At 44.0% G+C, this 72089-nt stretch overlaps 1 protein-coding gene and 1 long non-coding RNA gene across 2 annotated transcripts; one reads left to right on the top strand and one right to left on the bottom strand.

The window, feature by feature from the left end:
- Nucleotides 1-32213: 32213 nt before the first annotated feature.
- Nucleotides 32214-35893, top strand: LOC146027019 (uncharacterized). The gene is made up of 4 exons (XR_014454628.1): nt 32214-32396; nt 35141-35258; nt 35342-35425; nt 35730-35893. It is a non-coding gene; the product is annotated as an uncharacterized LOC146027019 (long non-coding RNA).
- A 10702-nt stretch (nt 35894-46595) lies between these two features.
- On the bottom strand, nt 46596-68861 carry RBX1 (ring-box 1). Its single transcript, XM_083156633.1, has 5 exons — nt 68769-68861; nt 66032-66110; nt 63874-63944; nt 48394-48479; nt 46596-46785 (listed from the first exon to the last, which is right to left on the bottom strand). Exons 1-5 carry the CDS (start codon nt 68844-68846, stop codon nt 46773-46775), a joined length of 327 nt encoding a protein of 108 aa, XP_083012759.1. The 5' UTR covers nt 68847-68861; the 3' UTR covers nt 46596-46772.
- Nucleotides 68862-72089: the final 3228 nt, after the last annotated feature.

Below are 72089 nucleotides of genomic sequence, written 5' to 3'. Positions count from 1 at the left end.
CCCGTAACCCCCCTCCCGCGATTTGCGGCAACCCACCCCGCGACCCCCCTCCCACGATTCTCTGCAATCCCTCCCCTCCCGTGATTCGCAGCATCCACCCCCCCACAACCCCCCCTCCTGCAATTCGCGGCACCCCCCGCGACCCCCCCTCCTGCAATTCGCGGCACCCTCCGCGACCCCCCCTCCCGCGATTCGCGGACACCTAAGTTGCAATACAGGGCATCTTTCATACAATTCTAACCATATTTCTCATATACAAACGTTCACAAATTAAGGGGGCGCAGCCCCTTACGACGGTGTGAAGAGCGCCCGTAGGGCGCGATGAATCACCTAGTATATATATATATATATATAAATGCAAGTTATCCAAATGAAGGAGAACAGGAGGCGGCACTCACAGTGTAGAAAACGTGTATTAAATCATCAAAGCAAAAAACAACAAAGTGCAGACGACAGCCAGTGTGTCTACAGTTTCGGAGCCCAAAGCTCCTTCCTCAGGACAGGCTGGTCACATAACAGTGAGGTAAAGCGTGTAATACAGAAAACAACCAAATAGGCATATCAGACACATTTATATAAACAATCAAACTTACGTGATCAATGTGCCGCTCTGGAGTCGGAGATGGGCTTCCGGCAGCGTCACCACGTGACCTCTGACGTGTGTGAGTTGTCAGGGCAACCCGCTGGCGTCCTCTCCAGGCTTCCAGACGGCAAGTGATTAGGATCAATACTGAGTGTGCGTTGCTGTGCAGCATACGGGCGCACGCAGGGCAGTGCTGAGTGAAAAGATAAAAAAGGGAGAATTTGTTTAAAAATATTAAAAAACATGGAGCTCATTACGCGTATGCATAGTATATTGGAACATAATGAATAAAAGATTATTCAGCAATGATCACCGTAAGTGTGGTTGTTTGCAACCTGGAAAACATCTGCTGTATATGCGTAAATAAGGCTTGCTTACATATACATAATACATCAGTTCCGTAGGTAAATACATATAGAGAATATTTATATATAAAGATTACTCGTATAGTGTTCCACTCTATGTCATTTTTGGGTGATAGTTAAAGTACATTCAATCACATATATCTATAGGGGAGTCTTTTTTGCAAGGGGACCTTAAATTAGATAATAAGTCAATTATTGGGGCCAATCTTTAATTTTATACATAAAGATGGATGTGTCAAGTATAAGGAGTTATTACAAAAAAATGTTAAGAGAAGTTTTTTCGGTACTTGTGAGTTATCTGGACGCCCGATTTTTTGATTGTATGCCTTAAGTTAAGGCATACAATCAGATGCGATGCGATGCGATATCGCATCGCATCGCATCGCATGCGACCATCGGATGCGATGACCCGATTTTTCCATAGGAATCAATGTTAAAATGGACTGAGTCCATTTTAACATGGAATTCAATTGGAAAAAGGGGTCCTTTTCATACCCCTACTATCCAAGTGGGCATGGAGTTGGATATAAACCTGTGGCGAGCGTAGCGAGCCACCGAGCCCGAAGCGTGGCGAGCGAAGCGAGCCCCGCGAGGGGACGGTATTCCGTGTCCCCTCGCGGGGCTCGCTACGCTCGCCACGCTTCGGGCTCGGTGGCTCGCTACGCTCGCCACAGGTTTATATCCAACTCCATGCCCACTTGGATAGTAGGGGTATGAAAAGGACCCCTTTTTCCCATTGAATTCCATGTTAAAATGGACTCAGTCCATTTTAACATTGATTCCTATGGAAAAATCGGGTCATCGCATCGCATCGCATCGCATCGCATCCGATGGTCGCATGCGATGCGATGCGATGTCCCGATCCGACCCGATTTAGAAATCGGGCGTCCGGATAACTCACAAGTACCGTTTTTTCATTTAAGCCACGAGGGGCAACTGTGTCAAGAACGTGGATCCAATAAGTCTCCCGTTGTAGGAGTCTTTTTTGTCTGTCTCCTCCACGAGGGTGCAGTGGGATATGTTCAATGATTTGGTAGCGTAGGCTAACCAATGTATGTTGGTGGGCCTTAAAATGGCGGGCGACCGGTTGGTCAATATCTTTGCCGGCAAGGCAGTTTTTAATTGCTGACCGGTGTGTTGCTGCCCGTTCTTTAAAGGGTCTGCTGGTTTGGCCCACATAATATAGCCCACATGGGCATTTGATAATGTATATCACGAAGGGAGTCGTGCAGGTTACGACCTGGTTAATTTTATGTCTGTGACCAGATCTTGGATGTTTAAAAAACGTTCCTGTATCTAAGTACCTGCAGGTCTCACACATGGGGCACCTGTAACAGCCAGGGGCTTTTATTTGGGTACCAATGGGGCTTGGTGGGATCAGATTGGTTTTAACCAAGATTTCCCGGATATTACGGCCTCTTTTGATGCTAGGCATTAGGGAAGATCGTGCAAAGCATGGTAACTCATGATCAGTGGTGACCAATGGCCATGTGGCATTGAGAACCCGTGGTAATGCTGCACTGGTGGAGGAGAAAGTTGTTACAAAAGGGATTCTTTTACTGATGTCTGTGGTTTTAGTTTTAGATAACAGGTCTTGTCTGGGGATCCCAAGTACTTCTATCTTTTGTTTTTTTAGGAGTCGATAGTCGTATCCTCGTTCCAGAAATTTATTGACTATGGTGTCCAACGCCTGTTCAAGCAAGTCATGGTCACTCGTAATTCTAGCAACACGTAGCATCTGAGACCGGGGTAGTCCCCTCTTCAGGCTAGGTGCATGATGGCTGCCATGTTGTAAAAGGGTGTTTCTATCAGTGGGTTTAGAAAACACTGTAGTTTTAATACTACCATTTGTTAAATGCAAAGACACATCCAGGTAATTGATTTGCAACGAGTTAACTTGCATTGTGAGTTTGATGGGATTATCCATCATATTAATGCCATTGACTAGTGTGGACAATTCCTCATGACTGCCATCCCAAATTAACAGGAGGTCGTCCATGTACCGTGCGTAAAATAAAATATGATTAGAAATATTAACATCTGTAAAGAAAAAATTAGTTTCCTGAAAAAACATATAAATATTGGCTAGCGAAGGGGCCACATTGGACCCCATCGCACACCCGGTGAGCTGCAAATAAAAATTGCCATTGTGCAGGAAATAATTCTTTGTTAATACAAACTCCAACAACCGTATAAATAAAGGAATGTTGAGGCGATCAAAATTATTTGATAACAGAAACGCACGCATCACAGATAGACCCTCTCTGTGAGGAATGACGGTGTATAAATTGGATACGTCCATGGTGCTCAACAATGCTGTGGCTGGAATGTTCTGTATATTCTGTAACTTGTTCAATAGCTGGGTAGTGTCCTTTAAATGGTATGGCTGTGACATGACGAGTGGTTGAACCAGGGTATCCAAAAATTGAGAAATGGGCTGACAGAGAGAATTGCGTGCAGAAATGATGGGGCGGACCGGAGGGTTATTGCAGTCTTTGTGGATTTTGGGGATTGAGTACATGACTGGAGTAATAGGAAAGTCCGAGGAAAGGGTTTTAAGGACTTTTTTACTAATGAGGCCTTCTTCAGTGGCCTGCTTTAGTATCTGGTCTAATTCCTTTTTAAAGACGGTAGTGGGATCACCTGGCAGTTTTCTGTAAGTCTTGGTATCTGCCAAATGTGAATCTAAGTTGGTTATGTATTGGGCACGATCCTGAATGACGATCCCGCCCCCTTTATCCGCCGGGCGCACAATAATATCTTGTCGATTCGACAGGGCTTTGAGGGCTAGGTTTTCTTCTTTGGACAGATTATGGTGGCGGTCTGGTTGGACCTTGTCCAATTTGCTGATAGAATTATTGAGTAGGCGCGAGAATGTCTTAAGAGATGGATTCTGAGAGGGCGGGTCAAATGTCGATTTGCTATGTAATCTCAGGAAATCCTGATGTTTATCAGGTACCACGATGGGGCTTTGATGTTGAAAGAACTCCTTAACACGCAGATTGCGGTTAAAACGGTGTAAATCAATTTTCCACTCCAGATCTTTATGTTTAGTGGTAGGCACGAATGACAAGCCTTTTGAAAGCACATTGTATTCCATGGGTGTCAATGGGGTAGAAGATAAATTGAAGACTAATTTTTCTGTTTGTTTATTGGCGGTTTTGTGGAGCCTCTGCGTCTGGCCTCCACGACGGGTGGGTCTGGTACTACTCCGCCTGTGCGGGCTCGAGTGGCTCGGCCTAAAGGGATCTTAGTTGAAGAAGAGGGTTCGTCAGAATCTTGGAAGGCAAAATCGCTATCGCTGTTAGATCCCGTAGGATCTTTGCGAGATCTCCATTGCGGTCGGGAACGAGATTTAAACCTGGTGTTAGCCAGTTGCGTGCCACTTAGCCACCTATAGACTCGGGCTTCTTCATAGTCACTTTGGACTGTTGTCAATTTCTTTTTCTTAAAGCGTTCCAGATCTTGTTTATATGTTTGGATTTGTGCTTCCAATTTGGACCAAAGTGGAGCATGTTTTTTATCCTCCAATGTACTCTGGTGCAGTGATCTAAAGGTATTGATCTTAGTGCGGGTGGTCTGTAAAGATTTTCCAGCTTCTTCAATCACTAGGATCATTAGATCCAGACTGCACTTGTTGAGTACGGAGATCCACTTATAACAAAATTCTGCACTGTTTCTCCCAATGGTCAGGGTATTAGATATGCGAAACCCACGTGGGATTTGTGCATTACGATAATAACTAGATAATGACGTCCCATGTAGCAAACAGTCAATTTCCTTCTTTTTTAATTTAAGAAGCGTGTGGTAAATGTCATCCGGAGTGTCAGTCGACATTTCTGACGTGTAGACCTCCTGGAATAGAATGGCTTGGACTTGGTCAGGGGTTAGGGATAAGGTCTCAGTGAGGCGTTCTTGTAACTCCAAAAATGTGGATGCGTCACCTCTGTTGGAATTGGGTTCCATGTTGACGGAGAAATGTGCTGGATGCACCAATCCGTTTGAAATCTGCAATGTCCAAAATAGGCAATAGAATAGCAGATAGGTGTCCGGTGCCTTGTCGCTTAGGGTTCCTGGCAGGGAATCCAAATACATACGGAGCGAGTAGGACTGGCACTCGGAGCAAAGGGAGAATGAGTGGGGGTGCCTTCCACAGTAGGTATATAAATGCGAGTTATCCAAATGAAGGAGAACAGGAGGCGGCACTCACAGTGTAGAAAATGTGTATTAAATCATCAAAGCAAAAAACAACAAAGTGCAGACGACAGCCAGTGTGTCGACAGTTTCGGAGCCCAAAGCTCCTTCCTCAGGACAGGCTGGTCACATAACAGTGAGGTAAAGCGTGTAATACAGAAAACAACCAAATAGGCATATCAGACACATTTATATAAACAATCAAACTTACGTGATCAATGTGCCGCTCTGGAGTCGGAGATGGGCTTCCGGCAGCATCACCACGTGACCTCTGACGTGTGTGAGTTGTCAGGGCAACCCGCTGGCGTCCTCTCCAGGCTTCCAGACGGCAAGTGATTAGGATCAATACGGAGTGCGCGTTGCTGTGCAGCATACGGGCGCACGCAGGGCAGTGCTGAGTGAAAAGATAAAAAAGGGAGAATTTGTTTAAAAATATTAAAAAACATGGAGCTCATTACGCGTATGCATAGTATATTGGAACATAATGAATAAAAGATTATTCAGCAATGATCACCGTAAGTGTGGTTGTTTGCAACCTGGACAACATCTGCTGTATATGCATAAATAAGGCTTGCTTACATATACATAATACATCAGTTCCGTAGGTAAATACATATAGAGAATATTTATATATAAAGATTACTCGTATAGTGTTCCACTCTATGTCATTTTTGGGTGATAGTTAAAGTACATTCAATCACATATATCTATAGGGGAGTCTTTTTTGCAAGGGTACCTTAAATTAGATAATAAGTCAATTATTGGGGCCAATCTTTAATTTTATACATAAAGATGGATGTGTCAAGTATAAGGAGTTATTACAAAAAAATGTTAAGAGAAGTTTTTTCATTTAAGCCACGAGGGGCAACTGTGTCAAGAACGTGGATCCAATAAGTCTCCCGTTGTAGGAGTCTTTTTTGTCTGTCTCCTCCACGAGAGTGCAGTGGGATATGTTCAATGATTTGGTAGCGTAGGCTAACCAATGTATGTTGGTGGGCCTTAAAATGGCGGGCGACCGGTTGGTCAATATCTTTGCCGGCAAGGCAGTTTTTCGTTGCTGCCCGTTCTTTAAAGGGTCTGCTGGTTTGGCCCACATAATATAGACCAAGATCTGGTCACAGACATAAAATTAACCAGGTCGTAACCTGCACGACTCCCTTCGTGATATACATTATCAAATGCCCATGTGGGCTATATTATGAGCTCCATGTTTTTTAATATTTTTAAACAAATTCTCCCTTTTTTATCTTTTCACTCAGCACTGCCCTGCGTGCGCCCGTATGCTGCACAGCAACGCGCACTCCGTATTGATCCTAATCACTTGCCATCTGGAAGCCTGGAGAGGACGCCAGCGGGTTGCCCTGACAACTCACACACGTCAGAGGTCACGTGGTGACGCTGCCGGAAGCCCATCTCCGACTCCAGAGCGGCACATTGATCACGTAAGTTTGATTGTTTATATAAATTTGTCTGATATGCCTATTTGGTTGTTTTCTGTATTACACGCTTTACCTCACTGTTATGTGACCAGCCTGTCCTGAGGAAGGAGCTTTGGGCTCCGAAACTGTCGACACCCTGGCTGTCGTCTGCACTTTGTTGTTTTTTGCTTTGATGATTTAATACACGTTTTCTACACTGTGAGTGCCGCCTGATGTCGACTGACACTCCGGATGACATTTACCACACGCTTCTTAAATTAAAAAAGAAGGAAATTGACTGTTTGCTACATGGGACGTCATTATCTAGTTATTATCGTAATGCACAAATCCCACGTGGGTTTCGCATATCTAATACCCCGACCATTGGGAGAAACAGTGCAGAATTTTGTTATAAGTGGATCTCTGTATTCAACAAGTGCAGTCTGGATCTAATGATCCTAGTGATTGAAGAAGCTGGAAAATCTTTACAGACCACCCGCACTAAGATCAATACCTTTAGATCACTGCACCAGAGTACATTGGAGGATAAAAAACATGCTCCACTTTGGTCCAAATTGGAAGCACAAATCCAAACATATAAACAAGATCTGGAACGCTTTAAGAAAAAGAAATTGACAACAGTCCAAAGTGACTATGAAGAAGCCCGAGTCTATAGGTGGCTAAGTGGCACGCAACCGGCTAACACCAGGTTTAAATCTCGTTCCCGACCGCAATGGAGATCTCGCAAAGATCCTACGGGATCTAACAGCGATAGCGATTTTGCCTTCCAAGATTCTGACGAACCCTCTTCTTCAACTAAGATCCCTTTAGGCCGAGCCACTCGAGCCCGCACAGGCGGAGTAGTACCAGACCCACCCGTCGTGGAGGCCAGACGCAAAGGCTCCACAAAACTGCCAATAAACAAACAGAAAAATTAATCTTCAATTTATCTTCTACCCCATTGACAGCCATGGAATACAATGTGCTTTCAAAAGGCTTGTCATTCGTGCCTACCACTAAACATAAAGATCTGGAGTGGAAAATTGATTTACACCGTTTTAACCGCAATCTGCGTGTTAAGGAGTTCTTTCAACATCAAAGCCCCATCGTGGTACCTGATAAACATCAGGATTTCCTGAGATTACATAGCAAATCGACATTTGACCCGCCCTCTCAGAATCCATCTCTTAAGACATTCTCGCGCCTACTCAATAATTCTATCAGCAAATTGGACAAGGTCCAACCAGACCGCCACCATAATCTGTCCAAAGAAGAAAACCTAGCCCTCAAAGCCCTGTCGAATCGACAAGATATTATTGTGCGCCCGGCGGATAAAGGGGGCGGGATCGTCATTCAGGATCGTGCCCAATACATAACCAACTTAGATTCACATTTGGCAGATACCAAGACTTACAGAAAACTGCCAGGTGATCCCACTACCGTCTTTAAAAAGGAATTAGACCAGATACTAAAGCAGGCCACTGAAGAAGGCCTCATTAGTAAAAAAGTCCTTAAAACCCTTTCCTCGGACTTTCCCATTACTCCAGTCATGTACTCAATCCCCAAAATCCACAAAGACTGCAAAACCCTCCGGTCCGCCCCATCATTTCTGCACGCAATTCCCTCTGTCAGCCCATTTCTCAATTTTTGGATACCCTGGTTCAACCACTCGTCATGTCACAGCCATACCATTTAAAGGACACTACCCAGCTATTGAACAAGTTACAGAATATACAGAACATTCCAGCCACAGCATTGTTGAGCACCATGGACGTATCCAATTTATACACCGTCATTCCTCACAGAGAGGGTCTATCTGTGATGCGTGCGTTTCTGTTATCAAATAATTTTGATCGCCTCAACATTCCTTTATTTATACGGTTGTTGGAGTTTGTATTAACAAAGAATTATTTACTGCACAATGGCAATTTTTATTTGCAGCTCACCGGGTGTGCGATGGGGTCCAATGTGGCCCCTTCGCTAGCCAATATTTATATGTTTTTTCAGGAAACTAATTTTTTCTTTACAGATGTTAATATTTCTAATCATATTTTATTTTACGCACGGTACATAGACGACCTCCTGTTAATTTGGGATGGCAGTCATGAGGAATTGTCCACACTAGTCAATGGCATTAATATGATGGATAATCCCATCAAACTCACAATGCAAGTTAACTCGTTGCAAATCAATTACCTGGATGTGTCTTTGCATTTAACAAATGGTAGTATTAAAACTACAGTGTTTTCTAAACCCACTGATAGAAACACCCTTTTACAACATGGCAGCCATCATGCACCTAGCCTGAAGAGGGGACTACCCCGGTCTCAGATGCTACGTGTTGCTAGAATTACGAGTGACCATGACTTGCTTGAACAGGCGTTGGACACCATAGTCAATAAATTTCTGGAACGAGGATACGACTATCGACTCCTAAAAAAACAAAAGATAGAAGTACTTGGGATCCCCAGACAAGACCTGTTATCTAAAACCACAGACATCAGTAAAAGAATCCCTTTTGTAACAACTTTCTCCTCCACCAGTGCAGCATTACCACGGGTTCTCAATGCCACATGGCCATTGGTCACCACTGATCATGAGTTACCATGCTTTGCACGATCTTCCCTAATGCCTAGCTTCAAAAGAGGCCGTAATATCCGGGACATCTTGGTTAAAACCAATCTGATCCCACCAAGCCCCATTGGTACCCAAATAAAAGCCCCTGGCTGTTACAGGTGCCCCATGTGTGAGACCTGCAGGTACTTAGATACAGGAACGTTTTTTAAACATCCAAGATCTGGTCACAGACATAAAATTAACCAGGTCGTAACCTGCACGACTCCCTTCGTGATATACATTATCAAATGCCCATGTGGGCTATATTATGTGGGCCAAACCAGCAGACCCTTTAAAGAACGGGCAGCAACACACCGGTCAGCAATGAAAAACTGCCTTGCCGGCAAAGATATTGACCAACCGGTCGCCCGCCATTTTAAGGCCCACCAACATACATTGGTTAGCCTACGCTACCAAATCATTGAACATATCCCACTGCACCCTCGTGGAGGAGACAGACAAAAAAGACTCCTACAACGGGAGACTTATTGGATCCACGTTCTTGACACAGTTGCCCCTCGTGGCTTAAATGAAAAAACTTCTCTTAACATTTTTTTGTAATAACTCCTTATACTTGACACATCCATCTTTATGTATAAAATTAAAGATTGGCCCCAATAATTGACTTATTATCTAATTTAAGGTCCCCTTGCAAAAAAGACTCCCCTATAGATATATGTGATTGAATGTACTTTAACTATCACCCAAAAATGACATAGAGTGGAACACTATACGAGTAATCTTTATATAGAAATATTCTCTATATGTATTTACCTACGGAACTGATGTATTATGTATATGTAAGCAAGCCTTATTTACGCATATACAGCAGATGTTGTCCAGGTTGCAAACAACCACACTTACGGTGATCATTGCTGAATAATCTTTTATTCATTATGTTCCAATATACTATGCATACGCGTAATGAGCTCCATGTTTTTTAATATTTTTAAACAAATTCTCCCTTTTTTATCTTTTCACTCAGCACTGCCCTGCGTGCGCCCGTATGCTGCACAGCAACGCGCACTCCGTATTGAACCTAATCACTTGCCGTCTGGAAGCCTGGAGAGGACGCCAGCGGGTTGCCCTGACAACTCACACACGTCAGAGGTCACGTGGTGACGCTGCCGGAAGCCCATCTCCGACTCCAGAGCGGCACATTGATCACGTAAGTTTGATTGTTTATATAAATGTGTCTGATATGCCTATTTGGTTGTTTTCTGTATTACACGCTTTACCTCACTGTTATGTGACCAGCCTGTCCTGAGGAAGGAGCTTTGGGCTCCGAAACTGTCGACACACTGGCTGTCGTCTGCACTTTGTTGTTTTTTGCTTTGATGATTTAATACACGTTTTCTACACTGTGAGTGCCGCCTCCTGTTCTCCTTCATTTGGATAACTCGCATTTATATACCTACTGTGGAAGGCACCCCCACCCATTCTCCCTTTGCTCCGAGTGCCAGTCCTTCTCGCTCCGTATATATATATATATAGCGGGGTATAAGCACGCACCCACGGAGACTTGATAAATGAAAAGCAGGACCTCAGGTAAAGATCAAACGTTTTCGATGCTTTATTGCATCTTCATCAGGATAAAGAGTGTTACAAAAATGCAGGTATATATAGACAAACACACATAGAACTCACCCCCCGTGCAAACGATCACCGGCTTCCGGTCTGGTCCAGCACGCCCAGGCACTGACGCAATCAGCCAGCTCCGGTTGCTAAGGCAACGTGATGCCTTAGCAATCGGATAATAAGGATAATAAGGAAAATTATATAAGTGACAAAGCGTGTAGCGCAACAAATAATAATAAGACATAGAACATGAGAGCTAACGAAATGATTAAGTAAAATAACAATAGATGACGAATGAGCTATACTTAAGACTCATTTAACATACTCCAATGTATTTGAAGTCTTTAATCATAATGTTTGGCCATCTAGATAGTTGCTCGTAGCCTCCATTTTTGTATATACCTTTATATGCCTTTATATGCCTCTATCAGCTTAAGTATAGCTCATTCGTCATCTATGTTATTTTACTTAATCATTTCGTTAGCTCTCATGTTCTATGTCTTATTATTATTTGTTGCGCTACACGCTTTGTCACTTATATAATTTTCCTTATGTTTATGCTTTATGTTTATGTTTGTCACAGGTCTCCATGGTGATCGGAATGGTGGTGCGCGCCCATTGGCTGGACGCGAGGAAGACGCAGCAGGCAGTAAGCGACGGGACACAGCCGCGGCGCCGGCATCACGTTGCCTTAGCAACCGGAGCTGGCTGATTGCGTCAGTGCCTGGGCGTGCTGGACCAGACCGGAAGCCGGTGATCGTTTGCACGGGGGGTGAGTTCTATGTGTGTTTGTCTATATATACACCTGCATTTTTGTAACACTCTTTATCCTGATGAAGATGCAATAAAGCATCGAAAACGTTTGATCTTTACCTGAGGTCCTGCTTTTCATTTATCAAGTCTCCGTGGGTGCGTGCTTATACCCCGCTACGTTACAGGCCACCCGTGGCCATTAGCACAGGCACCGGAGCCAGCTGTTACCTGACCAGGAGTGCCTTCCCCACGACTCTCTCTCTCTCTATATATATATATATATATATATATATATATATATATATATATATATATATATATATATATATATATATATATATATATGAGAGAGAGAGAGAACCATGCTGCTGTGTGCTGTGCTATGCTCTAGTGTGACTGTGTAGTATATATGGGCTTGCTGAGGTTTGCTGCACTGTACTCTGCGGTATTATTGGCTGTTTTCTATAGTAACTGTGTATAGAGGGGCACGCTGCTGTTTGCTGCACATAGTCAGTGTATGGGGGAAGCTGCATACTTTAAAGGACTATCTACATCGGTGTATAGAGGCCCATTTCCAGCAACCATCACTCCAATGTCCTAACATTGGGGTTTATTCTAGTTCATTCTTTCTGACAAAATCCTTCTTAGATTTTGTTTCTGTGCAGGGAAAATACTGACTGCTTTATTTTACACTGCAATATAGATCTCACTTTGAAGAAAAACCCCACCCAAATCTAATTCTCTCTGCACAAATTACATCTGCCCCACCTGCAGTGCACATGGTTTTGTCCATCTAAGAAGGATTTTGTCAGAAAGAATGAACTAGAATATCCCCCATTGTGTTTGCCTATTGCATTAGAAGACTAATGGGTGATTAGAAAATCTTTGAAAACCCTTGTGCAATTATGTTAGTACAACTGAAAATGTGTTTGCTTGTAAGATATGCTATAAAATTGGCCTTCCTTTGAGCTTGCTGATTATCTGGAGCATCACATTTGTTGGTTCGATTATACTCTTAAAATGGCCTAAAAGAGATAACTTTCATGTGTTGCAGTAGCGGTCACCAAGCTTCGGTATTCTCTGGCCTCTGGCTCTTGAGAAGCCTCAGCTGCTGACTGTTTGTTAATGTCATGTCATGTAACCAGATCCTACAGCAATGGAGAGTTACAGCCTAGGATTAGCGCAGAAGGTGGTCTGGGGGTCACTCCAGCATCTACCTTTAATAACTGGCCTTGTACACTTAGGGGTAAATATACATGGGGGCACTCCTCAACATCACCATGTATAGATAACACCCTGACAGGACCTGGGCAATTCCCAGAGGAACCACTTTGGCAGAAACAATGGTAAGCTCAATGCCAGTGTCAACTAGTGCCCAGATTTCCTGGCCTTTCAGCTGTACCAGAACAAGGAACAGGGTGGACTCTGCTTGGGATATATTTTCAGCAGCCATGCTGACCATTGGCAGATCCATTTTCCGGCGCTGCAATGGATTGGCTCCCCCTGTCTTGGACATCAGCCTGGAAGGCCCATTGTACTGTGCAGTCCAATACCTGCATAGCCTTGTCCATTGCAACTATCTCCACAATTTGCACTGTTTTTATCCAGCTGCAACCAGGCCCTTGCCAGCTGGGCTAGTTTGGTCAGCTGGATTCTCAAATGTTTGGTGGCAATCAGTTGCCAGTCCTGAAATTCTTGGGCTTTGCTGGGGTCCGTCACCCTAATCCTGCTGAGTATAGCCATTTTAGGCAGGAGGTAGGAGCATACCTCAGCCACAGTCTTATCCACATAGGCTCTCTGCACCTCCCATGTTAAACAGGGAGCCAGTCTACCAGACCATTCCTCTGCAGGCCATAGTGTTATCGGCTATGTTGCCGGAAGAGACAGTGCGCTAACAAATCCTGGTAATGCGCCAGAGTCACTTCTGGCCTATGGCCTGTGCCCTCGGCAGCCACGTATCAGTTTACCTCACAGAAATCTGGAGGCAGGATCATGGGCTTCTACCTCACCCCCCCCCGGGAGTCCCCGATATTCAGCACTGACGGGAGATGGGAGGCAGGGCACCCGGACTATCGCCTCCATACCTGGAAGTGACATCCCACACCCCCACCAATTGGAGTGCCCAATCGTCGCCCCCAGCTGTTGCTTCAGGCTGGAACGCGGAAAGGGATTAGACAAGCCATAGGCAACGTTACTACTGTTAGATTAACTATGGACCAGCAGATAGTGCTTGGTCTAAATATAGATGAACATATATAAGCCTTAATGTGGTTATATATGTTCATCTATATTTAGACCAAGCTCCATCTGCTGACCTATAGGTTATGGAGGACGCAGAGGTGATAGTCCGGCCCTTCTGCCTCCCATCTCCCGTTAGTCCTGGATATCGGCGACTCCCGGGGGGTCTTGAGGCAGAAGCCCGTGATCCTGCCTCCGGATTTCTGTGAGGTAGATAACGATGAGTGGCTGCCGGGGACACATTTACACGTTCCATAGTTCCATAAGTGACGCTGGCGCATTACCAGTGGCTTGGTTTGCGCAATGGAGCCGATAACACTAAGGCTGCCCCCTAACAAATGAGTATACACAACAGTGCTGTCAACTTCTTGTGACCCATTGGGGCCCATTATATTATATATGTGTTGTGGATTAAGTGAATAAAGCAATATAGTGATTACATCAATGATCACCTGATCCGTAAATAACCTGGAAATGATTAGTGGAGGGCACAGTGGCGTAAGTATGGTGTCGTAGACCCCGCGGCTGCTTGGAGGAGCCAGCACCAGCGGGGTCTGTGGCGGGTGCTGGCACACTGGCATTCAGCTGAGCTGACAGTGCCAGGAGATGCTGGGCAGCGACTTTCACTGTACACAGAGCCTATTGGCTTCTGTGCACAGGATGGAATAGGAAGGAAAGCAGCTGCCACAGTGGCCACTACTGCAGCCTTAAGCAGGGGCATCAGAATGGGGGGGCAGCAAGAGGTGCCAACACTGAAGGCAGAGTTGGTGGGGGCTAGTAACTGTGCAGTGCAGGGAGCCCGCCCAGGGTAATCATGGCGGGTGCTCAGCTCTTATCACTGCAGCTGCTGCCAGCTTTCAGTGCTGCAGACTCTCCCCTAGGCAGCATGATCAGTGCCTGGCTTCCCTGGAGACACTACATGCAGGGTCGGCGACAGCAGGTACTGTCCCCGCTCTTTATCCATTGTTTCTGCTGGCTGCCGCTGCGCTTGTCAGATAGTATGACAGACAGCGGCGCCGGCAGCCGGGCAGTGATATATATCTGTCCGTTTGAGGGCATTCTCTGCCCCCTAGTAGCTCCTTGCCTCGGCTGCTCCGATCCAGGAGCAAGCTGCTGGGAAACAGGATGGAAGAGGCCAAGCTTGGGTCTAACAGTGCAGGGAGCGTGTAACTGTCAGAGGGAAAAACTGTTGTCTGTTAGGGATGGGCATCAATGATTTAAAATCATCAATGGTATGTGGCCGATGTCGAATACTTTTGCCATCAATGTGGGAGTACAAGATAGTTTCCCTACATCAATGGCAAAGGAGAAACTTTGTTTCCTTTTTTTTCCCCTCAAGGTGCCTGGGTCACGAAGCATAGCTCCGACCTCGGACACCCGGAAGTCCCGCCCACGAGTACTGATTGACCCAAAGGCCATTCAGTCACATTTAATGGCTGACCATCAATAGCTAAAACTATCGATGGTTATCCATCAAATAGTTTGCCACTATCGATGCCACTATCAGTAGGGTATATATACCCTACTGACCCTCTCTTTCAGGGAGACCTTTGTCTCTCTGAAAGAGAGGGTCAGTAGGGTATATATACCTGAGCCAGGTATACAGCCAAAACACCTTTGATAAAGCTGCAGGACGCAGTGAAATGCATTAGGTGACAGACCCCAGCGTCTGGATAGTGTGTGCGGATCATCCACTTGTTGCGGACATTGCCCATTCCAAAACCAACACCCCTTCTCCAATTACATCGGCGGACACCATGCACAGCATCTCCAGGTGATCAATATGGATGTCATCTATCATCTACATCAATGAGATTCTAACTGTGCACGGAAGCCTCATTCATACCTCCTTTCAGTGACACCAAATTGGGTGCACCGCTCCAAAGATCCCTCCGGTGACTCAAGTTACAATCAATCATTTCACCCCAATAGGAGGACTGAATATTCAAGTGAGCGGCATTACATCTTCTCCTCCAGCGGCAATCCATCTAGCCGTAAACATCGTGAGGACACCAGCCTTGTTATATCCAGAAAGGATCTGAATTCATCATTTGGTAACGTGCACTTACCTTGTTCCCACAACTTTCCATCATCCCCTTCACACTTATCCATTGAGGCGTGGCCAGTGATTTCAAACTATTCATTCCAGTTTACTTTTTACTTCCCCACCTTACCCATTATTGTATTATTTTTATATGTACTATTGTAATTTCATGTCATTTTTAATTGAGTAAAATTGTGATACATTTCCAATCATCTGGTATTGTCACTCATTTATAGCGCTGCTTGACTCGCCTTGTGCTTGTCCTTTCTATCTTAAATACTAACACCAATAGTTATGGCCCCTCATCACCACTGATCCAGATCTTAAATCATTAAAACACAAAAGAATGATGCCCAGCTTTACACGGAGTAGAAGCATCAAGGATCGAGGGTGGCACATCGAGGGTGGCACTCCAGCATAAATAGAACTCAGCAGTCAAGCTTCGTGAACCAACATTTCAAATGTATTGATACATTTTTCATCAGGGTGTACAAGTGCAAAAACATAAGACGGTATTTATACCTTACAGATTCAGTGCAGGATGATCCCGGTCACCAGGTGCTTCTGGAGCGCGTCACGGAGAGGGACCGCACGTCCACCTGCAGCGTACAAGCATCCTGCATAATAAAATGCCCTTGTGGACTAGCATATGTGGGAAAACAATGTGCTGTTTCTGGGAGAGGGCAGGACAGCACCGGTCAGCCATCCGCCTGGCACTGGCTGGAAGAGAAGTGGATCAACCAGTGGCCAGACACTTCAGCCATGCTGGACATTCCTTGGCTCAGCTAAGGTACAAACTGGTGGACCATGTCCCTCCCCCTGAGAAGAGGAGGGGACAGAGCGCTTCAAAAAGAAGTACAATGGATAAGGAAAATGGATATCCTTGCTCCTAAAGGACTTAGGTAGATTTATTAAGATCGGTGAAGTGATAAAACTGTCTGGTTTTTATCACCAGCCAATCAGCTCCTACCTGTGAAGTTACAGGCTTCATTTGAAAAATGACAGGTAGGAGTTGATTGGTTGGTGATAAAAATCAGACAGTTTATCACTTCACCGAGCTTAATAAATCTACCCCTTAATGAGAACTGCAGTTTAAACTGTTTTCTATAAATTATTGGATTTAAGAGACAGTCCTTTATGGAACACGGAGACATCATAAATGAGTAAAAATGATAAAGTAGTGTCTACAGAGGGACAATGGGAGTTTAATCCGATAGCTTAGTTTATTTAGAAAAGCAGGATCTAATTTTCTTGATATTTTTATTACTGATTTTTTCATGCTATGAGGCTATACAAATATTTTTTCACTTATAGATGTGTTTTGTTAGATGTTATCTATATTCCGTTTCACCAAATTCTCCGGAGATGCGATAGTGAGTTGGAAGCTGCCGCAGACAGGGATGTGCCCAGTAAAGGTGTTGCTAGGATACGGGGAAGCCGGAAGACACCACGTGACCCCAGCAAGCTGGATCACGTGGTTTGCCTGAAGTTTCCCTCACGTTCCGGCGTGCTGACGCAGGAACCTCAAATGGCCCAGCAGCAGGAGGAGGAGCCAGAGGAGAATGAGCAGCTGGACCCTGCTGCTCCCCACCCCATCTCACCCTCCCCCATCCACTACCCCCACCCACTCCCCTGCCCCCAAACTCCCACCCCTTCTTCATTCCTCCTTTCCCCGCCATCCCTAAACACAGGTCCGCCATCCCTAAACACAGGTCCGCCATCCACCAGTGACCAGGATGGGACTGCCAGCCGTAAGTAAACAATGTGCCTAATGTTTACATACACATAAACAATCACAACACCCACATATGTGCAGCACACATCATCATCAGTTGCTAAAAATCACTGCAGTACCACCCTGAGCAGTGGCCTATCCTCCTCCAGGAACAATGGTACCCTTATTGTATTTTTTGAGTGTGGCCATGCCTCACCCCTTTAGTAATTGACATACCAGTACATCCAATGACATATCTGAGAGTAGTGGTGTTGAAGTCATGTGGGCAAAGCTGTTGTGTAATTACACTTCCCAGCATGATGTGCAACATACATTTATATATTGGCTTGTTAATACTGTGTCAGGACATGCTGAGACATGCTTTTCTAAAACAGATGTAGGACCATGATTTGTACAGCAATGTCCTACCATTTGATAATTAAGGAGTGGTTAAGCCTCAACAATGTAATTACCGTTAAACTGCACAGGTTAATTAAGAGGTTTGAGGTTATTCCCCCAGCAGAAACCTCCCAATTGTGATGCAGCATGCATTCATCCAAGAAGGAGGAAATTACTTATGTGATGTTATGTAATATGTATGTGTGTGTGTAAACATCATAGTAGTTTGTACCGTGTTCACAGCAGGAACATCTTCAATGTAGTAGAGAAATTTATGTGGCCTTCACAGTTAACTCACAACTTCTTATTGTTTTAAAATACAACAATCATTTGTGTATATTATACAATAATTGAAATACTTTCTTTCCCTTCACCACAGACAATCAACAGCACCAGGAAGATGTGGCCCACACGTTGGGTAAGATTCACCTCACCCTCATTTACCTTGCCATCCTCTTTGGCCAACTTGAGGACCTCCTTTAAATTTTTTATTTTTTATTATTATTTTGTTATAGATAAAAGTTTTATACATTTAGAAGTTGTCTGTGTTTTTTTTTAAATATGTTAGAGTGTGTCACGTTTCGTGAAGTACCAGCTGAAGTATAACGGAGGCCAGGTGCTTTAATATAGGGATGTTGCATGAACGACAGAAGTGATGAAACAATGCTGTAAAATAAACCTTATTTATTAAGGTACTGTAATACAGGTTGTAAATGATGGCACAATAATATACTGAACGTTTGTGAAATGATAAAAGTCAATAATATAAGTCTCTATTGAAGAAGATGAAGGATGCTTGACAATCTAAAGAAGTATTGCAACATTGTTTGAAGAATTGGATGATTGGTTTCCAGGTTGAAGGATTGGATGAAGAATTGGATGATTGAAGAATAGGTTGAATGATTGAGTGAGGATTGGATGAAGGATTGGATGGTTGGATGAAGGATTGGATGAAAGATTGGATGATTGGATAAGGATGGGATGATTGGTGATACAGTCTGGGAGTCCTTGCTGAGTGTGATCGTGGCTGTTGAACCAGAAGTAACCGTGGAGATTAACCGTCAGGAATTAGGATGAAGATAATACCTATTTGGGGGGCTAACGTTGTCCAGTCCGTATTGGCGGCAGAAGGTTCCTTGGTGTTCAGGTAGGCAGTAGACGATCGGCAGGAGAAGAGAAGACTTTCACCAGAGGCACAAGAACTGTAGTATTACCACAGACAGCCAGGAGTGAGCAATGATGTTAAGGCATGGACATCATTGTACTGATTGCCGGTCTGTCCGGCCAGTCAGTACTTAAGAGGTGAGCTGTGCGGCTATTGGACAGCCACTTGACAGGCAAGGAAGGAGCCGCACAGGACTGGATGGAGAAACCAAAAAGATGGCGGCCACCAGCGGAGGCAACAGAATCCAGCCGGCATCGAGTGTGTGCAGCTGCGCAGTCTGCCGGCGTTTCCAGCCAGGGCCTAACCAGGAACGGACACACATGGCATCTCACACACACCACCCATGTCCCGCACGGCACTGGAGCGGAGGTGCACCCCACAAGCACAAGGCACCGGAGCGGAGGTGAGCGCTAGGGTATGAGAAACGCTGCTGCAGGACCCAGAGCTAGGCACAGCATAGGGGATCAGGGTAGCAGCCATGGTGGTCGTGACAGCACCCCCCTTTTACGAGTGGCCCCAGGACGCTCTTTAGGCTTGGTTGGGAATCTCCTATGGAAGTTTTTAATCAATGTAGGAGCATGTACCTCAGAAGCGTTGGTCCAGGACCTCTCTTCTGGCCCGTAGCCTTTCCAGTCAATTAAGTACTGTAGAAAAAATGGATGCCAACCTATTAGGCGCCTTATGGTGGGATGTTTGGTGGAGCTGCTACTAGGGAAGGGGTTGAGAGCCCCTAAAGAGAAGCAAAAAAATACAAGAAAATAGTAGCGCTAGACAGATTCTGATAAAAATACACAAAATTTAATAGACACAATAAAAAAGCACAATAGAATTAATTGATAATGCATATGCAGTAGCTTGGCACCTATTTGAAATTTTTGGGTATGTCCATTCCTAGTACACCGCCATAAAAATGGATCCAATAATGTCCAGAATGTAAAGTGGGTATAGTTACCGCAGGGTAATGTCCGACAAGAAGATGTTTAATCCTAGATGAGGAAAAGCAAATGCTGGAATCTTCAGGTGGTCGGTTTAGAGTCCCGAATATTGATGCGGAAGTTGAATACCAAGGTGGTCTATTCTGGAGGCGGCTGGTCTGGACCAAGTAGTAACGATGTTTAGGCTGGAAAGGTGCCAAGGGGTCTGCTCCTGACGCGTTTCAACAATGATACGTGAAATGAATTAGGAATTCTCAAGTAATTTGTCAATTTTAACTTGTAGGCAACTGGGTTGATGACCTGTGTAATCGAGAATGGACCAATGAAACAGGGTGCAAATTTCATTGAAGGCGAAGGATACGAGTAGACAGCCATACCTTATCTCCCACTCTCCAGGTGGGAGCAGCTCTTCTTCTCCTATCAGCAAACCTTTTATACCTTTGTGAGGCTTTGGTTAAGGATTTCCTGACTTTCCTCCAGTGTTGTTGAAGCTGCTGGAGGGTCAAAGTTACCGCTGGCACAGATGTTGAAGGCAGCCGCTGGAAATCAGGAACCCTAGGATGGTAGCTATAGTTAACAAAGAAAGGAGTAGAAGAAGAAGACAAATGATATTGATTGTTATGCCCAAATTCGGCCCATGGCAACACCTCGACCCAATCATCTTGGGAAGAGGAAACATGCAAACGAAGAAAAGTCTCTACATTTTGGTTGACCCTCTCTGTCTGGCCATTAGATTGCCGGTGGTAGGCTGTACTAAAATTAAGCTTAATTTTCAGAATTTTACACAAAGCTCGCCAGAATTTTGCAACAAATTGTACACCTCGATCTGACACAATTTCTTCAGGTAGCGCATGGGTTCTGAAGATCTCTTTGATGCACAAGTTTGCTAATTTCGGGGCTGAAGGTAAACCCTGTAGTGGTATAAAGTGAGCCATCTTGTAGAATCTGTCTATGACGACCCATATGGTGGTATAACCATCAGATAACGGAAGATCCGTAATAAAGTCCATTGACAAATGAGTCCAAGGCCCCTTTGGGATTGAAAGTGGCCTTAATGGACCTACTGGAGCTAAATTGGAAGACTTATGTCAGGCACAATGAGGACAGGAAGCAATGTACTCCTGAACATTCCTTTTCAGAGCAGGCCACCAGTATTGAATTCATAGGTCTTTTGAATCCCTGGGTGACCGGAGAACTTGGAATTATGGGCCCAATGCAGAATCTGCTTTCTTGAACTAGGTTTAACAAAGGTTTTACCTGGAGGGACTGGTACTGGCGAAAGGATCAATGATTGGACTTCCTTTGTAGGACTTAGACTCCTCCTCAGTTTCCCATGACCTAGACAAGGCATCTGCTTTACGATTCTTCGCTCCAGGAGAAAAAGTCAATTTGAAGTTGAATCTGGAAAAGAACAATGCCCATCTGGCTTGACTAAGACTGGCTAAGACATTGAGCATTCTTTAAGTAAAGCAAATTTTTGTTATCAGTAATAATATTAATGACATGAACTGCTCCCTCAAGTAAATACCGCCACTCCTCCAAGGCCATTCTGATAGCTAAGAGTTCTTGGTCTCCTATGGCATAGTTCTGCTCAGCCGGGGAGAATTTTTTAGAGAAAAAAGCACATGGATGCAGCTGACCATCAGCTTTGGTCTGTGAAAGCACTGCTACCATGCCGATGGCAGAGGCGTCAACCTCGAGAGTGAATGGTAGACTCAGGGCTGGCGCTACCCACTCAGCAGCTCCTGCAAAGCAGGGAGGCACCATGCTGAAAAGGCGCGGTCTCCCTCCCTGCTCTGCTAAAGCTGCCTCAGCCCTCACTGTCACTGCCTCCTGCACGCCGCCCGAAGCACCTGTCTGACAGCGGGCGGCAGTATGGAGAGGCTGAGCAGCTCCCTGCACCGCTCACACACTGTCCTCCTCCTGCGACCTGCCCCCTCTTCCTCACGGACACTTGCGCTGAGGCATGTAGCGTTGTCTGTGAATGCCTGGATGACATGTCATGTCCGGATCCGCCCCCTACCCATTGCTCCCTGCGCCTGTCAGCTGTCAATCAAATGATGAACAGGCAGCAGCGCCGCCTCCCCTTCCTTCCCTCTTCTCAGTGTGCTGTGCCAGTGCCACTGCCAGTCCTCAACACTCCACCCCTCTATCTCCTCCCCTCTTCTTCCATCTCCTACTTCTCTCCCCTAAGTCACGAGTGCTGCACATACTTTTTGTACTGCTTTCGGATCGCATCGCACACACATTGCATGCATGCTGTGTGATGCGATCTAGTCCATAATGTATGTGATTCTCGCAGCGTGTATGGGCACCTTTAGTGCCTGCAACATTTTGCGGACACAGCACTGAGATGGTGTATGCATACATGTACATGCACCCGAGATCCTCCATAGGATCGCATGTTGCATACACTCCCACCATTGGTCTGCAGCTAGTTGCAATGGCAATGTGAAAGGGCGCAAAATGTATGGTTTGCAGGAGGGCGCCGGACCCTGGGTAGACTGACATCTGGTTGAATCAGAACTGGCGCTGAAGTGAAATTCTTTTTAAGTAGCAGGAAGACATTAGTCGCCTCGGTATCCCATTTGGAAGGTTTGGCATTTTTGCGAGTAAGAGCAGTTATTGGAGCAACAATGGTAGAAAAGCCTCTGATGAATTTTCTATAATAATTTGCAAATCCGAGGAACCTTTGGACCCCTCGGAGGGTATGAGGACGAGGCCATGACTGAATGGCTTCCTCTTTCGCTGGATCCATCTTCAGACCGGAGCCGGATACAATATAACCTAAAAAAGGTATGGAAGAAACTTAAAAAATACATTTCTCCAGTTTAGAGAAAAGACGAGAGAGCACCTCTCTGACAATTTCCCGATGTTTTTGAAGGCTGTTGGCAAATATCAAAATATCATCAAGATAAAACCACCACATATTTGTACAGGAGATCACGAAACAATTCATTCATATAAGACTGAAAAACCGCTGGAGCATTACTTAGACCAAAAGGCATGACAAGGTATTCATAGTGTACATCTCTAGTATTGAAAGCGGTTTTCCACTCATCTCCCTCACGGATGCGGATAAGATTGTAAACTCCGCGAAGATCTAATTTTGAAAAGACGATTGCTCCTTTAATCCTATCAAAAAGTTTTGTGATGAGTGGTAGTGGGTAACGATTTTTTATGGTGATTTCATTTAAACCCCGATAATCGATACAGGGTCGCAATCTTCCATCTTTCTTTTTTTTAAAAAAGAAGCCAGCCCCAGCAGGTGAAGATGATGGGCGGATAAACCCTTTGTCAAGATTTTCCTCTATATACTCTGACATGGCTTGAGTTTCGGGCAAAGACAAAGGGTAAGAGCGACCTCTAGGAGGGTTCTTACCTGGTATTAACTTAATAGAGCAGTCCCATGGACGATGTGGAGGTAGTTTATCGGTGGCTTTTTTAGAAAAAAACATCGGAAAAGTCTTGATACTGAGTAGGCAGTCCCTCTGGAATCTGAAAAGAGACTTGACGAGTAGGTGCCATGGATTTGAGACATGATTTAGCACAGGTGGCACCCCAGCTTTGAACCTGGGATGTTACCCAATTGACACTGGGATTATGGGTACATAGCCAGGGAAGACCCAAAACAATTGGATAGGAAGATTTGGGAATGACAAAGAACTGTATTTTTTCCTCATGTGAACCAATTTGCAAGGTTAAGGGTTGAGTCTTTAGCGTGACAGTCTCTCCTAATATACGACTCCCATCTACAGCGGTATGGTACACTGGGCGCTGAAGGGGGGTGGTAGGTAGACACCAACGTTTGACAACATCAGTGGTGATGAAACTCTCTGCTGCTCCTGCGTCGAGAAGAGCTGGCAACTGTCTGATCTGATGTTTAACTTGTAGGAAAACTTGCAAAATACAGTCTTGGTTATTTGGAGAGGTGATAAGAACCCCTAACCTGCCCTCTCTCTTACAGGTTAGGTACTGGCGTTTCCCGGTTTCTTAGGACAGGAATCAACGGCATGCTGCGGATCAGCACAGTAAAGACAAAGGCGCTCATCATGACGACGTTTACGCTCAGCTGGAGTTAGTTTGAAGTGGTTGACCTGCATAGGTTCCTCCGCTGGTAGAGAAGGAGTTTTAGAGGCAAGCGGGATTGGATTAGGATTGGCTCGACTCCTCTCCTGATTTCTCTCTCTGAGCCTCAAATCGATTTTGGTACAGAGGGAGATCAGATCTTCTAATCTGGGTGGCAAATCTCGAGCCGCTAGCTCACCTTTAATTTTATATGAGAGTCCATTCATGAATGCTGAGAGGAAAGCCTCCTCATTCCAGGCCAATTCAGCTGCTAGGATTTTAAATTGAACTAGATATTGTCCCACAGTTCTAGATCCTTGACGCAGATGAAGAATTTCTGTTGCAGCAGAACTGAGTCGGCCAGGTTCATCAATGATGATTTTGAAGGTAGAGATATAACGAGTAAAATCAGATCAAATAGAGTCTGCTTTTTCCCACAGGGGAGATGCCCAATTGAGAGCAGAGCCGGTAAGGAGGGATATAACGTAAGCTACTTTAGTTCGCTCAGTATGGAAGTATGAAGACTGTCGTTCAAAATGAATTTCACATTGATTGATAAACCCTCTACAGTTTTTGGGATTTCCATCAAATTTGGATGGAGTAGGAAGTTGAAGGTGAGCAGTGACTCCCGTCGTTGAAGCCATGGGTCTAGGCGATGGCGCCGGTGTAGTTATTGACCCTTGGCCTTTTTGCAAAGTTGTTTGAAGTGTATCCAGTCTTTTTGTCAGATCCTGGAGGGCATGAATAACCTGCTCCTGGGCATCCTCCTGTTGATCCAGGCGAGTCGCCAGTTGTTGTACTGAAGCAGTGCCTCGCTCCTGACCTGATGCTGGATCCATGGAGTCAGTACAAACTGTCACGTATCGTGAAGCACCAGCTGAAGTATAACAGAGGCTAGGTGCTTTAATATAGGGATGTTGCATGAACGACAGAAGTGATGAAACAATGCTGTAAAATAAACCTTATTTATTAAGGTACTGTAATACAGGTTGTAAATGATGGCACAATAATATACTGAATGTTTGTGAAATGATAAAAGTCAATAATATAAGTCTCTATTGAAGAAGATGAAGGATGCTTGACAAGTGAAAGAAGTATTGCAGGATTGGATGAAGAATTGGATGATTGGTTTCCAGGTTGAAGGATTGGATGAAGAATTGGATGATTGAAGAATAGGTTGAATGATTGAGTGAGGATTGGATGAAGGATTGGATGGTTGGATGAAGATTGGATGAAAGATTGGATAAGGATGGGATGATTGGTGATAAAGTCTGGGAGTCCTTGCTGAGTGTGATCGTGGCTGCTGAACCAGAAGTAACCATGGAGATTAACCATCAGGAATTAGGATGAAGATAATACCCCTTTGGGGGGCTAACCTTGTCCAGTCCGTATTGGCGGCATAAGGTTCCTTGGTGTTCAGGTAGGCAGTATACGATCGGCAGGAGAAGAGAAGACTTTCACCGGAGGCACAAGAACTGTAGTATTACCACAGACAGCCAGGAGTGAGCAATGATGTTAAGGCATGGATATCATTGTACTGACTGCTGGCCTGTCCGGCCAGTCAGTACTTAAGAGGTGAGCTGTGCGGCTATTGGACAGCCACTTGACAGGTGAGGGAGGTGCCGCACAGGACTGGATGGAGAAACCAAAAAATATGGCGGCCGCCAGCGGAGTCGACAGAATCCAGCCGGCATCGACTGTGCGCAGATGCCGGCATTTCCAGCCAGGGCCTAACCAGGAACGGACACACATGGCGTCTCACACACACCACCCATGTCCCGCACAGCGTACCACTGTCACCACGCGGTGACAGTGAGGACATCTGCACCCCACCAGCACAAGGCACCGGAGCGGAGGTAAACGCTAGGGTAAGAGACACGCTGCTGCAGGACCCAGAGCTAGGCACAGCATAGGGGATCAGGGTAGCAGCCATGGTGGTCGTGACAGCGTGTTTGTAAGGGCAGGTGCATACAGATGTGTAATGTCATTTAAATATGTAATTTAACGTGAAGGGTGACGCATGAATGTGGTTTGAATGTGTGGGTTGTATGGTTAAATAACACATAGTGTATAAGCATGATTGTTTGTTGTTGTTACATTCAAACATTACACATAACATTAGGGTAGGTAGACATGTAACAAATTAGACACAAAATAATTATGGTCATAATTTATTACATACACACAAACACCAACATAACTACATTTAAAAGTGAAACCAATATGGGGACACATAGATAGTGATTAAAGTGTCACATTAGAACATAATAAATATAAATGTAATGAGGGTTACAATGTTGTTTTATTACAGTGTTTATTAAGGTAGATTGAGTTAACATAATACAATGATTAACCCCTTCCCGACATTTGACGTACATTTACGTCATGGTCGGGAAGTACTTCCCGACACATGGCGTAAATGTACGTCATGGCTTCTAACTGTCACTGCGTCTATAGACGCAGTGACAGTTAGGTGATGTCTGCTGTCCCTGACAGCAGACATCCCCCCTCGCCGCCCAGGGGGGGCAGGGGTGCCCCCCCCGGTCGGCGATCGCTGTGATTGGCTGTTCAAATCTGAACAGCCATTCACAGCGTTTCCTGTGTTACCGGCGGCTAAGCCGCTCGGTAACACAGGGATCGGTGCTGATCGGTGCTGTCAAGTACAGCACCGATCACCACCGATGTGCAGCCCCCCCCTCGCACCCGCCGGGCACTCACCCGGCAGCAGCTCCCCCGGCTCCCCCGGCAGCAGGCAGCTCAGCGCAGCAGCGCTGCCCTCCTCCCCCCTCCCCCCCGCAGCAGCATCAAGCTGCACAGTAAAAATAAATATGTGTACTGAATAAATATATATATATATATATATATATATACACACACACATATATATATATATATATATATGTGTGTGTGTATATATATGTATATATATATATATATATATATAGAGAGTCTGGGTATCGGCACTCGCCCCTTGTAGATAATGAATAGAGCCAGGTGCCCTCCTGGGTATGCAGGTACAAATAGTGGGTAGATTGGCGGCACTCACGGCGTCAGAAAATGAAGACACGCTACAACAAGTTGAAGCTTAACGTTTCAATTCTTAATACGAATTTTCATCAGAAGCAGTTTTAACATGGAGTGAATAAAGTTTAAATACCTGATCCAGGGAGGTGCTCAGCCAATCGTCCCGTGCTCCAGTTTGGCTGTTGAAGTCGAGGGGTTGCTACGTCGGACCTCTCCATCACTATTAGAGGATACATTGTCCGATGTATCGGTCTCCAGAGGAAACCTCTTGTTACCCCTCCTTCTAAATCGCATCTGATTTTGACTGCGTGGGGCACTGCTGGCCCATTGGTAGACCCGCTTCTCGTCGTAGTCTCTATTGACAACAGCTAATTTTTTCTTTTTGAAAGTGATAAGTTCTTGGCGGTATTTCAACACCTGAGCCTCCATTTTCGATACCCAATCTTCTGCTTTATCTTGTTTGAGGCGCTCCAAGTGAGTGGACTCATAAGCCAATATCTTCTCCTTAGTGCAGTTGTATTCCCGAGTAGCCTCTTCAACTACGAGAAGAATTAGGTCAAAAGATGCTCTGTTAAGAATTCCCGCCCACTTTCTGCAAAATTCTGTGTTGGTGCGTCCTATGGTGGGGGCATTTTTAATTCTGAACCCTCTAGGAATCTTTTTCTCGATGTAATACTCCGAGAGGGTAATGCTATGTAAATCGAAGTCCGTCTCACGTTTTTTTAAACGGAGTAGGTTCTGGTAGATATGCTGCGTAGAAATATCCGCAGTCAGCAGACATTTGTCTTTTCTTAAAATGCCCACCACCTCAGCATCAGAGAAGGTAAACAAATCCCCGACTTGGAGGTCCACATCCAAAAGACCAGCAGTAGCTCCAATGTCCTGTGTCGACATGATGGATTGAGGGACGGGACTCAGAACAACCGGTTGCCAGACATTTTCGGATTATGAAACATAGTCCTGCAACCGTTAGATACAAAATCATTGACAGTGTACCAGTTAACCCAAGAGGTGGAGACCGGGCGAAGGCCCTCTTACAAAAAGAGGCACGATGGATCCATACTCTGGACACTGTCAGTCCGAATGGCCTGAATGAACAGTTGAATCTCAACTGCTTTCTCTGAATTCAGCATTGATTGTTCTAAAATAATATTATATATGCTTTTCTCTAATAACACCCTCTCTTGTATTTGTTATTTCTACTATGTTGCTCTCCTTTGGACAGCGCTGCGACTGTTTGACATGTATTTGATTGTTCCCTTGTCTCCTCCCCCCTGTGATATATGTACACAGTGTTCACGATGGTTATATTCTTATAATGTTTTTTTCCCCGGCAGATCGTTCCCCTGACAACCAGCTACAACAAAGCGGGCCACGTGACAGGTTCTGACCAACCAGAGTGACCTAGGTTAGATGCGGAAGCGCGCACTACACGGCAGCACGCAGGTAGCGTGACCCGTTGCCTAGCAACCGGCTTCTGCGTATGACGTCATCAGGCGGCGTCTGATACTGCACGTGGACGCTGACGGAAACTGGAGCACGGGACGATTGGCTGAGCACCTCCCTGGATCAGGTATTTAAACTTTATTCACTCCATGTTAAAACTGCTTCTGATGAAAATTCGTATTAAGAATTGAAACGTTAAGCTTCAACTTGTTGTAGCGTGTCTTCATTTTCTGACGCCGTGAGTGCCGCCAATCTACCCACTATTTATATATATATATATATATATGTGTGTGTGTGTGTGTGTGTGTGTGTGTGTATATATATATATATATATATATATATATATATACAGTATATATATATATATATATATATATGTATATGTGTATATATATATATATATATATATATATATATATATATATATATATATATATATATATATATATATATACATACACACATATATATATATATATATATATAGAAAGATATTCCCGACATATGACGTATATATACGTCATGGTCGGGAGGTACTTCCCGACCGAAGACGTATATATACGTCATGGTTTTAAACTGTCACCGCGTCTATAGACGCGGTGACAGTTTGGAGATGTCTGCTGTCCCTGACAGCAGACATCCCCCCTCGCGGCGATCGCTGCGATTGGCTGTTCAAATGTGAACAGCCAATTGCAGCGTTTTCTGTGTTACCGGCGGCTAAGCCGCTCGGTAACACAGTGATCGGTGGTGATCGGTGCTGTACTTATCACCACCGATCGCCAGCCCCCCCATCCCACCCGGCAGCCCCCCCTCCCTCCCACCCACCCGGCTGCCGCAGCGCCAGCACCCCTCCCAACCCCCCACCAGCCGCAGCGCCAGCCCCCCTCCCAAAGCTGGTGACCAAAATGGGGTCACATGTGGGGGGGTTCCACTGTATTGGTGCTTCGGGGGTCTTGCTAATGCGACATAGCACCCACCATTCATTCCACCACCAAATATCACTCCTTCCCTTCTGAGTCCTGCCATGCACCCAACTGGTATTTTTTGGTCACATGTGAGGCATTGCCATACTCGGGAGAAATTGGGGCACAGATTTTGGGGTGCTTTGTCTCCTTCATTCCTTGTGAAAATGAAAAATTTTGAGCCAGATCTGCATTTTTGTGTAAAAAATTACATTTTTTTACACAAAAATGCAGATCTGGCTCAAAATTTTTCATTTTCACAACCTCCCCCTCCCTCTCCCACCGCCATCACACAGCAGCACGTGTAGGCTGTGCCAGCAGGAGTCAGAGCAGGACCGCCCGGCGCCCTATATAGGGATTCGGAAAGACTACTACAGTGAGTTCATTCTGCAGATTCTGCAGACGTTTGTTTAGGATTTGGGGGGATGAACCTTAAGCTCGGGACGCAGCCCGGCAGCTGTTTGCAGGGTAATGGTGGGGAGGTGTAGCTGTGATTTAACAGGGGGCGGTACAGCTGCTTTGGACAGGGCTAATTAAATGCCAACAGCTGCCCAAGACGTTGACTTATAGATAGTATTAAATATAATTAAACTGTGCAATATCCACAATGCAGGATTCATCATTCTTCACTGTTCTCAGGGTTACATCTTGGCCAAAATGTCCAATTTTGGAAGTGTCTCTGCGGTCAGAAGCTTTTTTTTCTATATAAGGATTCAACTCTATGATCAGGTTTTGGCCAGCAAAAACAAACAAATAGCCAATCAGTGGCGTAGCTTCAGGGGTCGCAGCGGTCGCAGATGCGACCGGGCCCCTGAGCCAGGGGGCCCAACCCCCGCCACTGACCTGGAAGAGGGATGCGAACGCACCCTTTCCCAGTGCTGCTTTGAGGGCCCGCGTGCGTCGCGCTGACGTCATGCGGCAAGGGCTCCCCTTCCTATTGGCTGCCTGCGGCTGGGGACGGGACACGGTGGCCGTATCTGAGCTGTGATTGGCTGCAGGGCTCCAACCTCCCTCTCCCACCGCTTCCGTGCCATCACACAGCACGTGTAGGCTGTGCCAGGACTCAGGAGCAGGACCGCCCGGCGCCCTATATCGGACAGACTACAGTGAGTCCAGTCTGTCAGGCTTTTGAGATTATGGGGAAAATTGCTAAAACTGCTGGGATGTGTAGTTCCACTGTTAGTGGAACTACACATCCCAGCATGCCCTGTCACAGTTTTAGAAATCCATTATCTAAAATCTGTGGCAGGGCATGCTGGGACGTGTAGTTCCACAACAGCACTGACTCCAGTCTGTCAGGCTTTTGAGATTATGTGACAAATTGCTAAAACTGCTGGGATGTGTAGTTCCACTGTTACAGTGGAACTACACGTCCCAGCATGCCCTGTCACAGTTTTAGAAATCCATTATCTAAAATCTGTGGCAGGGCATGCTGGGACGTGTAGTTCCACAACAGCACTGACTCCAGTCCTGTCAGGCTTGTCAGCATTTATTTACTTGGGGTGCCTGCCTGGTGTCTGGCCATGCACTGACAAAGGCTCATGGGAGGCCATAAAAGGTTAAGTAAACCCAGTGAACATTGCTTGCCTTATTTTGTGGCCACGTCCCTTCCGCATTAAGCCATTTCCTATATTTTTGGCTTGAGCACCCACCAGCACCTATGCCGCCCGGCCCACTCCCTGCTCTGCGTGGCTGAGCGTAACTGCCCTGTTCAGACTGCTAGCCAATTAGTACTTGCGGTCCAGCAGCCAATCAGAAGCAGCATTGATGGCTGCTGGACCGCAAGCATCTATTGGCTAGCGGTCCAGTGGGAGTCTTAATTAAAAATAGCTGCGGACAGGGGCAGCTCAGCCGGGCAGAGCAGGGAGCAGGCGGGGGTCCCCCTTGGCAACAAGCAATTTCAGTCCCCCTTGGCAACAAGCAATTTCAGTCCCCCTTGGCAACAAGCAATTTCAGTCCCCCTTGGCAACAAGCAATTTCAGTCCCCCTTGGCAACAAGCTATTTCAGTCCCCCTTGGCAACAAGCTATTTCAGTCCCCCTTTGCAACAAACTATTTCAGTCCCCCTTGGCAACGAGCATGATGCCCCTTGGCATTGAGCATGAAGTTCCTAGCAATGAGCATGGCACTTATGTGTCAGATGTGTAATGGGCATTACGGTGTGTTAAATAGTACTGTATGTAATGGGGGTATCATGTGTGACCGTATGTGTAATTGGCATTACGGCATGTGGCTTTATGGGTAATGGGTATTACGGTTTGTTATATGGTATGTAATGGGCATTATGGTTTGTTATATAGTATGTAAAGGGTATTACGGTTTGTTATATGGTATGTAATGGGCATTAAGGTGTGTTATATAGTATGTAATGGGCATTATGGTATGTGTTATATAGTATGTAATGGCCATCATGTGTGGCCTTATGTGTAATTGGCATTACGGCATGTGGCTTTATGTGTAATGGGTATTACAAAGTTCGATAAATTGTGCAATGGGCATTACAGTGTGTGGTATAATGTTAGGCCGCACCCCTTTTTGAGTGAGTCTTGACCTATTTGGCGCTGCGGTGGAGATAGAGGCCACTTCTAACATCGCAATCCCTCGGTTATTCGGTTATACGTATGCGCTTGTTATAAAGTTATTATCATAACAAAGGTGTAGTTCTCATGCAGTGTGAACAGGTGTTTATTTTTTCACAGAATTATTACGAAATCTATCATGTCTCACCATCACATGAGTGGTGCTCAAAAACGCAAAAAGAAGAGGGAAGAAGAAGAGAAATATGCCAAACTTCCTAAAATAAGTAGCTTCTTCAAAACACCTGGAGATGCAAGTACATCAGCCGCCTCCTCTCACAGTACAACCGAACAAGATTTGTCAATAGAAAATGTAAATGTGAGTCCCGGTAGTATTGTACAGAGTTCAATGCAGGACAGTGTAACAAGCTTAGAGGAAGGCTGTAGCACACATACAGAAGAGGAACAGATCCAAATTCAGGCTATGTCAGAGTCACCTCTACAGTCTAGTTTTATTGAAAGTGTTCTGACAGAGGAACATATAACAGACAGAGGTCATTATCCTATTACCATTCAGGATGGAAATATTAAACGATTTATTATTACTAATGGATCATGCAGACCTAAAGGGCCATTCCCTAGAGATGAAAAAGATGGAAGGTGTTTTTCGGAAAGTTTTTATGAGAGAGTCACTAAAACAGGACTTCAATTACCTGTGACCTGGCTTTGTTATTCTCCAAAACTTAATGCTGCTTATTGTGAGCCTTGCTGGTTGTTTGCAGATCGCAGTAAACAGGGATATGAACCAGCATGGGCAAAAGGTATACAAAAGTGGCAAAGGTTGTCAGCCAAAATTCATATCCATGAAAATAGTCAGTCCCACACAGAGGCGTGCATAGTATATGATCACTGGAGGCGTAATAAAACCATAGATGAGGAAAATGAGAAAAACATAAGAAGAGAAAGCATGTTTTGGAGACAAGTTTTACATAGTATTGTTAATGTAACATTAACAATGGCTATGGCCAACCTTGCTTTTCGTGGCCACAGAGAAAAAATAGGAGAGGTAAACAATGGCAATTTTCTGACTATTATTGAATTACTGGCTGAATATGATCCTATACTAAAGGACATTTTGCAGAGACCACAAGGAAGCATTAAATATCTGAGTCCACAAATTCAGAACGAACTTATAAGTCTTCTTGCAAGCAAAATAGAAAAAGATATTGTTTCTGAAATCCAGAAGTCGCAGTTTTTTTCAATAATAATGGACACAACCCAAGACATAGGAAAAATTGATCAGCTAAGTCAAGTGTTTAGATATGTAATTGTTCAAAGAGACGAGAACTCAAGGGCCACTGATATCAAAATAGAGGAAGCCTTTTTAGGTTTTCAGTCTATTGAGGACCAATCAGCTGCTGGCCTTGAAAAAACAATAGTGGAAACCATAGAGAAGAAAGGCCTGGACCTATCAAAATGCCGTGGTCAGGGCTATGATGGAGCAGCCACAATGAGTGGTGTTTACACAGGAGTTCAAGCTCGCATTATTAACAAAGAAAAAAATGCTCTTTATATACATTGTGCTGCCCATAACCTTAATTTAGTTTTGCAGGATGCAGTTTCAAATATAACTGAAATTTCCAATTTTTTTGACGTGGTTCAGTCTTTATACAAATTCTTTGGTGAAAGTGTGAAGAGATGGGCATTTTTGGCATCCTTTACTTCAGAATCCTCACTAACTTTAAAACAACTTTGCCCAACAAGATGGGCGTCTCGATATGACTCAGTACTAGCACTACGGTTCAGGTTTCGGGATATTTTACAGGCTTTGTCTAAAATAATTATTCTTTCCACAAAGCCAAAAGAAAGAGATGAGGCCGGTGCGTTGAAAAAAAAACTGGAATCATTCCAGTTTGTTTGCATAGTTGTTCTGCAGGCCAAAATTTTAGAAAATGTTAACTCCGTTTCTAAAATGCTGCAGTCAAAAGACATGGATCTCTCTAATGCCACCAAATTGATTTACAATGCCACTGAAGTCCTTAGCAACTTCCGAGATGATTATGAGGCGGTAAAAAGAACAGCAGTAACTGTTGCAGAAAACTGGGGCATCCAAGCAAAATTTGAAGATAAAAGAGTGAAGAAAGTCAAGCAACACTTTGATGAGCTGTGTGAGGATGAAAGGCTACAGGACCCAGAAGAAAGATTTAAAACAACAGTCTTTTATAGATGTTTGGATATAGCTATAAATCAGCTGCAATATCGCTTCAGTGGTATGAATACAGTTGTACAAAGATTCCATATTCTTCAGCCAGCAACATTGTCAGCAGAAGCTGATGATACAGTATTCAAAGAAGCAACTAAATTGCGAGAATTCTACCAGGATGACTTGTCTAATGATTTTCCTGCTCAGTTGTTAAGTTTCCGATCTGCGCTCCTAGGAGATAACCAAAAATCTTCATCTATACGAGATCTAGCAATTCTCCTTCTGGTTGAGAACTCTGGATTGTCTTCTACTGTACCAGACGTCTGCATAGCACTTCTACTCTTTCTTACACTGCCAGTGACAGTATCGTCTGCAGAACGATCATTTTCAAAATTGAAATTAATAAAAAATTACCTTAGGAGCACAATGTCTCAACAGAGGCTGAGTGATTTAGCCCTATTGAGTGTTGAAAATGGCAGAGCCAGGAAGATTGATATTCCGAGCATGATTGACAAGTTTTCTGAAGCTAAATCCCGGAGATGTCCATTTTAATAGGCTTTGTGAGTATACAGTTTACCAGTTCAATATCGGTTTGAACATCAAGTCTCACAGTTAAAAGGTTTATACTAACTTGTGGGCATGTTCCAGTTCTATATATTCTGTTACGTTGTTCCAGTTTATTAATCTATTGCATGCATCATAATAATACATTTGTATAGCATCCGCCTTGCTAAAGACCACATGATGACTACAGTAAAAACATTAGCCATAGCAGTATAACAACTCTATAAAGTATAGATACCTGGATGAATGCTTCTGTGTGGAATAAAAGTGATGGCGGATGCTTACAAAAGTTGTTTTCCAGTTTCTATTACATATAATATAAGTTCAGAAATTTATTGTCCCTTTTCTTTTTACAGGGTGGCCATTCAGTGTTACTTTTGCAGTTCCCTAGTTTTGTTGACTGTTCTTTGATTCATTATCAATGTTCGACTAATAGTTATGGCAACAACATTGTTCACATCTTTAAAGTTACCAGTAAGTGAAACTTATTTTATGTGAATTATTATATGAAGTATAATTATTGACCTACATGCTAATAGATGTCCTTCATTTTGTAGGTTAGTGGCTTACAGTTAACTGTCACATTTAAGAATCCGGAAAATCACAGACCACGTTGTCTCTTTGGAATTCACAGATTTAAGGTAGGGTTTGGTGTTTCATTATGTCATACCCATAAACAAGTAAGGAATGGGGTTACACTAGGTCTTAATCCGGTCAACTATTCTACCATACACGTAGATATAAATGTGCAGATGTGCTAATTATGTGGGATCATGTAAACTCCACCATTATATAACACAGCTTTATTTAATTGATGTGAGATTATGCATTCTGTTTTGCTTGTTTATAAGTAACACTACAGGTTATATGTTATATATATTAAAAGTAGCACTTTACAATACTACTATTACCACTCCTAACAACAAACATTCTTACTGCTCCTAGGTCTGCCACCATCTGAGCTTCCAGTAACCTGGGCCTCTCCAGTTTTATCATTTGTTCTTTTAATATTTTATTTCAATAAACTGCTATCCTATGTTTAAATGTTAGTTCTATTATTAACATAATATACTTGATGTATTAAAATATAAACAGACCGAGATTTTAATTTTGTTGTATGTAGGGGGGCCCCAAGCTGACCTTTCGCACCAGGCCCATGAACCCTTAGCTACGCCCCTGCACGGTGACGTACACTCATATGTACGCCAGGTGTCGGTGGAAAAAGCTGAGATCCGCCCGAGCACGGTGGTGTACGCTCATATGATCGCCACTCCCCATTGTCGGTTACTGACTCCGTCCGTGCACGGATGTGCTGTGGGTGGACTCACGCTCTCCTGAGAGAATGCAGGATTTGCTCGGACGGACCGTGCGAACGCGGTCCTCCCGCATCAACCATAGTAACCCCCATAGGGCCTTTTTCTAGTTCACTCTTTCTGACAAAATCCTTCTTAGATGGACAAAACCATGTGCACTGCAGGTAGATGTAAAATGTGCAGAGAGAATTAGATGTGGGTGAGTTATTTTGTTTCTGTGCAGGGAAAATACGGACTTTATTTTTACACTGCAATATAGATCTCACTTTGAACTAAAACGCCACCCAAATCTAACTCTCTCTGCACATTTTACATCTAAACCTCTGCAGTGCACATGGTTTTGTCCATCTAAGAAGGATTTTGTCAGAAAGAGTGAACTAGAATAAGGCCTATAAAGGTTTAGCTTGCATATAAGCAAAGGGGAAATCGACCGAATGGAGGATATTTTTGAGATGCCTGTTCAAATGATTGTAGCAACTTAGTATTCGAATCCAGAAGTTCCCACATTAGATAAGCCGAGTTGTATACTTTTTAATGGGAAAACATCTGGATGGGAATTGAAGTGTGTTGAAAATTCATCAGTTCAGAATATGTGATTTCATGGCAAAAACTAACAATTTACTCAGATTGCTGGTGTGCCTATAATATGGAGCAGGCAGGATATCACCATGCTCGTGTGAATCATTGATTTCATTTTGTCGACCCGGAGACAGGTGTTCACACCCAGAACATTGAGCTCTTTTGGGGGTCATGTAAATGGTGCAACAAGTGCCAAATAGGCACCACATGCCAGTATTTAGACTCCTACCTGCATAAATTTATTTGGTGGAAGTCTCTGGGTGCTGATAATGCATTTAACCGTATTCTTCATGTATTTGCACTGCTTCCAAAGGCTAATGCAAACTGTGAAGAGTGACTCTTTCATTAATTTATTTTAGCTTGATTAATTGATATTATTCATGTGTCTATTCTTGTTGAATTTTTATTATTGTAATTACTTAATGTTATAATTTATTCTTAATTATTAAGTAAATTCAAGTTAACAGTTTACACATGTTGTAATTACTGTCTCAGATGTATGATATGACAGGTGTGAATGTGTTCCTAAAACACCCCCACTATCCACGCGTTACGCAACCTCCCGACTTTTTTATACCCCCACTATCCACATCAGAGCGGAGTTGTTTATAAAGTGTGGCGAGCGCAGCGGGGACGCGGATTACTTTACATGTATTCTGTGTTCGCTCGCCACACTTTATAAAATCGATTACACGCGGACGTGGATAGTGGGGTTATGAGAAGGTCGGGAGGATACATAGCTCACTGCACTCACCACGCTTCGGGCTGGTGTGATAGTGGGGGTGACCTAAATCCCATTGCATGGCATCGCACGTGATAAAAATATTATATCCAGTGCTGTACTGTATATATTACAGTATATCTAGTGCTGTTCAGTATATATTGTGGTATATCCATTCTTTTTCTGTAGATATTGTAGTGTATCCAGGGCTGTACTGTATATAATGTGGTATACACAGTGCTGTTCAGTATATATTGTAATAATTGTATTATTACATCACATCGCATTAATCGAACGGCACGAAAACTAGAGATGTGCAGGTTCTGATTTACTCTGATTTCAAAGCAGGATCTTATTGGCTATCCCAAATCACATGACAGTTGCTGACATTTGATAGCCAATAAGATCCTGCTTTGAAATCAGAGTAAATTAGAGCCTGCACATCTCTAATGAAAACGTGCCATGCGATGCGATTTCACTACGCAGAATAGCCCACTAAGAAAATAGCATAGTGGGCGCCCAGCTATTACACAAGTACCTATACTTTAATATGGAGTTGATCCCCCTTTGCAGCTATAACAGCTTACTCTCCTTAAAAAGGCTTTCAATAGGATTTTGGAGTGTTTCTGTGTACAAGACTTGGCTTGCAATTTTCATTCCAGTTCATCCCATAGGTTTAATGGTGTTTAGGTCAGGGCTCTATGTGGGATATTCAAATACTTTCACACCAAACCAGGTCTTTACAGTCATTGCTTTGTGCACTTGTAGTTATGTTGAAATAGAAATAATGAAATAGAAAAAGGCCTTCCCCAAACTGTTCACACAAAGTTAAATGCGTAGCATTGTTTAAAATGTCTTGGTATGCAGAAAAATGAAGATTGCCCTTCATTGGAGATAATTCATTGGAGATAAGGGACCTAGCCTAAACCTAGAAAAACAGCCTCATATCATTATACCTTCTCTACCAAACTTTACAGTTCGAAAAATACAATGAAGCAGGTAACATTTCTCTGAGCATCTGCCAAACCCGGCTCATCCATCTGACTGCCAAAGAAGCACGATTTGTCACTCTATAGAGCACATAGATACAGTCCAGCGTCAGTGTGTTTGTCCGACACTTTGCATTATATTTGGTTATGTGAGGCTTGTATGCAGCTGTTTGGTCAAGGAAACCCACTCCATTAAGCTCCGCCCGCAGTTTTTGAGCTAACATAAATGACAGTGAAATTTCAAAACTCTTCTGCTATAGCACATGTTCTCAAACTTGGTCCTCAGGACCCCACAGAGTGCATGTTTTGCAGGTCTCCGCCCAGAATCAGAAGAGAAATAATTAGCTTCACCTGTGGATCTTTTAAAAAATTTCAATGAGTAATGAGTGCAGCGGCTGGGTGACCTTGAAAAAGGGGATTTTTGTAAGAATTTACCGTTCGAACCCCTTTCTCTAGTCCAATCCGGTGACATGGTGACTCAGCTCCACCTTAGGATGTAGGAGGGTCCGCAGGAGCCAAGGCACGTACAGTATAGCTGAAACTTTTCCTCTGGCTGCAGGCTCCTCCTCTTCTGTATCCCATCATGCTCCAATTCAATCTTAAAAAGCACACTAGGATACACAACTCAGTACAATGCAAGACATGTTATGGTAAGAGGATTGTGCATATAAGATGACACAAATGCACAGCATTACTTACTGAGCGTAGGGGAGGGATCGCTGTGTTACCGGACTTGACTCAGAGAAAGGGGTTCGAACGGTAAGTTCTTACAAAAATCCCCTTTTCTCTTTCGTCCAGTCACGTGACACAGCTCCACCTTGGGATGTTCACAAGCCGGTATTATAGGAGAGTACGCTCAGACTGCCAGTTCTCATCACTGCCCGTCCAAATGAAGGGTCCTCCAACACGAACTCATGGAATCTGTAAAATTTGGTAAGGCTGTGAACAGAGGACAAAGTGGCAGCCCTGCACAACTGCTCCACTGTAGCCCCATGACGAACAGCCCAAGAGAAAGCTACTGACCTGGTGATATGTGCATTAATCCGAGAAGGAACCGGTCTACCCACCTTGGTATAAGCAAAGGCAATCACTGACCTAAGCCACCTGGCAATGGTCTGTTTAGAAGCAGGCCAACCGCTCTTATGCACATCAGAGAAGTTCTGAACCTCAGGCAGAAAAGCTATACTTTTCTGGAAGAAGATGGATAAAGCAGAAATCTGTACTTTCAGAGACTGTAAACCCAGTCCAGGAGGAAAAACCATCCTGTAAGAACTCCAATAATCTGGATACCTTGAATTTGGAGGTGCGTACTTTCTGACGCTCACACCACCTGATGTAAATCTTCCATACTGGGTGATAATTTGCCGCAGATACTGGCTTACGAACCCTAAGCATAGTCTGAATCACAGCATCAGAGAGACCCTTCTTTTTCCCTTCTTTTTCAATAAGGTGGTCTCATAGGCCGTCAAACTGAGCCGAGCAAGGTCCTGGTGAAGAAACAGCCCTTGTCTTAACAGGTCCTGACGAAGAGGAAGAGGCCAAGACTCCACTGATAACCTCAGAATGTCCGAGTACCACGACCTCCTGGGCCAGTTCAGTGCTATCAGAATGGTTTGCACCTGCTGAGACCACACTCGTTTCAACACCCTCGGTATCATTGGTAACAGAAGGAAGATATATACCAGGTGAAACTGCCACTGAACCGTCATGGCATCCACTGCCCAGGCGGTTGGGTCCCTGGTCCTGGAACAGAACTTCGGAACCTGACAGTTGTTCCTGGAGGCCATTAGGTCCACCTCGGGGAGCCCCCAGCGACTCACAATTTCCTGGAATACCTCCGGATGAAAGCACCATTCCCCCTCCAGCAGATGAAGATGGGTGGTGGTGGGCGGGCCTGTTGTGCGTTTTCTTCACACACTAAACAGGAATGAGGTGGCAGTTCTGATGTCAAGAAGTGTAATGCAACCAGCGGCATCCCGCTTGCTGCACTTACCCAGCGGCGTGTCAGTCTCGCTCCTGTCCGATATCGTGGATGCTTGCCTTGGTGTCCTTTATCCTGGGTTACCATTGGTGGAGTTCATGGGTTATTTATCTGCATGCAAGTGGGCAGTGATCTCCTCTGATTGGATACTTGATTGACAAGGGGAGGGGAGATGATAATCTTAGGGTGCATACACACTACAATTTTTTTGACCAATTTGGTTGAAAGACATTTCCATTGAACCCAGTGTCCTGGACTAAAGATGTTGACGAAATATATTGACGACAGAAGATAGATCTAGCTACAGTTTATAGGCTCTTTTTGAAAGATATCCAAATTGAGCTGCATGCACAGTTGATTAACAATCTTGATGAACAACTGGCAGGTATGCGCATCATCATTCATCGTTTGTTGACAATATCTTTTGTCAACATCTGGGTTCAATGGAAATGTCTTTCAACCAAATTGGTCAAAAAAATTGTACAGTGTGTATGCACCTTTAGAGCTGTTTCAGTCTGTGTGTTGATTGGCGTTGTAAATATACATTGTAATTCCTCCTACATAAATACCCAGAGCAATCTGACAATGAGATACATTAATTTATCAATCTGTTAACAAGATGATTAAGCATCAATTCCCCATTGCATTATACCTGGGGTAGCCAACCCTAGTCCTCGAGAGCTACCAACAGTGCATGTTTTGCAGGTCTCCTCACAGAAAACACAAGTGAGCTAATTAGCTCCATCTGTGTATCTTTTAAAATGTATCAGTGATTAATGAGTGCAGCAGCTAGGTTGTCTTGAAAATGTGAACTGTTGGTAGCTCTCGAGGGCTAGGGTTGGCTACCACTGCATTATATACTATACACTAGAGGGGTTAACACCCAGGCTACACCGTCCAAAAATAAGTTTACAATATGTTGCTACTACATTCAAATAAGGTTAATCACATATAAGCTTCAGCAGCACATAATTATTCCTATTTAGCTACATTGATTTCTAGATGTATACCATCACAACCATAAAGCACATCTTTATCATCCCCCTTCAATTATCACCTTCACAACTATCAGTTTACCAACACAATGATTTTTTATGCCAATCAACACAGACTGAAACAGCTCTAAGATTATCATCCCCTTGTCAATCAAGTATCCAATCAGAGATCACTGCCCACTTGCATGCAGATAAATAACCCATGAACTCCACCAATGGTAACCCTGGATAAAGGCCCACAAGGCTGAAACGCGTTGAAACCACACCAGCATCCACACAAGAAGTACCCAGCACTCCTGATCCCCCCCACCACAAGCCTCCTCCCGGCCGGGAGTCAGAGCGCACAGGACTATGGGCACCTGACCCGATTAACCGAGATTTCGCAAGAGCCAGCGAACCCGGAAGTCTCGCTAGCCCGACCTGTGGAGCAGGGTGACACCACAGGACAGTGCGGACACCCAGGCAGGCATCCACAACATCGGGATACAGGACAGGAGCGAGACTGACACACCGCTGGGTAAGTGCAGCAAGCGGGACGCCGCTTGTTGCATTACACTTGACACATCAGAACTGCCGCCTCATTCTTGTTTAGCGTGTGAAGATAAACACACAACAGGCAAACACACCACCACCCATCTTCATCCACCATTTGACTCTGGCTATAAACATCTCACCCCCCAGTTGCCCATAGCAACCACACCATTCACTATTGCACGCTGTGCAACCATCAGCTCCCCCATTCCAGCCCATACAGATACAGCTGCGGTCACCTTTGAGTGGACATAGATCCCAGGTTAGGGACCTATGGTTCAAAGGGGTCCCCATAAAGGATACCCTTAAGCCCCGCATGAAGGCCACACAGAGTGATACCTCGCTGGCCTATTCCTGAGTATAATACCAGGACTTACATTCATTTTTAGAATTTTATTTTATGTATCATTATTCTTGCATCTTTATTTACTAGCATTAATAAATTACATCATCATTATTTTTAAACTACACACTGCCTCTACTCCGTTATTCTTTCCCACATATACTACACCTCTGACTAAGGGGAATGCAAGGTATTCTACCATTTTACACAAGCCTATATTACTGGGTGAATTTGACACACCCCAATACCTGGCAGCTCCCTCTCTTTACACATTTTGACAAACTTGAGCGCTTCGGTCAACCCCTTTACATTCAACTATTGTTAATAAAATAATAAAAACCTAACTATCTTAGTGAAAAGCCAGAATAAAAAAAGCTGGCTGCCACTGCAGCCGCTCAGCCAAGCACCCACTCCTGTGGGCACCAAAAACGAACTGGAGCATGATGGGATGCAGAAGGGGAGGAGCCTGCAGCCAGAGGAAAAGTTTCAGCTGTAGGTGCCTTGGCTCCTGCAGACCCTCCTACATCCCAAGGTGGAGCTGTGTCACCGGACTAGACGAAAGAGAAACATGAACTGTGTGGGGTCCAGAGGACAGAGTTTAGAACCCCTGTGCTATAGATCAGCAGAGCGTTGGTGACGAGCACCATGTGCCTTAGCGGTTGTTGACCCCGCTGTGATGTTATGTGTTGTTCAGATTCGTGGCCAAGTTTCTTTTGTTTCTAAACACTTCCAAATTTGAATACTATAATTTACATTTGACCATAGAATGTCCAGCAAGGACAGATTTTCACTAACCATCTTATTGCAATCCTATCACCGTACCACACTTAAAGTCAATGAGCTCTTCAGAATATCCCATTCTGTATCACAAATGTATGCAAATGGAGACTGTAGAGCTAGGTGCTTGATTTTACATACCTGTGGCAACAAGTCTTATTTTAGGACTCAAAGATGTTGGAGGCACAATGCATTAAATAAGCCCATTACTACAATACCTACTCTATACACATAAGTCATTCTAACAATGACTTACAATAACTGGGCATTTTCTGGCTTTCAGGCACTCATCCCAAAAACAAAACAGAGGTGCCCAGACAATCCATGGTCTTCTCTTTGACCATTCATCTGGTCCAGTACATTCATAGATCAGCCCACATAGCATTCTTAGCTAGCCCCATCATCCTCTGCCAGTTTGTGGCTCTGCAGAGCCCTATTACCACCACAAATCCAATGCAGCATGTTTGTAGCCACAATACCTATCTGGCTAATGCTCAGCATCCATGCACCAAACCTTCCTCAGACACCACTCTGCCATAGACAGCAATTCTAATTAAGCACAACACTGGGCTATAGTAAGTCATGTCCTGGAGGAGGGGGAAAGACCAAACCTCCCTACACATTGTCTAAACTAGGAGACATTGTGTGGGTGGGGTATTTAACACAAGAGGAGAATCTGAACTAGGTTCACCAGGTGAGGTGCACCTGAGGAATTTTTTTTTTTTTTTACTCCAAACTGAGGGAGTATGATGCTATTCCAGATTAATAGCTGCCAGAAGGAATATAAATGTATTTGTTCCCCTTGGATGGCAACATGTTTTTCTTGTTGTTTATAAGCTTTTCTTCTAAATCAGTATCAGGTCCATAGTAATGTCTTTTTGGCATTAGAGCTACCTGGGTTCTGACAAAAGGACTGCCCCATCATGCTGTAATATTTTCTGCTATACTTCCAACCCGGCCTGTAACTTCTTGATTCTTTAATCTATTCACTATTGACTTGATGTTGGCACAGTGTGACTAATCCACTTACCCTTTGGTAGTTTACTAGATTTACCCAATATCATCGAATTTAGCTTGTTGGCAAACCATAAGCCTTCAAGTGGTAATGTCACCAATTTATTCTTTTTATGAAAATTTGCTGTCAAAAGGAAAACAACCACAACCTTCATCTTTCCAGTACCAATAGGCTTTGACGAAAATGTTACAACATTCCGAAACACATCACATATTTCAACACCTTCTGCAGTATTTCTAAACTTCTTAGTAAGCAATGTTTACATTTTTCTTAGCTGTATGCACAGAAAACTAAAGCCATCGCCAAACTAGGCTTTGCGATATTATAATAATAACATGCAAAGATTTCCAGCCTTTATCCATTATATCTTTGTCACAGATAGTCATACTGGGGCATTCCATGCCAAATCATCACAGCTTCCAGCCTAACGGTCTCAGATTTTCAGGAAATTTGGTAGAATAGAGCTAGCATTCCATGCCAAATCATCACAGCTTCCAGCCTAACGGTCTCAGATTTTCAGGAAATTTGGTAGAATAGAGCTAAAATTTTTCATATGAAAGTAAAATTTAGGTCGCCTCAGTGATAGTGTTCGGGCAACATGGAAACACAGATGACCAAAAAAAATAAAAGAATTATGCTTGCAATGTCAACTGAAAGAAATCATAACTTTACTTCTAATTGTGGTAGACCTTTATTGCTTGAAGCAAAATAACCAGTTTTCATAAAAATTTAGGTTTAAATATCGAATTTTACATTTAAAGGTCACATGTGTCCTTTGACCTTGCATATCTGAAAAAGTATGTTTAATTTGTGTAAACTGTATAAAAGTTTGTTATACAGTTAAATACAATCTTGTAATTTAGCCCAAATCTATGCTAAAAAAATAAATCTCTAAATCTCTGTACCACCTGGTGAATTTGGTGAAGGCTTCCAACACCACTAAAAAGATACCTTTATGACATGCATGTCCAAACTATGGCCCTCCAGCTGTTGTGAAACTACAAGTCCCATCATGCCTTTCCACAGTTTTGCGATTAGGGAATGCTAAAAGTATGGCAAGGCATGCTGCGATGTGTAGTTTCATAACAGCTGGAGGGCCACAGTTTAGAAATGCCTGCTTTATGAGCTTTCCTTTACACACTTTATGGTGAGTGTGGTACGCTCTGTGAAACGCACACCCATTTCTATTTGAAACGTGACAACTATAGAAGAAAGAATTCCCCTCCTTCCTTTAAGAGTTACGGACATCACCCTAGATATGTCCTAAAACTTATGATCTTGTTATTTCACTTGTTTTTTAGGTTGAACAAGTCTCTGGGATATTGGAGCTGCTCCTCCTGAAATTGCACCTTGATCACTCCAGTATCTTTACTTTTTAGTTTAATTTTTTCATCCATACCAATGGTTCCTGAATTTGGCTAGATTTCCAATTAGGAGCAGATGCAGGCTTTAAACATTAAAAACAATAAAGTATTTAGAATCCCAGTAAAAAACTTTATCACATGCTGCACAAGCCGTTAAATGCTTGTTTTTGGAGAACTTCTTAGGTCTCAAATTCAACACAGTAAATTTAAATATATTATGCTTTATCCTCCCTAATAGATTATATCCAAGCCCCTTCCTATAGCCTTACCTCACATAGGTATTGTACTGACCAGCTCCAGGGAGGTGCATCCGCTGGTTGCCAAGTCCCTTGGAAAGTAACAAGAAACTTCCTTACTAAGTTAAAGCTACGCCTAAAATGAACATTTGCAACTTTAAAGGAGAAAAAAAATAAAAAAAAAAAGTCACTAATGCCACTTGGACATGCGACCCAGCATTTTGCCCGGTGCAGTGTGACCCACTTTCACACTGAGCAGCAAATCACCCTGTTAAAAAATTATCAACCTGGTAATTTGCTGAATTACATGGGTATTTCTTCAGTGTGACCCTGGTAAAGGGCAGAGCAGGGCTGGCAACCTGGGATTTAAGACCCAGGTTAACCATTTCACACTGCACAAAGGGCCTTATTCTAGTTCACTCTGACAAAATCCTTCTTAGATGGACAAAACCATGTGCACTGCAGGTGGGGCAGAGAGACTAGTGCAGAGAGAATTAGATTTGGGTGGGGTTTTACTTCAAAGTGAGATCTATAGTGCAGTGTAAAAATAAAGCAGCCAGTATTTACCCTGCACAGAAACAAAATAACTCACCTAAATCTAATTCTCTCTGCACATTTTACATCTGCCCCCCTGCAGTGCACATGGTTTTGACCATCCAAGAAGGATTTTGTCAGAAAGATTGAACTAAAATAAGGCCCAAAGTGTGAAAGGGGTATATCTGAATGCAGTTTATCATAATTCCTCCTGTTCACACACAACAAAAAAAGAAATGTTGGTCTGGATTTCAGCTGGAGCTGTAGTGTGAAGCATGAGGCCCAAACGCTAGTTATTAGCAAGATGGATAAAGTTTACAATCTGTATGTTTTTGTTAAAATTGCATGTACACTTTATTGTATTATTTCTACATGTATTTATGCTTTACATGCAGTGTCATACTTTTCTGTTTGATTGTACAAAACACTTCACTTTTCTTAGGATTTGTGACTTTATTTAAAGTGGGGGAAAAATAAAACAAAAATAGTACAAAAAAAACATGGGAATAATATGAATATAACTGAAGTAGTCATATTGGAAGCAGGAACTTGGCTGGTCTCTTCAAGAAGGTTCTGAACATAAATAAGTGTATGCACATGCCCAAATCCTCTAATGACCATACCTAAGGAAAATAAAGATTTTAGGTTAAGCATTACTGGAAGACAAGAAAGTCATAACGAACAAAAATAACCCACACACATTTGAAAAGTCCAAACAAAATCTTCAAAATAGAAATATTATTTGAAGACATTCAATAGAATTAGGTAGCAACAGTCATTATTATGTGGAAATTTATACCCAGGGCTAAGTAGTCCGGAGCTTTTCCAGTGATCCGCAAAATAGCGAGCCAGCACAGGATTAGCTTCTCCTGTCCTGAATTATAGGTGTGACGCAGTAAAAGCACTGGTGACCAGCCCCAAATTTTACAACTTGCCTGGCATAAATCATATATATGACATTAGCCGGGAATGCATTAAACAGTTTGCACTCTCTGCTGCTTCTGCAAAAGTGCAAAACAGATTTAGGGGTATTCAATCTCCTTTCAAGAATAGTGGTGAGGCCCTATTCAATTACGTCTTTCGACAGCATTGAACAGGGTTTTTTAGCAGAACGGACCAGTCTTTAGAAGCAATCGGGCCCGTTCTGTCGAGAACGGCCTTGAATTGTCAAGTTCACGGACGCAGCTTGACGATCCATGGCCGTATCTCGCGGCCACGCCCCCTTCTTGGTGTTCGGCAGGGGGGACATTAAATCCCACCTGCAGAATCACTGTCGAGCCAGTCGAGAACTGGACAGGGTCACAGCGATGACCCAGGATTGAATATCACCATTATTCTTGCTGCTGTGCCCCCCTGGAATGAGGTTGCCATATTACTTCCAAAATAATGCTACAGTATGCCCACTGAGCAGCACACTGGGGTGCATTTGTGAGAAAAGTGAGGGTGGGGGCTCTGCCACTGGGATATAGTACCACTAGATAGTAGGGGCTTGATAACGCACTTTCTTCACTACACTGCAATTTTTAGTACCACTAAAAGCAACATGATTACAAAAGGAACAAACAAAAAACAAATTTGTTGAAAACTTTTGAAATCTGAAAAACACTGGATAAAATGTCCCCAGAAACAAGGGACCTTATTCTAGTCCGATCGCAGCATGGCTGCGTTTGCACCTGGTCCTATATTATTGGGATTTTTTGCGCATGTGCATGACAGACTGTTCACTGGGTGGGTCCATTAGCATATGGGAACGCCTCGAGTTTCATGGGCGTTCCAATGAGGATGCTGGCCGGTTTCATGCTAATGAGGCCATGGCAGAGGTGCGGGCAGCTGACATCACCAGATGTTAGCTGCCCGCCCATTTCCTTCCCAGCGTGCACGCGTATGTAACAGAATTGAAAGTCACTTTTATATGCGTGCACCTTCCACATCTTTTGATGGTCGACCATCGAAAGATGTAGGAGGTTCCTCCTGCCCTGCTAATAGATGTTACTGTGTAACATCCATTCGCAAGCCCCTGTTAGCGAGTCACCTTCGCAAATGGGTGCCGCCAGCCAAACATTCGAACAGCCTTGCGAATCAACCAGAATAACCCCAAAGTGTATTCATGTCTTTCAAGCTGGTCAGTGAAAACAATTGGAGGCTATTAAAATGCTACGTTTGCACAGCCTGCTCAGCATTTCTCACTAGAATATCTACAAAAGGACACTTAAAAAGTGCACAGTACATACTTTTGAAATTCCCACTCTCGATTATCCAATGGACAAACTTGTCGAGTCTTCAACCAGCGAGAGATGCAATGGAAATGAAATGCATGCTAGAAGACAAAAGTACATTTACTTATTGTTGTATTCTTCTACAAAAAGGTAGATTAGCTTAATTTAAAGTGTAATTATACTGCAACAATCTGGAGAGTTTTTTTTATCTCTGGACTAGTGATTTTTTTTTTTCATAAATATTTATTGATCCTCATACATAACAGTCAATAGGAATTAGAAACAAAGATAACAAATGAGGAGCAATCCACAATTTTGACATTTTCCAAATAAAACAGTAAATAAAATCCAAAAAACAAAACAAAAAAAAAAACATAACATGGTAACTCCGGTGTTGAAATGATGTTGAGAATAACATTCCAGAAATAGTAATTACACATGCATAGATGAAGACATCACATATTATTAAAGGATGGGTTACCAAAAATTTCAATAACAAAAATAGAATAAAGAACAAATCGCCTGTTCCAGAGACCAAGCCATCAACCCATCCATGGACTGATCCAGCCATCTAGCAGAAAATACAAGGAGAGAAGGGGAAAAGTAGAAGAAACAAAAATAAAAATAGGATTTTGGGTACATACCGGCAAATCCTTTTCTCGTCGTCCATATGGGATACTGGGTTTAATACTATGGGGATAGAGATCCTCTGCAGGAGAGACAGGCACATTAAAACTCAGTGTGGGTGCACTGGCTCCTCCCCTCTATCTCCCTCCACTAGTCAGTTAATGAAAAACTGTGCCGAAGGAGAGGTTTGTGAGGAGGTATGTGAACAAATAACGTGGTGAGATTCTCACAGCACACCCAAACAAAAATAAGAAAAAGAGGTGAATCATAACAACGGAGTTCACCAATAACTGTTGAATAAAGTCATATAGGACAACATGCCCTAACATTGAAAGGAACAGTGTCTTACAGCAGGAATGCCGCACAGAGACGGGCTCCCAGTATCCCATATGGACTATGAGAAAAAGATTTACCGGTAGGTACCCAAAATCCTATTTTCTCTACCGTCCAATTGGGATACTGGGTTGAATACTATGGGGAGGTCCCAAAGCTACCAGAACGGGCGGGAATGTGCGGAGTCTGCCGTAGAACCGCTTGTCCGAACTGGGAATCCTCCCTGGCCAGGGTGTCAAATCTGTAAAATCTCACAAATGTGTGATGACCTGACCAAGTTGCAGCCCTGCAAAGCTGCAGGGCCGAGACTCCCTGGGCGGCCTACGGATCTGGTTGAATGAGCCTTCAACGATGGTGGAAGAGAAGCCAGCCTTTGCATATGCCTGTTGAATCGTGCATCAAATCCAACGTCCAATGGTCTGCGTAGAAGCAGGAGAGCCCTTCTTCTGCACATCATAGAGCACAAAGACTATCAGTCTTACAGATTCTGGCTGTGCGCTTAACATACACCTTTAGAGTGTGAACCACATCAAAGGAAGAAGGTATATCCGGATTTGCAGCGCTGGCAGGAACAATTGGTTGGTTGAGGTGGAACGCCGACAGAACCTTTGGTAGGAAGTGCGGCCTTGTCCTGAGCTCCACCCGATCCTCATGAAACACCAGGTAAGGGCACTTACACGACAACAAGCCAAGCTCAGACACCCGCCTGGCTGAAGCCAAGGCCAGCAGGACAACAGTCTTCCAAGTAAGATGTTTTAACTCCGAATCCTCCAAAGGAACAAACCAAGTGGACTTCAAAAAGGTTAGAACCATGTCCAAGGCGCAGAAGGCGGTACAAAAGGGGGCTGAATCGGCAGGACCCCTTGTAAAAAGGTTTGAACCTCAGGCAAGGCCGCCAGTTTCTTTTGAAAAACACAGACAGAGCCGAGATCTGGACCTTTAAAAAAAAAAAAAAAAAAAAAAAAAAGAACCCAATTGAAGTCCCAGCTCCAAGCCAGCCTGAAGAAATCTTAACAGATTGTTCAGATGAAATACGGCTGGTGGCAAGCCATTCTTTTCACACCAGGCCACGTATTTCCGCCATATCACACGATAGTGAGAAGTCACCGGCTTCCTGGCTTTCGTCATGGTGGCAATGACCGAGGGATGTAGGCCCTTATGGCCTAAGATCCGCCGCTCAACCTCCAGGCCGTTAAACGTAGCCGCTGTAAGTCCTGAAGGGCCCCTGGAGGAGTAGATCTTTTCTTAGAGGTAGATGCCACGGCTCTTCCACTTGCATGGCCTCAATGTGCCCGTACCAGGCCCTTGAGGCCAGTCTGGTGCCACAAGGATGGCTTCTGCCCTTTGATGCTGAATCCGCTTCAGCACCCGCGCCAGTAACGGGAGCGGTGGGAACAGGTACACTAGCTGAAAATCCCAAGACCAAGTCAGGGCATCCACAGCTACTGCCCCTGGATTCCTGGTCCGTGCACAGTACCTGTCAAACTTGTGATTCAGCCGCGAGGCCATAAGGTCGATCTGAAGGAGCCCCCAAAGGTCCACGATGGCAGTGAACACTTGAGGGTGAAGTCCCCATTCCCCGGGATGGAGGTCGTAACGAATTAAGAAGTCTGCCTCCCAGTTGTCGACTCCCGGTATGAAGATTGCGACAGGGCTTTTACATGGTGCTCTGCCCAGGAGAAGAACTTTGTTGTTTCCCTCATGCACGGCATGCTCTTCGTTCCTCCTTGACTGTTGATATACGCAACCGTAGTCACGTTGTCCGACTGGACTTGCACCGCCTTGCCCTGTAACATCGGAGCCGCCTGTAACAGAGCATAACTGCAGTTTACTTATGTGGAACCTGGATTCCAGTGGAGACCATCGACCTTTGAGCCGGACTCCCTGCGTCACAGCTCCCCAACCTCTCAGACTGGCGTCCGTGGTTAACAGAAGCCAGTCCTGGATCTGGAAACACTGACCCGCCAATAGATTGGGCGAATCGAGCCACCACTGTAGAGAGCTTGGTCCATGCTGCTAGGCAAATCTTCCTGTGCATTTGCAGGGGAGACACAGAACACAGTCAGAATATCCAGCTGGAAGATTCTGGAATGGAAATCGGCCAAACTGGATAGCTTCGAACGAAGCCACCATTTTGCCCAACAACCTGAGGCAGAGATGAACTGGAACCAGAGGGTTCGTTAGGACCTCTCTCTCGCCTGTTGCTGTAGTGCAATGGCTTTTTCCACAGGCAGGAAAACCTTTTGTTCCGTCGTGTCCAGAATCATGCCCGGGAACACCATTCTTTGGCTCGGGATCAACGAGGACTTTGGAATATTCAAAATCCATCCGTGATCTCCTAGAAGCTGTATGGTCAGATTGAGGGCACTCCTCAAGGCCTCTTCTGAACCCGCCATGATCAGCAGGTCGTCTACGTAAGGAATCACATTTACCCTTTGAAGCCTGAGGAGTGACAATTTCTGCCATTACCTTCGTAAAGACGTGCGGGGCCATAGACAGCCTGAAGGGTAGCGCCTGAAACTGGTAATGGTCATTTCCCAAAGTAAATCTTAGGAAGATTTGATGTGGGGGCCAAATCGGGATGTGCTAATAGGCGTCCTTCACATCCATGAAGGCTAGGAACTCCCCTTGTTCCAGATACCAATTACTGAACGTAGAGAGTCCATTCTGAATGTCAACACCTGAAGAAAGGGGTTCAGTGATTTTAGATTCAGAATGTCCTGGAGACCCAAGGGGTTAGGTTTCCTAAACTTGCCTCGGTACTTGTTTCCTAGCACGGCCACAACGATCATGATCGTGGGCATCGTGAGTAAAAATCGGGGGCATCGCGGCCATCGTATGCACTAAAAAAATCGGGTGCGATGGTACCAACGCGATGGCCGCGATTTCCCATAGGAAACAATGTTAAATGGCTCAATTTACCCAAATCATCCTAGGGAACAATGGTAAATGGGCCAGAAACCCCCAAAAACACCCCTGAACAGTGAAATGTCCCCCCAAAAGTTGTTTACGCCACCCCACGATCAACGCGAACCCGAAGCGTGGCGAGCCCACGAGGGGCGGCGGTACGCGTCCTCCGACCTTTTCATACCCCCACTATCCACGTCGGCGTGGAGTTGACAATAGAATAGTGTGGCGAGCGCAGCGAGCCACCGAGCCCGAAGCGTGGCGAGCGCAGCGAGGGGACGCGGATACCTGTGAAGCCCGCGTTTACCTGTGAAGGTATCCACGTCCCCTCGCCAGGCTTCGAGCTCGGTGGCTCGCCACACTATTCTATTCTCAACTCCACGCCGACGTGGATAGTATGAAAAGGGTCGGAGGACGCGTACCGCTGCGCTCGCCACGCTTCGGGTTCGCGGGGTGGCGTAAACTACTTTTGGGGGGACATTTCAGGGGGTTTCTGGCCCATTTACCATGGTTCCCTATGATGATTTGGTGAAATTGAAGCATTTAACATTGTTTCCTATGGGAAATCGCGGCCATCGCGGGTAAATTGAGGCTGTCAATACCTAATTTTTCCCAGCATATAATTTCCATAATCATAATCATAATCATGCCCATAACATTAATAGAGTCTGAGATAAATATTATTCATATCTCATAAGTAAGGAAAAGATCGAATATTATTTTACATATTTTTAGATATCACATAATGTCATGTTTGGATTCAAAATGTGCGAAATTATAATAACTGTCAGATGACAGTTATTAGAATTCCATATGATATTGCACACACATGTTATTACAAATCATAAGTTCACATAAGATTTAAAATACAGTAACAGAGGGGCGTGTCTGTAGGCTAATGAAAGGAGGTGAATGAATGGTTCTCTGGAAAGCAGCTAAGCCAGTCATAGGATACTGTAAACAAAGGCAAGTGAAACCTGTTGAATGAATAGATTCTCCCCTCCCCCGAGAGTTCTCTTGAAAAGCAGGGGAAAATGTGCAAGTTCAGTATGTGTTTTTAGCAGGAGACGGAAGGAGTTATGGAACTGGACTCGCCAGGACATGATTGAGGAATGAGTACCAAATGTTTATTTTACTGTGTATCAGGCAGGGCTCGGAATATTGATAAGGGATAGAGCTATTCATGAGAGTATGGGTCAGGTATGGAGTGTTGAAGGTATGAGAAGGCGATATGATTGGAAGGTATGTGAAACGTGACTGTAAGAGATAAAGTGAGGATTGGAATCTGATATACATATGGGTATGTGTTGCTGTTATGATTTGTGAGCAAGGATATGTTTAAATTGGTAGAGATAGCTGTGTACGTTTACATGTGGACAAAGTGTAGGCCTAGAATCAATTGTAGACATGTGCTCAGGCTCAGGCCTGCAGTGTGGCTTTTGTATAGTTAATCGGTTAACATTGATGTGTGGACTGGCCCTTGTGTGTCCTAGTTTTGATTGCAAAGGAGTTTTGTAGTATATTGTATGGACTATATTGTATGAAAGGCAGTGAGGTGTTCTCAAAGGGACGCAGGAATCTGAACGCATGTGTAAGGCTATGCGTGAGCATGTATAGACTCTTTGTATTGAAGCGTGTGAATGCTTTGTGTGTGTTGTATAGCATGATGCTCGAATGGTGTGTGTGTATCAGCATGTGATGTGTGATTCAATTGTGTATGCTGCAGGTAAAGTGTGTTTGCTGAATGTGCGAGTTATTGTAAGAGTTGTGAGTAATTGCATGATGCAGGTTAAAGGTTAAATTTGGAGTAAATGGTGTGGAAAGTCAAAAGATAGTACAGTCAGTTTATGTGTGATCGCCAGGCGGAAGTTATTAGTCTTTAGTTAAGGTTCTTTTGTCTGCTATGTAGTGGAATCTAAAATGGCCGACAGTTATTATAAGATGGCGGAATGCCATGTGGCAGACTAACATGTGTTCTAGCTAAGATGGCCGACAAGTAGTTAATCTAAAATGGCTTCTTCATAGCCACGCCCCCTTCCCAGCACTGCAATTCACATACACAATATATAACACTGAGGTTAGCTTTATTTAAGGATGCTGGAGCAATAATCGTTATTATGTATAATACTTGTATTGTTATATTTTGTAATCCACGATACAGTTTCATCAGTTTACATTCATAAATAATATTCATTGGTTATAATATCTGGACATTCAATTATTGGTTGCGTGCGAAATGAATAAATTAGATAGACTTTGCATATATAAATAAATGTACTTCAATAAGGCATTTAACATTGTTTCCTATGGGAAATCGGGGGCATCGCGTCTGGACCATTTAAGCCTTTTTTAGCCGTGTACGACACAAGTTTTTTCAATGGGAAAATCGGGGGCATCACGTCGGCCGCGTCGCAGACCACTAAAAATTACACCTGATGCCCGCGATTGTGGCCGTGCTAGGAAACAAGTACCCTTGCCTCTTGTGCTTCTGTTGGCATTGGAGGCACCCCTGGCCTTGGGGCGAAACTTAGACCCACGAAAGGACTGCTGTGAGGGGCTTGTGAAAATGCATTTTACAACAGTGGGTGCTGACGGGAGGAGAGTGGATTTACCTGCCGTAGCCTTGGAAATCCAGTCATCCAGCTCACTTCCAAAGAGCCGCTCACCTGTGAAAGGAATACTTTCCACACTTTTCTTAGAGTCCACATCAGCAACCCACTGACTCAACCACAGTGCCGCCTGGCTGACACAGCCATGGCCGAATTGCGCGCTTATATTGCACCCAATTCTTTCTGTTTCTCACAAAGCACCCTTGCCGTGTCTTGAATGTGACGCAGATTGTCACCTATCAGAGCCACGGACATGTCCCCCAAAAAACCCTCCTGGATTTGTGTGGACCAAGTATAAATGGTCTTAGCCATCCAACAACTGGCCAGTACTGGGCGTTGGGAAGCCCCGCTAGCTGTGTACATGGACTTGAGCGTAGCTTCAAGTCGTCTATCCGCACAGTCCTTGAGAGTGGATACACCCGGACTGGTAGCAGTACCTTCTTTGAAAGGCGGGAAACTGAAGAGTCCACCACAGGTGGCTCCACCCACTTCTTTCTTCCCGCAGGATCAAAAGGGTATGCATGAGCAAACCGCTTTGAGAGCTGGAACCTCTTTTCAGGGTTCTGCCAGGCACTTTTAAATGCATTCTCTAACCGCTTGCTCAGGAAAATACACTGGCTGTCTTTTCTGGGTCATAAAGAAAGGATCCCCTTCAGTGGGTTCCTCCAAAGGAAGTTTTAAAACTTCCCTAATGGTTTTAATTAAGGGCTCAGACCCATGTGCCGAAGCCTGTTCCTGAACAGTATCCTGTTCCACCCCCCCCCCCCCCCCCCTCTTCATCTAGGAGGTCGTCATCATCCTTCTCAGTATCAAGGGCCATTGCCGCAGCAGGCCTCTTTTAAAGCTGTGCAGGCGGAGGGGTGAGAATATCAAACCTTGCAGACAAAATGGCCAGTTCCCTCTGCACCCTATGTGTCTGCCGAGTGTTTGTAGACAGCTGGGAAGCAACAGAGACCAGCAGTGTTTTAATGCTGCTGGCCCAAGCAGGCTCTTGACTATCTGCCTGCGACCCCCCAACAAGTTGTAGGGGTACACCACTGACCTCAGTGGCCACACCACTAGGCTGTGGTAACATATAAGGCTCACCGGTAACCTGAGACTGATGCTGGTATGAATTTTGTGCTGCACACCATGCAGGTTAATTTCTTTACCATGAGGAGGCTGCACCTAAACTCCACAGTAGCGCGCACACACACACACACACACACACACACACCTCAATCAAACTGATATCTGCATACTGTTTATAATTAGTGTACACTGTGTTAGCGACTACTGCAGTGTGTTAAACAAGTGCTTAACTAGCCAGTGGGGTAGAAATCAGAGCAAAATGGGGGACCAGTACACCCTAAACCTTAGCTCACAGATGAGAGAGAGAGCTGGTAGCATCACAGTGATATATCAAACAGTGTAATATACAAAGCTAGATAACGCTGCAGCGCTAAATCGCTTTTTAAACTTGCTGTCTCTGCCATGCTGACAAGGATCTGGATCCACCACGCCACCAAGGAGCTGTAATGGCGACCTCTGGAAGCATGAAGAAACAGGAAGCAGAGAAAGCGCGTGCCCAGAAGAGCCTGGTACCGCTCTGAGTGAAGCCCCACCCCTGTACACGGAGCTGGCGCTTCCCCTGACTCCCACGAAGCAGGACAGCTGCTTGGTCAAAACAGCGCCCCAAAATAATAAAACTAAAATTAAAAAAAACTGTAGAAAAGAACAAAAACTCTGGAGCATCCAGAATGTGACTGAGGCACATTTTTCTAAACTGACTAGTGGAGGGAGATAGAGGGAAGGAGGAGCCAGTGCACTGACACTGAAAGTTTTAATGTGCCTGTCTCCTGCGGAGGATCTCGATCCCGATAGTATTCAACCCAGTATCCCATTGGACGGTAGAGAAAGAAAAGGATAGAAGAGTGAGGGGGGCAGTGTATACCATAATAGCTATATTATAACTGGGGTCATGGATTCTTTATGGAGCGATGCCTCCAGCCAGTCCATGGTAAATAGAAAAGGTAATCTAGAGGTTGCCATCTCTAGAGAGGGAGCCAAAATGTGAATCCACTGCTGTAAGATAGCTTTCCTTCCAACCGCTGAAAGAATTGTTTTTTTTTTTTATTATCATGTTTGTGGACAGAAAGTTGGTCCGCAATATTACCAAATAACGCCCATGATCAGTACAATGGAAGGTAAATTTTAAAGGAGGAGGTAGCGAAATTATGTAGGGCAGTGGTTCCCAAACTGTGTCCCTAGGCACACTTGGGTGCCTCAGGACACTTGCAGGGGTGCCTTGGGTTGGTGGACCAAGATCAATTCATATTTATGGACAATGTACTAGGCAAAACCAGTGTTTGTGGCTGCCAATCATAATATATGTGGACATACAGAAGCAAATCCTGTCCCTCACCAGATAACTGTGACAAACACAATGCACTTAATTTTATTTTTTTCTGAATTTTTCGAGAAGAAGCATTTGGCCTAGGGGTGCCTTGAAAATATTTTGATGCTCTAGGGGTGCCACGATTCAAAAAGTTTGGGAACCACTGATGTAGGGTATTCCAAAAGGTACGTGGGGCAAGGCCAAAAACAGTGGTATAAATACGCCTCATGTGAGTGACATTTTGGACAATCAGAAGTATCAGCAGTGCCCATCAGATAACAAAGCTTAGGGAAGAAGTATGCTATAGGACATCTCTAGGTAAGAGCTAGCAGGTATAAGCTTAAGGTTAAGTAAGAATGTGGATAGAATGGTCTCGGGGACAAGAGTCGTGGTCTGTGAGGACTATTTGTGAAGTCATATATCATAATTAAGGCTGAAAAAAGAAGTTAGTCCATCAAGTTCAACCTATCTAACTTGTAACTACTGCCTTGAGTAAGTCCTATCTATACGATTCCCTTAGTGGCCAAAAATTCATCCAGTTTTGATTTAAATTTATTAACAGTAGTTGCTGTAACCACCCCCACCGGCAATGAGTTCCAGAATTTTACTGCTCTAATGGTGAAGAATCCTCTTCCTAATTCAGTACAGAATTTAAATTTCTTCGAGCCTCAGTACATGCCCGTGTCCCAAGTATAGGCCTGTTAGTGAACAAATCTCCCAGTTCTATATGATTCCCAATCCTGTATTTGAACATACTAATATCATGTGAATGTTCTCTGTAAAGCGCTGCAGAATATGTGTGCGCTATATAAGAAACTTAATAAAATAAATCACCTCTTAACCTCTGTTTCGAGTGAAAACATATTTAGCCTGGTTAACCTATATTTGTATTCTAGTGATTCATGACCTTTTAATAGCTTAGTCGCCCTTCTCTGTACCTGTTCCAAGTAATTTATGCCCTTTTTAAAGGTGCGGTGCCCAAAACTGAACATAATATTCCAAGTGTGGTCTCACGAATGCCTTGTAAAGAGGCACTACCACATTGGCATCCCTTGAATCCATACCCCTTTTAATGCAGTGTGATGTTAATGTGTGTGATTTGCTTTTGCTGCTGCACTCAAACAGTGGGCACGATTACTTAATTTTTCATCTATGATGACCCAAGTCCTTCTCTACAACAGAATTCCCTATGATAACTCCATCTAGCCTATAAGAAGCGTGTTCATTTTTGTTCCCATAATGACTTACTTTACATTTTTCAACGTGAAACTGCATTATCATCTTTCCAGTTTGCGAAGTTTTGGGGATTCCCCAAACGATACTGCGCTTGGTGTTGGAGCAGCCCAAATAGGATTTTTCTATAGTATGTGGGGTATTTTTTGATAAACGCAAAAAGGATATTTAGGCGCTTGTTGGAAGATCTGGGGGATGGGGGGGGGGGAGATGAGGATGGTACAAGAGCAGATTTGGTGAAATTGAGAAAAGGAATAAAGCAAACAAGGAAAAATGAAAAATGAACAAAAACAAAAATAAAATAAAAATGAAAAATAATAAAAAAATTAAAATAAACGTGCATAATGTTTACACTCTTTTGTCTATTTTGAGGGAGCGACAGTCCAGTTATTTGTATAGTGCTGACTTGCCCTAGCAATCTAACCTGTTCTACAGGAGAAGACGGCAGCGTTTCTGCTGTGCAGCGTCTTCCGTGTGCTGCGGGCGAGAGGTGACGTCACCCGATTCTCCGGCTTCTGTTCGTGACTTGCGGCAGTAGCTGGAGCGGGTGGCAGATGTCCTTCTTACTGTCCTGATGTCCCTCTTAAATCGAATCTTAATCTTAAGAGGGACATCAGGACAGTAAGAAGGACATCTGCTACCCGCTCCAGCCGTCTTCTCCTGTAGAACAGGTTAGATTGCTAGGGCAAGTCAGCACTATACAAATAACTGGACTGTCGCTCCCTCAAAATAGACAAAAGAGTGTAAACATTATGCACGTTTATTTTAATTTTATTTAATTTTTATTTTTATTATTTATTTTTCATTTTTATTTTATTTTTCATCTTTCCAGTTTATTTAAGTCACTTTGTAGTGTTTCCACATCCTCTCCCGAGTTGTACAGCCATCCTCCATACATCCGTATACCTCGCCCTACTACAACTTGATCTTCCCTTATCTTACAGGAATACATACCCCATGGAGAATTGCCACTTTATTGAACAGATATCTACTACTAGAGACTTGTGATTATAGTATCTCAAATAGAATCTTGGCACCTTCTTGTTTATATTGCTCGCCATCAGATCTATCTCTGGGACTCCAAATCTGTTCACAATTTGTCTGAACACCTCTGGGTTTAGCTCTTATTCTCCCGGCAACAACTCTGACTTAGATAGTCTGCTACTGTGTTGTGTATTCCTGGTACATGTACGGCCGATATGGATTGTAGATTTTTCTCTGCCAATATCATAATCTTCTGTGTCAGCAAGAATAATTTTCTGCTTTTTGTTCCACCCTGGTGATTTACATGTGCAACCACCGTTGTGTTGTCGGACATTATCCTTAGATGTGATCATTCGAACGTCTTGTTAAGAGAACATATTGCTCTCCATACCGCTTCCATCTCTCTCCCTCATATCGGATGACATCATTCTCTCCTTTGCTGACCCAATTTCCATGTGCCGTTGTGTCTCTGACATGAGCTCCCCAACCTGATAGGCTGGCATCTGTTGTAAGCACCAATACCCGTGGCAACACCAGACTTGTCACCTTGGTATTCAGTTCCTTCTTCCACCATTGAAAAGACTCTCTCGTCCTCCAATCCAGTTGAATCGACACCTTGTCACCTTGCCCTTATTCGGGCAATCAATGGAATCAGCACTTTCGTGAACACTCTTGGAGAGGTTTTTAGCCCAATTGGTAGGCATCTGAACTGGTAATGTTTTACTAATATGGAAAATCTCAGGAACCTGCCGTTTCCTTCTTCTATGGGTACATGGTAATACGCATCTTTTGGATCTAATGATGCTAGAAATTCTGTTCTTTTTATTCCCATTACAATAGAAGTCATTGTTTCCATTCGAAACTTCTTGGTCTTTATAAACAGATTTAGGTCTCTTAGATCGAGAATAGTTCTGTACCCCCCTGTGCTCTTGTCCACTAGGAACAAGTTGGAATAGAATCCTCTCGTGTTGTCCCACTGGTACCAGCTCCACTGCTCTTGTTTCTAATAATTGTTGAATTTTTAACAACATGGCATCTCTTTTCTTCCATATTCTTGATTCTAAAAATCTGTTTCTTGGATATTTTTGAAATTCGATTTTGTAACCCTCTTTTATAGTTCTGGTTACCCATATGTCCTTTACTGATTCCTCCAAGACTGTCGCAAATTCTAGTAGTCTGGCTCCAATTATTCTTTGCTCGGCATAGTCATTGCTTCCAATTTCTTCTATTAGATTGCCAAAAGGACTGCCGTGATACTCCAGTATTACCTCTTCTACGAAAGTCATGACCATAGTAATTACGACCCGGTCTGTAGGACTTAGCCTCTATGTACTGTGTCTTAGATGAATAGGGTATAGGGAAACGATTTCTTTTATCCTGCGGTAGCTTTACTGATTTGCCACCGGATATCCTTTGTATCATATCATCCAGTTTTTTTCCAAATAAAAAGGCTCCTTCAAACGGTAAAGTGGTTAGCTTATTTTTGAAATGTGTATCTGCACTCCAAGCTTTTAACCACAAGGCTCTTCTGCCGGTCACTCCTGCTGCCATGGATCTGGCTGCAAAGGTTACTACGTCCAGCGAGGTTTCGCACATATAGTCAATGGCTCTTTGCATAACCTGAATATTTCTTGACAGATATTTTATCTTCTACATCGGTTTGTAATTCCAAACTCCACAATCTTAAAGCTATCGCTACTCCAGACTTCAAAGAAACTGCTGACGATATGTGCAGCTTTTTTAGAGCACTTTCTATTTTTTTATCCATCGGATCCTTCAGTGCTGCCCCATCTTCTAGTGGTATCGTAGTTTTTGATGTTACTTCTGCCACAGCAGCATCTATTCTTGGAACTTCGCACCAACTCAGGAATTTCTCTTCTTTAAACGGATACATTTTATCATTTCATGGAAGTCTCCCTTGCCTTTTATCCATATTCACCCACTCTTTGGATATCAGCTCCTTCATTACCTTATGCACCGGGAAGCATCTTCCCTTTTTTGTTCTATCCTCAGGTTCTTCTGATTCCTCTTTGTATTTCATAGCTTTGTAAATGTTTTTGAGCATATTCTCTACTACTTCCAGATTAAAGGATCTATTTTCATCCTTAAGTTCCCCAGGTTCTTCACTAGAATCCTCATCCAATTCTTCAATCTCATCAGGAGGAAGCATCATCTAGTAACCCCGCTTGAGTTCTGGATCTTTTTGAACCTTGCATCTCTAGGAAATCTTCTTTTGACATAAAGTATTTCTTCATCCAATCCATCAATTTAGCTATCATCTTGGCCAGACATATCCTGTGTATCCTTCTTAGTCACACAATCTGCGCATACGGTTTCCTTTTGTGAACTGTGAAATTTCTTATCACAAGCAGTAGATGCAATGTTCTTCTTAGCCGTCTTCTTCTTAGGTGAAGAGGGCACACTATAATGCGATATGTATATAGCCCAGATCAGTAACCAATCTAATAAAAACCAAACTAGTGCCAAAAAAAAAAAAAAAAAAACCCTTTGCTTACCTAGTCAGGGCAATTTCTGGCTGAGGGAGGGAAGGAGACTCCATACTGCACACCGCTTCTGAAGTCATCATACACTGCACTGGGATACATGCTTGTTCCAGCTTAAATCCCTGTTTGTAATTACATGTCCATTCCGCAATTATTACCTCCAGAAACAGTGTAATTTTTTTAGTTCCTACCTAGTTTCCCACTAGGCGGAACCAAAATGCCTTTTTCTTGTTTCCCTGCGGTCCCCATTCTGACCGCACCGCCGGAAGTAACTGGGTCCCGACTTCTGGTTTTGATTCCGGCGTTTACTACTGCATCTTGCTGCCATGCTGAGTAGGACCAGCCTCCGCTCCTGACACATCCATCATCCGGGGCAGACCTGCGCCACCAAGGGTAAGTGTCAGAGCTCAACTCTATGACACATTTGTTGTTATGACCCTGGGGCTGCAGTTCGTTTTGGTGCACATAGCTGCATAAGCTTTTTCATAATGCTGGGCAATAATCCACAGGAACAAACCAATCAAGCCCCGGTACTAGTGGCAGGAATCTTGAAGGCCACACTCCACAGTACCCTACTTCCCTCCGGGGAGCCACCCCTATGTAAGCGTTTTTACAAATAAACATAAAAAACTACTCTATACCTGTCCATCTATGACGGAGACAGGAGAAAAAGACACACAGGAGGGTGAGAGGAGGAGTATTATACCCAAGGTGGGCGGTACCTGTAAAAAACATCCTGTCTAAAGTGGAAGGGGGCGGGGATAACCCAGTGTCATGGCTGCCATGGGGATTGTAGAAGAAAATGTATTTTATTGCTACTATGGGGTAGATTACCTGTTTAATAATACAGTAGCTAAAGATAAATTATATTTAATCCCCTCGCATTGCACAAAACCTCACTACACCCGACCTTGGCTGAATAAAAAAAATAATAATGTTATACATATGTGTGGATCTTATTAGATTTGATATGTTTTTATTATGTATTAGTTTACATTTTATTCATTTATTAGGTGTTATTGCATAAATTTGAGTTTTGAGATTTATAATATTTATATTTTCCCGCAAACGCAACTTCCGGTAGCAGCGGATTATGCACTTCCTCCTACTGCATCATCGTGGACCATCCTTTGACCATGGGAAACCCGGACAAGGACCCAAATGGGTTATCAAAATCACGTGTACTCATAAATGGGGGTATAAATATGTGCTATATTGATGTTGACACACACTTCTGACGAAGGACATTACGGAGAACTGTATAATTTCAGAAATACCACTACCCTAAAAGGGGACGCTGAAGTTATTTGGAAAAGCCCAGCTGTTATTGCCTTGAGGATTTGTTTCATGCGATTTATATACCACATACTTGTGAGAGTGTATCTCAATGAATAAAATTTGCTCTATTTACTTCAAGACGTATTGCACCAATTGCTGTTTTGTTTATATCTCCACAACTCCAAGGCTGGTTCTTTATCTCCAGCCAATTCACTTTGAACTGTCATGTTACAGGCTGGGTTTGAAGAATAACAGACAGGAGATGACTGGCTGGCGATAAAGTATCAGCCTCTTTATCACTTCATCGGGCTTAATAAAAAAAAAAAAAAAATTTTAATCATAGGTTTAACCTCAGAATAATATACACAGTGATGTCAAATTGTCTATTTGATCAGTCTGTGCTGTCAAACTACTGTATTGGGAGCACTTTTTCCAATATATTTAGACTGGCAGATGTTAAAGTAATTACAGGGGCCAAAAGGTAATCACCACTACTATTGAATTCAAACTCTCCAAGCAGACTTACCAATTCATTTATAAAAGTCTGCACACGTCCTTAAAACATTTCTTTATTATTTTCTACTCTTGTTTGTTTAATATAAGTGGGGAAAATGCAGTGTTATATTACAGTTCAGGTACTTACATTACACACACCCCAAGCCACTGTACATTCCTCTGAAGTGGCAGATGCTTGGTTTGCTTGACATTCTATACCTAGGAAAAGGGAAATTAAAAGAAATAGTGCTTTTACTATACTTACACCAGTAGCTGAATACAAACAAGCATATTAACCTATTTAGGGACAAATGTTTAATTTAGAGATACAGTATACTAGTTTAAAACTTTTTAAATAAAATATATTTTATTGAAAAGATAAGATGAAAATAAATAAATGGAATTGCTTTATAAAGCTCATATGCAAGTATCACTGAAAAGGTTAAATTGCCTTCAAACAGTGTTGCTGATAGTACAAAGCATTAAAAACAAACTTTGAATAACAAATGTGAAAAACCAAAAGTCTAAAGATAAATTTGAAAAAAAAAAAAAACCTATATAGGTATGACTGAGGAAAGCTATGGGCTGCCTTGTTGGGTCATGTACAGGGATTTATTGCTAGCAGGACTCAGCCTGCAGACTTCCCTTCTCCTACCGATCAGAATATGCGGCCAGGACCGTGCAGGCGAATCCCCGCCTTCCATACGGATCGCCACCTCCGTCCGTACGCGGATATGTGGCGGTCCGCATGAAAGTGCACGGGGATACGCCTCCTCCATCTTGGGAGCAGCCCCTGCATTCGATGGTCGCCGAACATCGAATGCAGGGCCGCACGCTCCACCAGCTCCCGCCACCCTAGACCACACGGACACTTGTCCGTATGAAATCATGTATGGGGGCGGGCAGCTGACATCCGGCGATGTCAGATGCCCGCCCCCTACACAAGCGTCACGGCTTCATTACCATGCATACGCCCCGCGTTTGCATGGGAACGCCCATGAAACGCGGGGCGTATGCATAGGGTAATGAGGCTAAGTAGCCCTACACGCCCCTCTCCGCCCCCTGTGCGGCGTATAAAGAATACGTGCGGCGAAACCGCTTGCACATGCGCAGAGTGACCTCTGCACATGCGCAGTCCAAAAACATCGGCGGTACGACCGCATGCGGATAAATCCGCACCAATCAGAATAAGGGCCTATGTGTCACTGTCGCCTCCTCCTGGTGCTGGCTGATGTTATTGGCCCACTTGTCCCTTCGCCTCTCACTGCATGGCTGGCAGAGAGGCTGCAGCTCACTAATTAACACTTAACAGGCAAAGCTGACTATAGGAGAGGAGCCCATAGACACGTGCCAGGATTTCACTCACCCCATCCCTCCTGTTGCTGCTGCCAGTACTTTTATTTAGTTCTAGAAACAATGGACAGGGGCAGAATCCTGATTGGTGAAGCACGTGTCCTGGAGTGTGCCTTCTACAGTACAAAGAAGCAGTCTTCATTCCTCCCTACCCCTCTCTGAGTCGGTGTCTCACCCCCTGACAGCAACACCTTCCCTCTCCCTCTTTCCCCTCCCATTACAGTGTGGGGCGTAATGTGAATAGGTACTATTATGTGGCCACAGCCCTTCCCCACAAGTCCAAGCCATAATTTTTTAGTGCAGGCCTTCGGTCTTTTCTACTATATATGTGTATATTGCTTTATGTGAGTGGGCCAATTGATACTCCCCCATCCACAATAGCCACAGCGAGGGGCACCCAAATTTGTGTTTGCTAACAAAAAAATAAAAATGCTTGGCCCAGCCCTCTGCTGAGGGTATATGCCATATGGGGAAGAGGAGGATGCTTCTGTATGTGCCATGTTGGGGGGAAATGAGCCTTTATTCTGTTAGGACCCTTTGCAGTGCAATTTCAGTTACAGTTTTGCTAAAATTGCAAACGTTTGCCATATACAGGGCAAGGCAGCCCAGCATGAGAATGTCTGCTCTGTGATCAATTTATTGCTCAGTATACAATTTCCTTTTATCATGGAAATGGGATTGAAGGTCTGGAATGATATAGCTTGCACAGTACATGCTATATTGTTCACCTGATCAGGAGCGGCGTTTATTGGTTAAAAACATTCTAAAAACACCCTTGTATGGCCAGAGCATCATCAGAAAATTTGCATAGGTACTCAGAGTGGGTACGCCAAAGAATTCAGGTCTAATCGAGGTTTAGGGAGTAGTTCCTCCACACCGAAATTAGATGGAAAGAGACCATCTGTTAAGGCCAGATTAAATGCAGTGTGTGTGTGTGTGTGGCTTTAACTTACACAAGTCCATTATGTGGTTTCTGCAGATAGCACAATTATCAACCACAATGTCCCAGGCCCACAGAGCAACCGCATTCCACTGTGTAAAGATAAAAGGGACAAACATTTAAAGAAGTTAACAACAAAACATTTAGAAGCTATATTTTAGATTTACTCTGAAATGTGATAAAATAGTAGATCGCTGTCAGGGAAGGGGGACCGCCAAGGGATTCCCAACACTGACCACTAGTGGGAATCCCCGGCAATCCACTATATACACTTAAGCGTGTAATGCACTATGCTGATTCCCGGCCAGTGGTGATCAGAGTTTTGGTTCCCATGGAATAAAAAAATAAACTGGCATAGCCCAGAAATCTTGTGAACTAGCCTGTGGCAGCTGCTCAGCCCAGAAGATTTCCGGCTGTACTTAAATGGTTAATTTATCAAACAGGGCAGGACAGAACAATGCATTATGAAATACATAAACTTTTGAGTCATCCATATTTAGGCTTTTAACATGTCAGAGGTAGAAATCACAGCAGCCGAATCCTGACCAGCTGCCACAGATGCCAGAATTCTGACATCACTGGAAGTGCAGATGCTGCAATTCCTTCATTTACCAATATCTTCAAATCCAGAAATTTGCCAACAATTTCAGGCTCCCTTAAGAGCCCTACAGTTGTATGGTCTTCGACCTATGGATGAGTATCATCTCTCAAATTAGCCACACTATTCTGACATCCCACTCGTGGAAGACAGTGAACTTGTTTGGGATGCAGATCTAGGGAGCCTCTTTTCTTTTTGAAAAACAGGCCCTTCCCTAATAAAATCTATGCCCCCTTCTTGCCCATCCCTCGCCTCGATGCTTACTTGTCAATCCGTTACCTAGTCACATCAGCTTTGCTGCTAAACTATAAACAGCCAACGCATGGAAACAGTTAAAAATGTCAGCTGTCTAGGTGAAATAGGAGGTTTATAAAGCAGTATGCTTTGCTTACACATATTCTGGACATACAGTATTAGGGAATTCGGTACTTATGTATTATCTGGACTCCCATGTTAAATGCACCCCATTTTTTCATACCCCCTACAATGCAACTACGCATGGAGTTAATTATATATAGTGTGGCGAGCGCAGCGAGCCACCGTGCCCGAAGCGTGGTGAGCCCCGCGAGGGGACGCGGTCTCATAAGAAAAACGGGAGTCCAGATATTACATAAGTACCGGGAATTCAATCCAGCCAAAGAGTGCAATCAGTCTTTGACACAGCGTTTAAATGCATGTAATGGCAGCCCAGTCTCCTGGCCAAAAAAGAAAAAAGTGCTTGCTTCACGACTGGATAATGAACACTTTTGTGCGAGATTCCACTGCCAAAAAAAGTGCGGTGGATGCAATGCAGATTCATCCAGGAAAAGGCATGTGTCAACAATTGAATCTAGATTAGTAAAACACATTAAACAGTGTTTGTCACAGAACATTTTGCCGGCAGGTGGCATTCAGAAGTAGCCAAATGGGGGCAGTTTAACCCCCCACACCATATGGGGAGAACACTGCAGTTTAGAAGTGTTTGTAACTAATTGTGGGGCCCAGGACTGACAAAATGGGCAGGTACCCTAGAGGGAAAACACATAGTACCCCTTTCACACTGCAGCTATAACCCGCTAATTTGCCGATATTTAACAGTTTCAAAACAGTTATAGCTGCAGTGTGAAAGCGCCAGTTTCTGACCAGATATTTTTGAGTGTGAACAGTTCTGAACCAGTATTTTGAATTTCACATTGGTGTGCAAACAAGGACTCCAAGGCAGCAGCCACCAGTGCTGTATCTAGAAGACCAAATATGACAGGCAGGGACAGAGGCATTTCAAATACCATGAGCCAATCAGAGTTTGTGGACCAGCAAACAATTAGCATAGAAACATAGAATTTAACGGCAGATAAGAACCATTTGGCCCATCTAGTCTGCCCCTTTTTTTTACCCTTCAGGTAAAAAGCAGCTTGCTGTCAGTGCCACATTTGAAATGCAGTGGTCCTTGTATGTACATGGCTGCTACTATAGATACAGAACTAGTGGCCTGTCACTGTCCCCAGCTCCGATACCCAGGATCGCTTTTCTGTCAGGTCTGAAGTCCCCACAGTACCCCCCAATGGCAGTTCTGATCACTAGTATACCCTTTCTATGCTGGGTGCAAGAGATACAGTATGTATGCTGGGGGAGAGGAGATGCCTATGCCTCTATACATGACATAACTTATTTTGTAGGTGTTCACATTATTGCAACCCAGTAATGCCCATTTAGCCACAAGAGAAAAAAAGGCCAAGATTCATTCTAGTCACAGCCACCCAGAAATATACAGCGGTGTTCTCTTGAGACTACAGAACGTGACTTTTTTGCTCATATTTTAAGAAAACGCCGCAAGTAGCGCCTCGTTCAATTCAGAGCCACATCCAACAGGTTGGGATGTTTCACTGCATTATCCCAGCACCAGGCGTATGAGCACATTAAGCTTTATATTCCCACGTGAAGCATTTTATGGCTATACTAAGCGAACACCGCATTAGACACGGTCACATAGACCATATGAAGTACGGAGGTTCTCGGTGAAAGCTCCACGACCTCCTCACATGCCCGCCATGATTGCTTTTGGAAGCTGTCAGTCAAACGATAGGAGGGAGCACGCATACAATAAGTACATTTCTTAAAATGGATTTCACCGTAAACCAAAACCTCGCAGTGATACCCAGGAGGGGCCACCTACCTTCTTCACCTCGAACCGCTTCTTACCGGCGCTGTTGTTAGTTCCACTAGGAGTATCTACATCCATCGCAGCAGCCATTTTGAATGATAGTACATTCCGGTTCTTTATTACGCATGCGTTAGTCAGAAGCACCTCCGTCATTGTCATGTGACGATTTCTTAAAGGCGCTTACCGGGGGCGTTCCTTTCTGCTGTGCTGCTGAGTGCTCGGGTCCCAAACTGAGAACAAGGAAGTAGATGCTCCTCGTAATCAAAAGAAAAAAAATCCCAGAAACACGACTTTCATATTATAAATATTATTATTTTAAAATTCTTAGATGTCTATTCTATGCAAATAAAACTATAAGAAATGCAAACAGATATCACACTGATAAACTCCTAATCCCTGGGTAGTTATGTGAATAAGATGGTTATAGCTTGTAGATGTTGGAAATTAACCTTACTTTGCAGGGCAGTCCTAGGTTTGATTCCATTAATATTCGTAAATACATGCTCAGTACCACTTGTCCTGGAATCTGATTGTAACTTAGATTTAGCCTAATGATAAATATATAATTACATGCCATTTTGTGATGAGATGTTGAGGGAAATCATGTTGGGAAATTATATGTGACGCTTGCAAGACAATAAATGTTGCAACATTTTACTCCTCTTCGTCGACAAAATTTTATTGTGTAAAATTAATATTAACGCTTGGGATTTGCTGCCTGCTACAGTCATCAAGGAGTCTATTTAGCAATAATCACAATATTGACTACCGTGAATATTACCTGCAGAAAGAATCCTTTAGCGCAGCGGTTCTCAAACTGGATCCTGACCCCAAAGTGGGTCCCGACCACCTCAGAATGGGGTCACGACTCCATACCTCCCAACTGTCACGATTCCGTCGGGACAGTCCCGATTTTCGGGTCCTGTCCCGACGTCCCACCCGCGGCAGGCATTGTCCCGCTGCGGGGGGTGGCAGTTGGGAGACCCCCCAATCTAGTAGAATAGACGCTGTGCGCATGCGCACAGCGTCTATTCTCGTATGAAAATGAGGTCGCGGCTAATTAGCATAAGCCGCGCCCTCATTTGCATACGCCCCGCCCCCTTGCCGCGCGAGTGTCCCTATTTCCTCCGGCCAGAAGTTGGGAGGTATGCGACTCCATGTTGCTGACCATCGGATTAATGTGTCTGTGGAGGGGGGACACAGGATAACTCATTAGGTAAACACCCTCTGCTTCCCTCTTCCATCCCCTCATTACCCACTGCCTCCCTGTCACAATAGCGGGTACTTCACTTCACTGACTGTGTGATAAATTCATATATATGTGCATGTAGTGATTTATAGGCATACAATGCCATAATAGTTATTATTAATATAAGATATATTGTGCTATAAACATATGTTATCCCCACAGGGGACATTGTCTGAGAAATGAACAATTCCCAGCAGTCTCTGCAACTGTTGAAGAGGTCAGGAGTTGGTCACATGACCAGGGTCAGGGGAGACAGTTGAGAGTGAGGAACTGTTGTGCTGTGCAGTCTGTGAGGGGAAGATGGAGAATCCCTGAGGAGATTTGTAAAAGGCAGAGCTACACAGCAGGCAAGGCGGATAGCGGTGCTGACAGGCGGTCTCTGAGGTGGAGAATCAGCAGTGACGCAGCATCCGGAGGGCAGTCCCGGCCAGAGTCAAAGGAGAATACTAATCCGCAGTCATAAGAGAGGTGTGGTGAGTCCCGCCCTGACACCCATATATATAGCAAAGGAGGGGAATGGCTAACTATCTAATAGTATCAAGCTGCAGGAATTGATATTCAGGGAGCCAGCACAGTTTCCTATGCGTGATATACCTAGTGCTATACTGCTGGAACATCACACAGCCTTAGCTGAGGAACAGGACATTTGTATACAGGACAGTATTTATACAGCACCGCAAAGACTTCAGGCAGAGAGTTAAACTATGATCCAGCTAAAGTGAGGATTACCTCATAAAATGTCCAGACTAATTTACATTGAGGATCCTGCATTTGAGTAAACAGATCATATACCTAAAGGGTTTCACCGCTAGCTAGTAGCTACACATACCGGTCAGCTAGTGCCCGACAACAGTAACTGTCACCGTAGCAACCTACTCCAGCAACGTCCAGTACTAAGGGAGCAGAGTCGCTTCAGAAAATTGTCTACTTTCACTGCAGTATATGGGCCCTTATTCTGATTGACGCGGACTTTACCGCGTACTTACGGATCGCGTCTTTATGGCGTCTGCGCATGCGTGGAGAACGCTACGCGCATGTGCCACGCCTTGACTCGGTACCAGTTCGGCCAAATCCCGTCCAAAACTGTTCACCGCTATCAGTCGGGAAATAGGGGCGTATTATGGGCGTCATGCGGAATGACACATGGGCGTAGTTTCAAAGTGGGCAAAACGGGGCGGAAACATGGGCGGACACGGGGGAGTACACTTATGTTGGGGGGCGTACATTCGGAAACCACTCCGAATGCACGCGATCAAAAAGGGCAGAAATGTGCGGTGTCCACAAGTGTACTATTGCTTTGCGGACACCACTCGTTCATGCGGTAGGCGAACGTACGCCTAATGACTACAACCATTAACACCTGAACCCAATAGAATCTACTCCTTTACTCATTACTCACTAATAGGACGCTTGTCAGTGCTTTAATTGAAACCATTGCACTTCAATTGCTGTAAGGGTTAATGTGTGCAATGCATGTGTTAGGCATGCTTGTAAGGATATATTGGAATCTAATTGATTCCAATTCCAAATAAGCATTTTTTTATGAGGATAGGTAATTGAATAAGTGGGTCATGTGATGTATAGCAGAAGATACTTCATAGTGGGTTGTTTGGCGTAAATACTCCGCTTACGTGCGGTAGCACCGCTTGGCTCCCGTTCGGATGCGGTATTCCCGAGCATACTCTGTAATACTCTGTAATACCGTGCCGAATCGGAGTGTTTCTCCCGCACACGCATGCTTTGTATGTCGTCCGTAAACACGCCCTGTTCTTAAAGAGTGAGTCCGTCCGAATGCGGAGGACACGTGGGCGTTTCGACGGACGATGGCCGCATGCGGCAAAACGCCGTGGCGTGCGGACCGCTCCGTAAGAATGCGGGAATTTCCGCACAGATCAGAATAAGGGCCATGGTGAGACTGATACGCAGGCAAGTGTTGAAAGAAAGATTTATTAAAGACAGAGTGACATATAGCACAGCCAGGAGAGCTTTGAATATTGGAAACATTATTGTATGTGTCGTGGGCTTTCTACTAAGGAACTGAGCTGTCCGTGCAGCGAACATAGAGTAATGCAGTTCAGTCATCT

The sequence above is a fragment of the Crinia signifera genome, chromosome 8 (assembly GCF_055691185.1).
Source record: "Crinia signifera chromosome 8, ASM5569118v1, whole genome shotgun sequence".
Classification (NCBI taxonomy): domain Eukaryota; kingdom Metazoa; phylum Chordata; class Amphibia; order Anura; family Myobatrachidae; genus Crinia; species Crinia signifera.
Note: the sequence above shows the minus strand (reverse complement) of the source record. Positions and strands in the feature narration are given on the sequence as shown.

Bases quoted from the DNA above. Each gene is read 5' to 3' on its own strand.
- RBX1 (XM_083156633.1), bottom strand. From the start codon at position 68,846: ATGGCTGCTGCGATGGATGTAGATACTCCTAGTGGAACTAACAACAGC. The intron at 63,945-66,031 runs GTAAGTTAAAGC...CCCTTTTCCTAG, and splicing joins AAACCACATAATGGACTTGT to GTATAGAATGTCAAGCAAAC. The intron at 48,480-63,873 runs GTAAGTACCTGA...TTTGTCTTCTAG, and splicing joins TGGCTTGGGGTGTGTGTAAT to CATGCATTTCATTTCCATTG.